The sequence below is a fragment of the Vanessa cardui genome, chromosome 13 (genome assembly GCF_905220365.1).
Source record: "Vanessa cardui chromosome 13, ilVanCard2.1, whole genome shotgun sequence".
NCBI classification, from domain to species: domain Eukaryota; kingdom Metazoa; phylum Arthropoda; class Insecta; order Lepidoptera; family Nymphalidae; genus Vanessa; species Vanessa cardui.
The window spans coordinates 11,656,865-11,728,953 of record NC_061135.1 but is presented as its reverse complement, the minus strand read 5'-3'; the positions used below and the strand labels follow the sequence as shown (position 1 = coordinate 11,728,953).

General features: G+C 32.2%; 1 protein-coding gene across 1 annotated transcript; it reads left to right on the top strand.

The window, feature by feature from the left end:
- Positions 1-18,621: 18,621 nt before the first annotated feature.
- On the top strand, positions 18,622-48,238 carry LOC124534835 (acetylcholine receptor subunit alpha-like 2). Its single transcript, XM_047110862.1, has 8 exons — positions 18,622-18,998; positions 30,804-30,848; positions 31,915-32,024; positions 38,136-38,316; positions 40,564-40,717; positions 46,388-46,958; positions 47,311-47,503; positions 47,664-48,238. The coding sequence occupies exons 1-8, from the start codon at positions 18,807-18,809 to the stop codon at positions 47,859-47,861; spliced, it is 1,644 nt and encodes a 547-aa protein (XP_046966818.1). The 5' UTR covers positions 18,622-18,806; the 3' UTR covers positions 47,862-48,238.
- The last annotated feature ends 23,851 nt before the right edge of the window (positions 48,239-72,089 follow it).

Below are 72,089 nucleotides of genomic sequence, written 5' to 3'. Positions count from 1 at the left end.
TGTAATGGTTTAACATCTGCGTTTTTTTTGCGACTGGATGAAATTATTAAATTCGAGAAATAGATGTAACGAACTCATATGTAGCTCACCGCATGGACCATGTATCATATTTTTAACGACAGCCTGTAATATCTCTGGATCAAGAGTTTGATCTGGAGTTTCAGCTGATATAACATTATCAATTTGATTCTGAGTTATTTTAAGGAACTGGCAAATTTATACATGTGCATTAGACAATCCCCTCTTTTGCTATTCAGTGGAGTACATATGGCACCTCTTCAAATATACATAATTTTACAATTAAATCCATAATTACTTTCAATTTTTGCCGAAAAACACGTGCTGTAATGTCCATGACGATCAGTTTTCGACTGTTCTTCAAATAAATTGTTTTTAATATCATCCCATTGCGGATTACATGTTAACGCAATAAACAGATCCGATCGATCATTTTTCAAAATCAAAAACAAAATGACCCGCCATTTATTGAATTAATTTGTTACAAAAAATGTGATAAATGAAGAACCACTCGACCGATTTTGTGCAAACTTCACATAAACTATCTACTAAATAGTCCGAACAATCCCTGAAAATTTGGTTTGGATAAGTGAGCCCGTTCTTGAGGTATAAAGTGACATCGAAAAGGCCACTTATTTTTATATATATAAATTCGAAAAATAGATGTAACGATGATTTAAATAATGCAAAATTAATTTTAAAACATCAATGTTTTATTGTCTAACATCGATAATCATAGAAAATCAATGATAATTCACTAATAAATCTATTTCTAAGAAAAAACAAAGTTGTTTTTTTTTTATTATATTCCTAGCATTTTTATCATACTTACTCACTTTCTAAACCTTCCCTGGACTTCCACAAATAATTCAAGACCAAAATTAGTCAAATCGGTCCAGCCGTTCTCGAGTTTTAGCGTGACTAACGAACAGCAATTCATTTTTATCTATATAGATTATTTACATCGTCAATGTGCCACCAACCTTGGGAACTAAGATATTATGTTCCTTGTGCCTGTAGTTACACTGGCTCACTCACCCTTCAAACCGGAACACAACAATACTGAGTACTGTTATTTGGCTGAAGAATAACTGATGAGCGGGTGGTACCTACCTAGACGGGCTAGCACAAAGCCCTACCACCAAGTAATCATAGCATTTTTACAAATTGCACCCATGCAAAGCCGAGTGAGTCACTAGTATAAATAAAAACACTAAGGCAAAATACTTAATTTAATTTTAAATACTCGAAATTCGTTTTTGATGAACGAAAAACTGTTACAAGAACTTTTCAGATGATTTTTTTCCTCCGCAATAAGTGTCACTTTTAAAAGCCTATTTTTCCTCACGATAATAAGGAAACGATGTCCAAAACAAATAAGAATTCTGAAGCGGAATGCGACCTCGTTCAGAAAGATTTTCCCGTAGTCGATATTTAGGCGAACGGGGACTTTCTTTGTTATGTCCTTGATGTAGCCAAATTACATAATTACTATTCAATATTATTATTAGCCAATTCTATCGACGCATATTTATAATAATATCGTTTACATTAACAGCCGGTTAATTTCCCTTTTCTAAGTTAAGGCCTCCTCTCCCTTTAAGGAGAGGGCTTGGAACATATTCCACCACTCTGTTCTAATGCGGGTTGCTATAATGCACATGTGGCAGAAATTCAATGAAATTAGTCATATGCTGCTTTCCTCACTATGTTTTCCTTCACCGTCTAGCACGAGATGAATCATTAATACAAATTAAACACATATATATATATTGGTGCTCGCCTGGATTTGAACTCGAAATCATCGGTTAAGATGCGCGTGTTCTTACCACTGGGCCATGTCGACTTAAGGATAAAGTTTGGAGCATATTTCACCACGTTGCTCCAATGTGGGATGAAATTGGTCACATGCATGTTTCCTAACGATGTTTTACTTCACCGCCGAGAACGAGATGAATTATTAACACAAATTAGGCACATGGATATTCAGTGGTGCTTCCTTGAACTTGATTTCGCGATCATCGGTTAAGATGCACGCATTTTAACCACTAGGCCATCTCAGCTCAATTTTGTTTAATTTATTTTAAATATAATTCAAATTACAAAAGATTGTATTTTCGAATAACTTTTATATATATAGAGAATGTGGAATATACTTTTTATTTTTATAAAAATGTTAATGATTTTCCATGCAAGAAAACTTTTTCAAAAACCTCGTTAACTTGTATTTATTACAGTACGTTACAAAAATAGATTGTACAATTTACGTAAATATCCTTTGACATTTCAGGACCACAGGTGTGAGAGTTTTAGAGCTTGAATAACTGCTTAAAGCCAAGATACTAAATACTAAATGAGCTAGCATAGTTTTGTTAGTATTATTTATCTATCAGTAAGTCTTAGGTAACACCAACCGATTAACTATTTTAGGCATATTATGTATGCTCATTTAAAGGTAAGGATACCAGCGCTATCACGTGCATTCTCAAATTAATTTAAAACACACCTGACCTAATGTCGGCAAGGATTAGCTTATAATTCTTTACGCGCCAATATTTATATAGAACTTTGTCGCCCGCGGCTTCATTCGTGTTTTAGCGTGTTGGTTGACATGTGTTAGGCAAAATAAGTAGCATATATTCTTTCTTGGAGTTCAAGTTTGCTTCATACAAAATTTCATCAAATTCGTTGCAGCGGTTTGGTGTCTTTTACATTTATAATATTAGTATAGATTATCCTACAATTCGCTAGCTTTCCTTCACTTTAAAAAAACATACCCTAAAGATTTCACTTAAAGAATCACTTCTCTCCAATCTCACATTTCTCACCACTAACGACTTCGTTTATACGATTCAACTACACCATTTTAAACGTATTTTGAAATAAAAAAATCGCAATTAGTTCGTTTGTTTAAAGTTCGAACGTCCATCGTTCTGAGTTGAGAGAGATTTAAAAATGTTGTTCAAACTTCGAACTCTCCCTCGAGCTAAATCAATGACGGTGCTGTTTAATAATTTTCTTTGAAGCCAAAATTTAAGGCAAAGCAAACAAGTATATATTGAATGTATTTTATAATGTTACATATATAGCTCTCAAGGTTAATAGCGCAATGGCAGTATGAAAAGGAATAGTTAACACATATTACAGCGCCAGTGTCTGTGGGCGCTGGTGACCACTTAACGTTCCATTTGGTCATTCTATTATATAAAAAAAAGAATATAAAGTTGTAAAAATGAATATCAACTACATTTAATTATTTTAATATTACAATATCTAATCATTACATAGTCTGTAAAAAAGCATTAACACTGGCCTTAAAAAAATATTTTAATTAGATTAATCGTTTGTGAGTTAAAATATAGAACCAAAAAAAAATTAAAAATAAATTACCTTTCATAAAAGATATCCTTTCAAAATACGTTAAAGCAAACGAAGCAAGATCGTAAGAGGTAGATTTTTAACACATCCATACACAGATGTATGTTTAACTTAAAGAGAACGTGAATAGAGTTATCTGTTAAAAAATTAAAAACTATGAAACGTACAATGTGGAGTTAGTTTTTTATAAACCAGTGAGGTAGCTCAGCGAGATATGGAATTGAGGCAATTACTTAACAGGGAAAAATAAGGCATTGCACACAGATGCGACTGTCAAACATATCATAATTAGAGCCACCAATTACAAGTGTATAGCATAAACGTACCATACTTATAATATAAAATTTCTCGTCTGCTGGCAAGATATAAGGCTGCAGATCTCGAGGTTTAGGGTTTTAGAAAATATTTTTGGATTCTTCTATAAAAATATCACTAACAATGACACTCTGTACACTCTCATGTCTCATTATGTTAACGGTATGTTTATTGAATTATTTTATTATTAATAAGCTATTGTTGCTGCGCCTGAAATTTTTCCGGTCGTTTATAATTTGCTATCCCATCAGATTATGACAGTTCTCCTATATACATATGTGCACACATTTATGCATTATAATATATCCTTCTTATCCTTAGCTGATCAGGTCAGTTAGTCAATCACATCTAGAGTCAGTGAGTCAGTCAGTCAATAAAGCTACTTGATAGTATGATATTTATACGAATATGAATAAAATAAATATATTAAAGAACGATTGTTACACCGAGCCTTTTTTTATGTGATAGGTGGCAATCGAGCAGGAGGCTCGCCAGATGAAAAGTGACTACCACCGCCCATGGACATCTGCAGCACCAGGGGGCTAGCAGGTGCGTTGCCGGCCTTTGAGGAAGGAAAAATAATATAGTAGAATCAATAAAATAATATTTGTTATATTACAATCTTTAAGTACATGTTGTCGTTGTCAAATAACAAACAACAAATGGGATACAATGAAATAATTGGGACTATGACTTTACTACATAGAATAAAACAAAGTCGCTTTCTCTGTCCCTGTATAGGGTTTAAATCTTTAAAACTACGCAACGGATTTTGATGCGTTTTTTTTTTGATACACATAGTGATTCGAGGAGAAGGTTTTTATGTTTATTACATGAACAATTTAGTAATGTAACACTGATATTTTTAGAAGTTTCAACTGTGATGTCATTTTATTGCACCCTTGTTAAGCCGGGACGGGTCGTTAGTTAAGAATAAAAACTTTACAAAACTTACACACTGATGTACATTAAAACGTTCAGATTTACTAATTTATATGTTTATATATAACAGTAATGATTTAAAGCCATTAGAATCATTGATGGTAAACAAATAATTTATTACGATTTGTCTCCGTCGTCCGTGCATAAAAGCCCTTATCCCCATGCTAGAAATTAATACCGATTGCAGGAAGCGATGCAGGTTTCCAGTTATTTAATGTTTACGAGTATTTCATTCCTTCTGTCGGGTCTGGATTGGAAACAGCATTTAAGAAATCTAATTACTTATAAGTTATCGATAAGTCTACGATACTTTTAATTTTATATGATTATTTGGTTTAAAATACAGAGTATATCAAAAGTTTACTAAATAAAAATAGCTATAGAATTTGCTGATAGTTTTTAATAGGTTATTTTACTCTAAAGTATTATAGTATATTGGAACATATCTGATCTTGTAGATAATAATAATTATTTATGTATAGTAAGACACAGCTTAGATGTAGCATCGGCAAAATTCGTAAAACCGATCACATACGAATTAAGTATAGTACGACACAATTTAGATGTAGCATCGGCAAATTCACTAAAACCGATTACAGCCGATTTACACAACAACCATTAGAAATAGCTCCCTATCGCACCATTCGACGCTATTCGAAGAAGCAAGAATCTATAGCGACGAATTACGTCGAATGGCGCGATAGGAAATTATTTCTATTAGTTGCACAATTGGCAGTAATCGGTGTTACTGAATTTGTCGATGCTATATCCAAATTGTGTCGTACTATAACATAATATATTGTATGACAACATCGATCATTTCTTAATGATTGAAGACAGAAAAAATGTTTTGAATGAGCGTACACTGAATCGATCACATCATCACTATATATTAACAAAGTCCCGTCTGTGTGTCGGTCTATCGGTAAGACTCGATCACAATGAATACTGAAGCAAAAAACTAATAGCAACCCGATAGTGTCCCACTGTTGGACTTAGGACTCTTCTATCTTTGAGAAGATGAAAGAGAATCATTTTAGCATAAATTAGGTATTTTGACAATGATATCGCTTGCATAGCTGACAAACAACCTATTCTTATTGATGATGTACTAATGAAATTTGCATTCTTGAACATATATATTATAGCGGACAAGTATTCTTTATGACATTAATTTTTCCAACATGGCCGAATTAGCTGCTGCGTGCGATAACACCTGCTTTATTATACTGCTAATTACACAAACTCTAAAAAAAATATTGAAATCGGATTTTTCGATCCAAATACCTGAATTAATATCTCCAGCCTTTCCATATTAATATTGATTGCAGTAAAGATGAAAAAATGTGAAAAAAATTGTAATTAATACATGTCATTAATGTTCGTTGTTTGAATTCCTTATGTTGTTTTCCTTCACCTCTGAGTCCGAGATAAATAATAAAAAAATACCATATCACCTCGCAAACTCGCACAAAACTCGCAATCATCGCGAGATACACGCGTTCCAACCACTTTGCTAGCTCACCGTGAATCAATGCTTAATTGAATATTCTCTTAGAAACTGCAGTAATTATTGCCTTGCCTACCTACGATCTATTTTGTTGGAAATCAAGTCTAAGCAATATATTTACAAAAATAACAATCACGACAATTAAATATGGTGAACATGACGTCCATACCAAACTTCCAGTCACTATTATAAATCTAATAATAGTTTTAATATCAAGAACATATCGTTAAATCGTCCTCAAGTTTTACATAAGGACCGTATCGGAAAGTCAGTTTTTTTGGCAGAGATTCACATTGACAAGGTAATATAAATACGCTGTCAATTACGCCATACCATATAAAGGCTTATATCCTCTTTGCCTGTATATAATACACAAACTATTGTAAACAATTTTCATCATAATAATGAATTTCAAACAAACTTTCCCACAACATTAAACGAATAGCCCTAATCATCCCATTAAACAGCGTTAAACGCATAGTTCGTGATAATTGCTTTAAGCTGAATACCGATAAATTTTGAGGACCTTAGCATAAATCAGTTTCAGACATACGAGTTTTAAATACGTCGCCCGCATTGCGGCCTCGTTTAGAGCTGGCTGTCCACTGGAAACTCAACGATCTTGCATCTCACTCTATCGAGTGATTTTATATAACCGTCCCACTCAATCTATCTTGTCTATAGTTATAACATAAAATTATACTCAGATAAAAAGCATTCGAAACTAAATGGTTATCGAAATAATGTCCGGATTTTTAAACGTGTTTCCTTTTATTTTAATTACTCTCTTAATAAAAACTACTTGCAAATATTTACGAAGTATTCATTTGAAAAACCACTCGCTTTCTTCGGAAGTTTTTTTTATTAATGAACAACAGTGTGAGCTCAATGGAAAATACTTTATTGTTTTCAATATTGTTCTCGAATCTGGAATCTATAACTTATGAATTAAAAAATAATAATTACAAATTTAAAAAATGTAAATGAATGCAAAGGCGTAGCCTTTAGTTGTTCTACTTCTGGATTCCTCTACTTTGGAGAAGGTATGTAGCTTTTCCATCATACTACTCCGGGTTGGTGGATACATCGTTTGCTTAAACTTTCTTCTTACCTTCATCGGAATCTTTTCTTCTAATGTCCTTCTTTGCAGCTGATCACGAAATTAGTTACAAGCACTTGAAAATTCATTGGTATGTAAACAACCTTCATCTTTATTTTCATCTTTCTTAATATTATACACGTGTCCGTTCCATCACGAATCTTTTTTATATCAACTATATAAATACTATACGCTTATAGTAACTACTTTGTGAAATCGTATGATTCGATATGATTATTTTTAATGTTCTTAAACAAGAATTAAAATCAGAAATTAGTTAATTAACGAATGGTATATTCATAATATGCTTCTAATAAGTCAAATTATAATATCAAAATAACAGTAAAAATGTCTTTAATTAACAAATATGAATATGAATATCTTATGATGAATTAAATGACAAAGCATTTTGGGAGACTGGTATGTTATAGCATAACATATTTCATATGATATACAAAAATAGTACTAAGCTTGTGTTAAATAAAGACGATATTGGCTTAAATTGACAATCCAGTTCGTTTGCCTCCATATAATATCATCAGAACGAATTGCACGGAGCCTGGTGAACATGGTTTGTATAATCGGCCTTACAATGCCTCTATTGTTTATGAAAGTTGGAAGTCCTACTTCGAGAAATTTGAATCTGGTATTGAATTCAACATTTAATTGGTTTTATTCAAATGTGTACATTATTGCACACACAAAATAAGCTTTTGTTTTTTCTAAGGCTTGTCAAGTAATAAATATTCCCACCTTTAGTTATACAAAACTAATTTCTTAGTTTATTGTTAATAATGTAACCTTTTATATGCAGTGAGACAGGATTCAAGTTACATGATATTCTTATTAATTAAAAACCCTGATGACGTCTATGACATAGACCAGATAGTAGGCTGCGCGATAGTTTTGACATAAAACATTGGCAACCCTCCCATGCAGTGGACATACGCCTGACACTGAACTTTCGAAAGAAAATCTTTGGTGCATACATCAGCGCGAAGACATGCACAACACGTTCACAGCTCGAAGGAATAAAAAGTGTAGCAGTGTTTGCACACAATATATCCGCTTGTGCACTTAATATACCCTGCGCAGTTGCTTGGTGTCTATGGTAGTCACGGTGACCGAAATTAGCTGGACATCATCGTTAATAACAATTGAATATCACACGATTTATTTTTTCTAAGCAGTCGAAATTTATTTATCAACTGTTACCAAAACCTTCACACAATATTCTCAACATAATATATTTTTTAATAACGCCTAATACAAAAACATACTTACATTTAATATCAACCACTAAAGCAATCACAGCTTTAAATAGAAGATAAATGTCTTTTTTCCAATATCCAATAACTCACTACCAACTGTTTCCATAGGGGCACCACTGCTGGACTAAGGCCTCTTATCCCCTAAAGGAGAAGGATTGCAATGTACAGTGTTCCAATGCACAATGAAATAGGATACATACAGGTTTCCAGCTTGTAGTTTCAATTGGTGAAGACCAATGAGCCCAAACAAAAATTAAGCTCATGGAAATTCAGAATAAGCAACATTCTGTACACATTCCAACCAATGGAATATCGGGAACTGAAGCAATTTGGATTTGCTAACAAGAAATTCCAATTTTGGAATTTTATCACAGCTTTTTTAACCCTCATCTCGTCTCAATATTATCGAAACAGCGTTAGTTTGATGACTATTTATTACTGGAGTAGTTCATGCATAAAACAGCGAAACCGAAAACTAATGTGAACTAGACGTTACCTTGACAGCGAGTGTGATATTATGATGAATAGTGCACCCTTGTCAGTGGGGATAAAAACGTTCAGCGTTAAAATATGGACTTACATATAACACTTATAATTTTATATTTTACTTACCTATACCTTCACTGATTCCGATACAATTTTTCTTGATAAAATAGACGCTTCTTAAAAAACTATAGTTATAATGCAATGTTGGAATGGTGGCAATTATACGCGGTCGTGATATATTAAGTAACTACTTTTAATTCATATTTGTGTATACATGTATATCAGGACTCCACGTCAATATGTTTTATATACATAAACAAATCTCTATTAGATATATTTTTAAATGTATGCATATGATAACATAATTAATTTGATTTTTTTTATTTCAAAGTGACATTTAAATAAATTTATATTTTTTGGTAGATGCAAAGTTGACACAGTCTCAAAAATAGCTGATTGTTTCTATACATGTTTATGGACTCAAAATTACAATAATAAATCATTTTTAATTAAACTGTTTAGTTTGTACGCTGCTTCAATGACTCATTTACGCATATACACGTGTGGCCTAGTATCATACATGCTGATTTTGATTGCGTTGCATAATTTCGCCGCAAATATAAATCTTAGGAACAAATTTAAATATATTCTTAAAGATTAATTTCATCAAAGTAACATTATTAATATGACATTAAATAAAACTAGTTATTACGGATTTTAATCGCGTATATTAATTATTTAAATGTGTAATAATCGCGAAAATTTAAGACAACATTAATATGACATTGCAAATATGATCTCTAGTCTTATCCCACAACAATCATCATCGTTTTTTATATTACTCATCTCTTGTTATATGGCAAAGGAAAACATCATGAGAAAACGTAAATGTGTCGGATGACTTCCAGCCACATATGGTACACCCACACAAAATCCATTAAACCACTAAATATGATTAATAAAATGTATAAACTGGCTGGCTAAATGATATTTTCTTTTACACTTGCAAGCAATATAAAGTATGCGATCTTATGCTACCGTCTTAATGTCAAATCAACAAAATTGTATTACTCTGAAATTCAATGAAAAACACACCATTATCTGATCATAAAATGTTTATACAAAAGAACACGTTCCCGAAGAACTTATGTTATAAAACGTACGAAACTGAATACCTGTATTCCACATACAATGCTAGCACATATTAAATACTGAATAATTCAACGCTTTTCTCCAGCGAAACTACCTGAATTGAACATAAATCAAAGAGTTGAAGTGTCCCTTGCATGGAATATTGGCAATATGAACAATCTTACACTAAATTTTTCAATATTCGAAACTCAATAGCTACGTGTGACATTTCACTCCTAACTCACATATTTTATTCAGTTAACTCTCAACAAAGTAAAGAATATATATTGTTTTTAAAATAATAAATTTGTTACTGTAGTAGATATATTTAAGGTGAATTTTCTTAGATAGAGAACCGAGATGGTCCAGTGGTTAGAGCGCGTACATCTTAACCGATGATTGGGGGTCAAACTCAGGCAAGCACCACATAATTTCATTTGCTTAACTTGTGTTAATTATTCATCTCGACCTCATCGGAAGGAAAAAATCGTGAAAAAACCAGCATGTGTATTATTCTGCCACATGCAAATCCATCAAATCTCATTGTGTGTATAACCGTGTAACCGAATATGCTCCTAACCTTATCCTCAAAAAGATAGGCCTTAGAAGTGGGAAATTTACAGGCTGTTGTTAAATTATTAGCTGCTATTATTAGCTATTATTTGTAAATAGGTAATTTAAATACTTTTAGACGATTTGCCGCTAATTATAATTACGATAATTTTCACCAGATTTAGAAAAAGAGTTCAATAATTTGCACTCTCTAATAGTCCAATGTATCTAGTAGTCACGCGAAATGAACCTTCAGAAAGGCCCCTTCAAGCTACATTATTTGAAATTCATACCCAATATGACTGTAATGGCTTTCTTCAGCACGGATCGAGACGCTACGGAATCTGAACATGCCAACTAGCCAGAGAAGATATACATCTTCTACAATTAGCATATAAATGCTAGGACTGTATTTTTTACACAATTGCTAGACAGGCGGTGACTGATAGAAAGTGATCACCACTTATATGTATTAGCGCTATAAGAAGCCATTCCTTAAATCGACAACACCACCCACCTTAAGAACTAAGATGTTATTATATCTCTTGTGTTAGTTATGCTTATTCTATCATTAAACCGAAACCCAAAACCACTAGTATTATATCAAGGCGGTATTATAGTTGAGTATGACGAGAGACTGTTTGATGTAGTACATAATATTAATTAAAATAAATTAATTAGATATCCAAGTTAAGACAATTGTGGTGACAGAATAATTAAATACGATTTAAATCTGCCGGTGATGTTGCTCTTTACATCTCGTCGTACAAAAACCAAGAGATAACCTCTGATTTTACGGCCAATGCACACGACGCACTACCATTGTGGATGCGACACAATGAGATTATTTTTAATTAGAAAAATAAAACAAAACGCTTCACAAAAGAACTGGTTCTATTAAAAAGATTTAAATCCAGACTCTGAGGCTGGTTTACCATTTGAGCGTAGGTATGATACAATCATTAAAATACAAAATTTTCGTATTCGTTTTTTTTTTAACCTTTTACGTTAGATGTAAATTAAAACGTGACATATTTCTTTTTAACACATAAAAAATATCCTACGTTCTATTTCACGGCTTAATCGACTTCTATTCAATAGAAAAATATACTTCGTATTATAATACAAACATGATATTACTTTTTGGAATTAAAACGTTTCAATTATTGCTTTAGTAAGAGTAATTCATCAACAATTTATTAAACATTTTTATATGTAATAGTTTGGCGGACGAGCATATGGGCCACCAGATGGTAAGTGGTCACCATCACCCATAGATAATGACGCTGTAAGAAATATTACAATTCCTTACATCGTCAATGTGCCACCAACCTTGGGAACTAAGATGTCATGTCCCTTGTGCCTGTAGTTACACTGGCTCACTCACCCTACAAACCGGAACACAACAATACTAAGTACTGTTATTCGTCGGTAGAATAAATGATGAGTGAGTGGTACCTACCCAGACGGGCTTGCACAAAGCCCTACCACCAATTTGAAATATAATTACTCTACTTTGAGTTTAATAGGACAGGCGTGTACTATTTGGATTAAACGTGACTTTATGATGTTCGGCTGACAGACTTCGGCCACGGGATAATCTACAGAGACGCTGATAGAGGGAGAGAGAGAGAGAGAGAGGATAATCTACTAATCTCAAGAGACGCTAGTCATTACGCGGGAGATATTATGTTGCAAAAATTTCTTCGCAAACACAGAAACACTTTCTATCATTCTCATAATCTAATAGGACAGCAAATCTGTCACGATCGGGATCTGTTCAGGCGCCACCAGCTTTCCAGACGATTCCAGAATACACATTTCCAACTGCCGGACTTCAAGTTGATAAAACAATTTTTATTCATCCGACCTAAAATTGACACACGGGATCTGCAACCTTATATTATTATAACTCGTGTCCGACGGTAAGGTTAAGGAAAATATTTTAAAATTTTCTTTAACTTCTGTGCACACACTAGTGACTACTCTCCTACACTATTCTGGGTTGGCTGGCAGAAAATGCTGGTATGTTTTATTTGTGCAATAAAGAATAATAAAAAAATATATATATCTTGAGAATACTAGAATGATCTAATCCATATTGGAGCCTTGTGATGGAAAATGTTACTTACTAATTAACGGTTCCCTTTTTTAATATCACGGTATCCTTTTATCGTAAGGAGGAATTTGCATGTAAATTATGTATAAAAAATACAATTATTTTAATAACATAAGAACGAAACAAAATTAAAACCTATCAACGTAATGAAGATGCCTTCACAATTGCACCGTATTATTCCTTGCCACGTAAATGCTGCTGAAAGCATTTCATACTCACCATTTGTTTAAATAAAAGGAAACATAGAAACTTTTTATGTTAACGATGAACTTCCGCAAATTACAGTACTCGTGCAATTGTAACATTGTGTAGTATATCACACGGAATATATTTTAGTTCTCATATTTTTGTATTAATTAGTTTCATTACTAAAATCTTTGCCTGCTACTCTGCTTACCCATTTAAGTAAAGGCCGTTGGTTGGCACTGATTTATACTGATCTATTTATCGCAATTTAAAATGATGTCTTCTGAAACTTCTTTCGTCTACATACCATATATAACCATAAGATTACCATACCATAACTCTCGAGTATAGAGTAATTTTTAGCAACGAGTATGAAAAAAAACATTTTTAGAACTTTACTAAAATTATTGCCATATGCATTAAAGAAGGAACTAAACAATTTCGGTAGACACCCAATTAAAAAAATAGACAGTATAATAATACAAAAAATAAATTATGTGAAGCTTTTGAAATACAGACGAGACAAAATCACAAGAACAAATATTCATAGCGCCAGACGGTTTTTTATAAAAGACAACCTATAAAACCTCTATACAAGATGGTCACTAAAGAGGTTGTAAACGAAATATAAAAAAAAAAGTAATAGATTATTTCCAGGCAGAAAAATGAGGAATAATTTGGCAAACGTCATTCATTTAGCACACGAACAAAGACCCTCCCGAGACAGCCGGAACAGAACTCGACGCAACACTCATTTCTCTGCATTTGCAAAATAAACTTTCGTACACAACACCGCTATTCACAATATAAAAGAATGGTAGTGGCGAAATTAATCGCTTAGTTTATGTAATACATTGTTTAATGTCGTTGGTGTTGTAACTGATGTCGTTAAACACGATTTGCTTATTTAATTTTTCACTACAAACAACAACAAAACTCACCACTACACATAGCTGTATAGAATTCTACATTCCTTTTTTAAATACTTTCTACACAAATGGATCATTTATGAATGTAAATTATAGATATATGTATACCTACAACATTTAAACTTAGTATTTACTTTGCATCTCAAGAAAGACAGATAAACAATATCAAAACAACTGTCGAAATTGGTGATCATTTAAGTAAATTATAAAAAAAAGTCAATACAAAAGCCCATAGTTAAATCTTAATAACATTATTTAATGGCATAAGCGCCACCCACACCCAATGTTGCATATTTGTCGCTGTTTCTTTCAGAATAGGCAACATTTTGGGGATGAGGAAAATTGTTAATAAATAATGCTGCTTGAAGTATTCCACTGATTTAAAAAACTTCAGAAAGGCATTACTAATATACGTAGTAAACAGCCCATCAGATGACGCTCTTCTCCCAAAAACACTACAAAGTATAACCACCCCTTACACCGCAAATGCGTTACCGAAAATTGGATTTAAGGTAAATATCCCACGTTCTATTAAAAACTGGATCACATAATATTATATTTACTTGGTGGTAGGGCTTTGTGCAAGCCCACCTGGGTGGGTAACACCCACTCATCAGATATTCTACCGCTAAACAACAGTACGCAGTATTGTTGTGTTCCGGTTTGAAAGGTGAGTGAGCCAGTGTAACTACAGGCACAAGGGACATAACATCTTAGTTCCCAAGGTCGGTGGCACATTGACGATGTAAGGAATAGTTAATATTTTTTACATCTTCATTGTCTATGGGTGATGGTGACCACTTACTATCAGATGACCCATGTGCTCGTCCGCCAACCTAAACCATAAAAAAAACAAAATTTAGCATCTTAGTTCCCAAGGTTGGCGGCGCATTGACGTTTTTCACCGTCATTGTCTATGGGTGATGGTGACCACTTACTATCAGGTGGCCCATATGCTCGTCCACAAACCTATTCCATAAAAATGACTAAAAATATCAACTAGGCAGTACTGTACGATATATAGATGAGTGAGTGGTATCCACCCTGCACAAAGCCCTTTCTAGAGATCTTTTCTCTAGATAAACGGAACGAAACGTACTATATAGTGCTTGTAGACCTTACCGTATTATGGTAGAACGAATATCCAAAACAGGTTCCTACCAAATCTGGTTAGTAAGGAAGAACAAAAAGAGCCGTGAAGATGAGCATTGATATACATTACAAATGTCAGTAATAGCTTGGAGATTTCTTCTGTACTACACGATGGACCCGACACCCGAACGACGAATCCATGGGAAACGAGACGTTCTATCTTGTATAAAAAAATCAAAGAAAGTTATACAAAATAAAAAAGCTACTCATTCGTTTAAACTTTAACTTTCGTAGCGTGTCCGAAGTAATAATCTCTACTTGTCTCCTTGTCTACAAATGGCATAGCGTAGTTTAGTGTATATAATTCAAAACGCGTGGAGCGGGGGCACTGCAATGCAGTCACTTGGCAAGTATACATTTGGAGTGTACCTTTAATTTGCTTACCGTCCCTCGAGACTATATTAATTGCGGCAGCAATCGAATTGAGATAAATCTCTACTAACTTAGATAGTAATCTATCTTATATAATATCTTATATAAAACCGTTCTTGAAGGGGAAAAGTTTTGGACTATTGTGTAAAGTACTATGGAATGTCTCGAACTGCGATTTTTTATTTTTTCAATGGAGAGGACGCTCCGTCCTCTTAACTTCTAATTCAACCTCTTCTTATATTTTATTTGTGTTTCAAAACTAATACTTATGATTATATAAATTAGCATAATCTTGCATTTTTAAATAACAATATAAACTATTGCCTTTTCGTATTCGTCGGTTCTTCTCCGATCTGAGATTTATTTTGTAATTAGATTTTTCACAAATTAATTTGTGAATGTAATGCTTATATTTAATATTTAATAAAGATTTTGACTTTGACTTTGCCTTTATCGATGATAGTATGGCCGATAAAGCTGAAACATCAAAAAACATTTAATAGAGAAAATGATCAATTTTATAAGCCAAACTGTGGATATTGCTGGTAACTCAAAACGATGGTACGTTTTAGAAAATACTTTCATTATTGCTAAAAATATATTCTGTTATATAGTTTTCAAATAATAACACTCGCTTATTAAAAGAAGCATTTATGTTTAATAAAGAAAAACGCTCAGACTAATACTATATATACAAATTATAAATTCATTTTTGGGGTAGATTGTTGGATACGTTAAGTACGATTGTGGGTATATCGTTTTAAAATAAGTCATTTGCATCCCCTCTTATATAATTTGAACATAGAACTAGCTGCAAGGAAAAGAGGTCCCGAACTGTTTCCCCTGATCGTTGTCTCTCCCAGACATGGATCTTTCAATCTCACAAGTAAAACCGGGACCACCCCAAACCCACTATTTCTCACTCTAATCTGAAAATTACCAGGAAGAACCCGCCATGATAAACGACATATAGTCGTTTGTCATGCCGATAAACACTCTAAAGATTAGCGATCGCTCTCCAGTTGCATCGTGAGGAAGTAAACGGTTTATTGTTTATCACCAATACTACACAACTTTAATACAACCGAACAACTCAAAACCATATCCATAACGGACATTTACTTCTTTGTTAAGTATTGAATTTTTAATACATGATGGTTATTTATTGGCCAGTGTTAGCTTTAATGTTATAATAAAATTGGAATGAAAGGTAATAACTCAGCAACGATATTACCACGACAGATGGTTATAAAGACCTTTTTACTTTGTTTGTTACCATCGAACTTAGACGTCGGCACTGTCAGAATTATTAACTATGCCTCGTATGGGGAATGAGTATCTTAGGGGCTAAGATGTTTATGTCCCTTGTGTATCTGACTCATTTACCCTTTAAACCGGAACACAGTAATATATAGTATCTTATATGTGTGTGTTACTACCCAGTAACACACATTACTGGGTTCTAAACAAATCTCTACCATCAAGAAAATAATAGCCAATAACCACTATTATATCTTGTTGTTTTAATAAATTTAAAAAAAGAATAGATATTTTTTTCAATTACTTCAAACCATTTTTATATTAAAGGCAAAGGAACATAATTTTTATTTTTTAAATTAGATCGGATTTTTTTAATTAAATCCATACCCTTTATATTTCTAGTACAAAATTGAAGCTAACGAACTTTCTTATTGGTACTAAATATACTAAGTTAAGCTTACTTGATCTAGAAGTTTAATATAAATATTTATTATTTTCTGTCTAATAAAGTTACCGAATAACGAAGAGCTCTAAATCAACATGAGCGTTTCGAAGCTTAGACTGATTTCAAGTAAAAACATGCCTTCAGTTTTCTAAATGTACAGCAAAAAAAACTTAAAACAGTCTATCAACTAACAATCGGTCGAGTCAATAACGTGGGCCGGGAATGAAACAAAAACGTAACGACAATCCAAGATTTGAAAAAAGGTGAAACTTTTTCGTTTAAGTTTGGAAACCTCCGCGTTTTATGTTCGAATTACCGTCAAACCTTTTGCTGCTACGATCGGGAGAAGGGACTTAAGTTTCTCATTCGCTCCGTACTTTTATAGAGAACTATAAAATTCCCAATTTTGAGGGCGGCTGGTTTCTTTAATACCTGCTTGTTAGGTCCGCGCCGATAATACACGTCTGCTTTTTTTGATTATAAGATATTACGAGTCACGTGCATAAAACGATTTATTATTCAATATTATTTTTTAATATAAATCCCTACATTTTAAGCATACGGAGTATATGTACATGTAAATAATATTTATACCTTAATTCTTTGTTTAAGATTGTTATTAATATTGTAACTTCATAATATAATAAATTTTGTAAATAGTCAAAAATAGCAAAGTTAACACCGATTTAAAGTAAATTTCAATATTTATTAATTGCTATGTATATCTATGATGAAAAAATAAATAAAATTTGTATAATATGAACTAAGTTTAAATGCTAGATTTTAAATTCAGACAGTTCTTACACTTTATTCAATAATTATAAATATCTTTAATAAAAGATATTCAATTACATACAAAAAAATTTAATGCTATAAATAATCTTTGAACAAAGTATTTTATCTACACTTTAGATCGTCTTTTGAGTACTTGTTTATAGGGCACTAGAACATCTAACGCCATCTATTATCATACGTAATGCATGTTGTAATGAATGAAGTAACGCGCATGCGTACTGAGATTGATCCGGCCGGCATCTAACTAAATAATGTATTCAGAGTTCTAAAATATTATGAATCATTTTAAATTTACAACTATAAATATTTTAAAAAATAGCAATAAAAGTAATAATTAAAAACAAGTTAACAAATACATTAATTCTTCGAAATATGTAATTATTACAGAATACAAATTTACGGCTTACTCGTTTCGTAATTTAAATAATAATATTCAAGCGATTTTTTTATTATAAATATTAATAATAAAATGTTTTTTGTTTTCAAACGATCAAAGAGGAATTATTCAAGTTTGATGTACACGGCAGATTAATAAAAACAACTTTTGTATTGGCCATTGAGTGCTTGTTTTATTCGGTCCAATAAAACTCAGCGAGGAGTTTGCGCAATAGCGTCCGAGTTACTTCATTTTCCCGCCAGTAGAGGCGCCACCGTCGCCCAAGCTTGTCGGGCGTAGCTGTCAAATTTTAGAAAAAAAAAATACTTCGATTTTAAACACCAATAAGAAATATTTTTAACAAACAATTTTTATTAAAAAAAAATGTCGCGTGTTAGATGAAGTATTTTGTGTCAAATTAAACAGTATTATAATATATAACCTAACAAATATAATTGGTTCTTGTTAAAATGTATTTGTGTGGAAGTGTTGTTATTTTATTTGTTTTAACTCTATGTGGTATTAGTCTTGCTAATCCCGATGCTAAGAGACTTTACGACGATCTGTTGAGCAATTACAACAGACTGATACGACCAGTTGACAAGAATAACAACACAGTGCTGGTCAAACTTGGTCTACGGCTTTCCCAACTCATCGACCTGGTAAGAAATATACATAGACATTAAGACAAACCTATAAATATATATAACATAAGGTTAATGTCTTGACTTTAAGGTGATTTCATTTTTCATATGTGAAATTGGTCTTAGGTCTTCAGGTTCTTAGAATTACAAAAATTTTGAAATTCCTTTTTTCATACTCAGAGATATATGAATAAAAAGTTCGAATACGAATAAACAGTTATTGAAAAAACAACCAACCACATCGAGCACGAACGAGTTGCTGTGATAAAAAAATAACATCTACAAAAAAAAATCCTAATCAACAAACTTAATACGATTAATTCAGAGAGGCATAAGGATATTTGCAATGGCGAAGTCCGCAAAAGCTATTAAACAAACGTTGAATTTGAAGTACATTAATTAAACATTCCACCGCCGTACTTTGGAGCGGCCTGGTGAAATAGCAAAGGCATAGCAAACCTGCTTTTAAATAAAAGTGACAATGCTGGGACGCAACTTTTGGGCTGTTACTTCTGTTTCAATAAATATTACTGTGATATCACGGCAAATAAAAATAGTGTGATCAATTTAAGTCTAATATAAAACGATTTGCAAATTACACAATGATTGATAGACTCAATGATTCATGATCTCCATTCGTGATCGTAATACTTGTTATTTTAAAGTGTTTGATTCAGAAGATGCATGACTTTCTTCACTAGTACAAAAGTCGCTTTCCGCTATCAGTCTTTCCATGTTATCTTTAAAACTAGGCAACGGATTTTGATGCGGTTTTTACATTGATAGAATGATTCAAGAGGAAGGCTTATATGTGTAATACATATTATAGTAGAGAAATTCTGATAATATCTAATGTGATTTAAAGAAACACACATTAAAATGCATTGTCATAGCGGTTTGTATTATCTAATGACAAAAAAGGTATAATCGTTGTATATATAGACAGTCTGCAGTATATTTTCTATCAGAATTACCCTTGCGAAACAGGGGCGGGTCGATGATTCCGTAATAAAAAAGACGATTCTTTTAAATTCGGTCTAGAAACACAAAAGTAAGACACCACGAGTAAACACAAGAGTCCAATAGTATCCCAGTCAGAGGTACCCCAACGTCTTTTTCTATTATATTAGAGAGTCATTAGTTAAACTATGCTGTGTCTCTTCTTTCGAATGTAATGTAATCACGACTGAAAGAGAGAGAGAGAGAACCAGCGTTTAGCTTAAACTTTATAAGTGACTCAGTTTTTTAAGGTGAATTAAATAGTCGGGAAAGAGATTCAGGTATAATAAAACAACAGCGGCATCTTTGTTTACTCCTAGATTGTTGTTTGAAGTAATGTAAGATATTCTTTTCTTATTATATTATATTCGTTATGAATTATTGAAGTTATTGTAATAAAAAAATTAATACTATTTAATACAATAACTTCACATATCATTTCATGATTACCATACAAATGAATTCTAATTCAGTTCAAAATTTCCCACACATAGATTCCACACATTTCATCAACACCAATGCGTTGTGTGTCGGTAGGTACCATAAGTCTATAATGCTCTACTATTTATTATTTAATCCTATACGTTGAAATCATAAAGTTTTATTAGCCGTAAATGAATATGCGTGTCAGAGATTATAGCATTGTTTTGAATTTAGAATTATTGATTCCAAATTATTAGCCGTTTATAAAGTACAGTGATCAGCGTTGTTTAAGCTGTAAGCACATCGCATAGATTAAAATTAATCAAAATCTTTTGTACTTATGTAAAAAATAATTCATCGTAAAAAGTGATCGTTAATAATGTAAAAAATATATATTTATGACATGCTCGTATCTGTGTAGGTTGACGTGTAAATATTGCCCATATTTGTGCTGTAAATTAATGCGCCTTCAATTTTGGATATTAAGTTAGACCCATCGTCTTCGATGAAAGAATGTCTGATGTGGATCTAAAATATTCAGACGAACTTGCACAGAGTCTTACCACCAAGTATATGCGATATGTATAATTGACTTTATTATAACTATTGAAAGGAAACACGTGTCCTAAGTAAATTGTCAACTTCTAGAATTAAGAGTGACCTTACAGAAAAGCACTGATCTCCTTCGGTATGGACAGTTTTGTCTCCCAAAATACATTATTTTTAATTTGACGCAATGCTACAATACCTTTGTAGCGAGTTGTAAATATAGGTTATTGTATGAACGATATTGCTTCACATTAAATTAGGAACACAGAACATAATGTTCGGCGTAAATATTTAGTATGTTATAAAAGACTCGTAATGTATACGAAAGTACGTTTGTGAGTAGATAAAAGTATTTGCATATATATCATATACCAGTACTTAAATACGGAAAAATTGGTTAACTGATGAAAAGGGTTCACCATCTCCCATAGATATTATTGTAAAAAAATTGTAATCATTTCTTACGTCTTCAATGCGCCGCCAACTTTGGGGACTAAGTTATGTCCCTTGTGCCTGTAGTTGTACTCGCAAACTCTCCCTTCATACCGGAACACAACAATACAAATCTGATTATTGATGAGTGGGTTTTGGAGTTGAGTGGAGTGGAGTGTTACATTATATAATGAGTGGGTAGTACCTACCCTACATGCTTGCGCGAAGTCCTATCAGTAAGTTGTGTGTTGTTGTGTATTCTTTTTCCAGTTTTTTTTCTTTTTCATTATGTTTTTTTTATAATTGGTAAAATATTTTAAATCTCCTATACTGAATATTTTGGAAGTTAATATAAGATTTTTTCATGCAATATAAAACAAATTTGAAATATCATAAAATAAGTAAATTGTACGGTTTATATCGAAAAGGGGGAGGTTATTGGAGAAAACGAAGAAGAAGAACTAACAGAAACGAGGACGAAAAGAAAATTGGGGTAAAATTGAAGAGCAAATTTTTAATTGCTTCATTTAACTTTCTAGTTGATTATAAAAGTAATCATGAATAATAATATTAATAGATAAGGTCTTCGCAATATTATGTTTGTAAAATATTATGAATTATTCAACGTTACGTTACCTAATTCATACTGAATGTTGAATTATTACAAGACGAGCAAAGCCATAGTAGTAGAATAGTTAAATATTCGATTTAATGAGAATACCTTTTCTCATTAAATCGAAATTAATTTATGCGTTGAAAATAATTCTGACCTTTTTAAAACGGTATTATTACCTTGAATTATATGTAAAGAAATCTTTCAACGTGATTTTTTCCATACTATGGCGATTGGTTTTTAAAGTTGGCCCACGCACTAATGACAATAAATGGTAATACAAAAATTTAATATTGTTGTCTAATCATTACATACTAACTAATCCTTATGGATTGTTTCACGTATTTATTCTTTTTATGACCTACTTAATAATTAATAATAATTACATAAAACTATGATTAAAAACCGAATAAGGCGAAAAATGTCCCTTATCAACTTTAACTCTTATTCAGAATAATATGACTATCTACATATATACATTTACAACTATACGTATATATACTAATGATTTCATATTCATTTTGCCTTAGAATTGCTAACGGCGATCGAAATACATTTCAACAAACGTGAAATACAAATAAGCCATCTGAAATATTATTGTTTGTGGGCGTTCTTCCAGACCCGTGGAGCCTACGGATCTATCTAGATTCTCTTCCGACTTTATTTGCTGTCGGTTTTGCATCAGCAACTGGAAATAAAACACACAAACCCGATACCTTTGCTCAAAAACTAAGCCACACTTCGATGTGAATGAAACGATGAACGGTACTTAAATGATACAAACGATAAATCTTTCAATTAAACAAAATCTAGCAAAAACTGGCAGGTTATTGAACCTTACCTACTTTACAGTACTGACACTGGTATTGCATTAAATGTAAATCACTCCATAAGCCATAAATTCGTCACCAAAGAGGTATGACGTTTTAAAACTCTTTTAAAATCAGAATAATCAATACAAAATAATGTGTGTAGAGGAGCTTCCACCGAGGTGACACAAATCCTTTTGGGCAATATCCTCATAGTATATAAGTTAATATTTGACCAATTTCTGCCACAATGCACATTCTATATTCCATCACTATTATAATCCGATGAGGCGGCAAATCTGTTACGACAGGAAAGAGTTTCAGGGCAGGATTATATGAATTTTGAGGTACGTGTCCACAATATCCATTCTGCGGCTTTGGCTAAGAATTTATCGATTGATAACCCAAATAGGCCCGGAGGTCTTGAACCAAAGATCTACGATTTATATAGATTTAAGGAGAACGAAGCAATGTTATTTGAAATTGAGACATTTTGTATTAATAAATTAAATAGAATCTTATATATTAATAACTTAAGCCGATTTTTGTCCCAGTGACAATGGGGCGATAGATGTACATAGAAGATCGGTTGTGGACTGTGGTCTTATTTGGTAAAGGTCAAGCCGTAGATGTGCAAGAAAAAAAAGTGCTTGAAGAAGGTTCTTAATTGCAATTTAAAAAGTAAAGTTATTTTGAGAAAAAAAGTTAGTGGCTACATAGGGAGTACTTTTTTTCACTATATCTGTATAAATTAAAAAAAATATGTAAAACGTGCGGACAAAAGTCGAGAGTTTACAATGAAATTAAATCAAAACAAAATTGTATGTATCCCCATAACGAATAAGAGACTAATACTAGCCTGATTTTAACCGGATTTAACTTCTATTTATACTAAATTTCTTAGAAACTTTATACAGCAGATTACCCTTATAAAGATTTATTGCTAAAGACCAAATTAGCGCTCCAAAATTTACTTTTAAAACTAATAATCAATTTGACACTGTAGTAGTTTCAGTAAGTCCAATTTAGAAGACTTTGACGTCACAAGACAAATAAGTTTAATGAAAATCAAATCCGTCAACATTGTTAAACAAAAATATAATTACTAAACAACAAACATTATGTTCTTATGTATGTCATGTCAGAATAGAAGGTTTACTTTATTTAATTCATTTGTCCATTCTATACGTTCCGAAAACAAATAAGGATTTTTTTTAAATCTTTCTGAAAATAAATTATAACTCAATGTAGGAAAGAAACAGCTTCTGTTGACCCTAACTAATTATAAATCGCAGCTTCATCAAGCTCAACCTAGATTATACTTGCAAATGTTCCTTTATCTACAAATATATAATGTAGGCATTTCCGAAATAAATAAACAGCCTGAAATGTTGCTGAACTAGACTTTAAGGACTTTTTCATTCTTGAGAGGTTTTTTTTGATACAGTTTTACTTCATCTTCGAGCCACTGGATAAATTATAAACCAATTAAGCACCTGATAAATTAGTTGTACCTACCTGCCTGTTATATCACCTCGAATATGTATACATATTTAGATCCATTTTAAAACAAAAAGGTATCATTATAAAATTTAAATAATATTATAAGTTATAACTTTTAGTGGTGTAGATTCCTCACGTAATTCCTTAACTGTTAGCTTACTCAGAGAATGTTAACTATGGGTACAAAGAGGGGCACAAAGTAGAATACAAAATATTTACTGTATATTTTCAGTAGCTAACTCTGCGTCATACATATTAAATAGACTTTAAATTACACACTTTGTATTTGATATTATGTAGATACTTAATATATAATACGGTTTGCTTATTTTAATATTAATATATTTTGTATATATGTTTTTGTTAAATCTCATTGCCTTAGTTTATATTTTATTTATTTTATTATTATAAGGCAGAACAACGACAAATTCATAAGCTTAATTACTAATTACTTTGTGTGGAAACTATGAATAATAAATCTGTGTAATTATTTAATTTATAAGTATGCACAAGATTTACATGATGTATTCATACTCAGTCGTTACAATTTTATTAACGCAATATTACAATAATAGTCGGTAACATTTAAAATGAGATTTGTCACTAGCCTAACCGCTTTTTCGAATTCATTTTGAAACAAAAATCGTCATTCAAATTTTTAAAACAAAAGTAAAGGTATTATTTAAGAAAATTAAAAACTAATAAACATAATCAGGGTTTTTATGAAAATGAAGCCAGTTATATTAATTTAAATAACTGTATTAACTAACATGACTTTGTATTTTTTAAATGTTGAAAAAGAGTAACTACTGAGTTTCTTGCCGGTTCTTCTCGGTAGAATCTACTTTCCGAACCGGTGGTAGTTTCACTTAATTGTTAATTGACGATTCAAAAGTGCTTGTAAAAGCCCACTTGAATAAAGTTTATTTTGATTCTGATTTTTTTTTATTTTGTTGAGTTTAAAGTTTAACAACCCCTAAATTACTGGCCGTTTTACGTAATTACCTTCATTATATTAATTAATCAAAGAATATTAATTACTAATTTTCAATTAACCAATATTCTGAAATTTCTAACGTGTAGCTAATGTGCACACTAATGTTTAGCATTTGGTACTTCGATGTAACACATTTAATAGTTATACGACGCATAATTCGTTGTCGTCCTTGATTGTAACATTATAGAAAGTAATCTAAAAAAAAATAGCCTTTATTCTACCACAAAACATGCTCACAATATTTCAATTATATTAAATTATATATTATTTCCATTTTATTAATTATCCATTTCATTATATAATTTCATTAATTTAATTGCATATATTGATATATTATTATTCTTCTTTTGTGGAAGTCGCCTCATTGGCGTAGGCCTCCCCCAGCTTCCTCCAGTTGTCTCTATCTCGAGCTTTCTTTCTCCAGTCTGGTCCACCCTTTTCCCTGAATATGTCTTCCAATCGCTTTCTCGGTCTACCTCTTTGTGTTCCCCTCGGTGTCCATTCTGTTAGTTTCCTAGTCCATCTATTATCTGCCATTCTACACACATGACCTGCCCAAGCCTATTTGAGAGTTCTAATTTTTTGCAGTATATCGGTTAATTGTGTTACTTTCCTTATTGTTTCATTTTTAATTTTGTCTGACAATTTGATGTCCAACATACTTCTCTCCATTTTTCTTTGATGTACGGCTAATATATTTTCATCTTTTTTACGCAATGATCATGTTTGACAACCGTATGTAAGGCAGGGTAGTATAACTATGTCATGCAATTTACTCTTGATTTTTATGTTAATGTCTTTGTGTTTCATTATTTCTTTTAACATCCAATACTTTTTCCAAGCTATTGCTATCCGTCTATTTATTTCTTTTTCTGTATGATCATTGAATGAGATAGATTGGCCTAGGTATATGATGATATTCTGACACATACTCTATGACTTCCCCATCTACCTTGATAACTTTGGTTTTGGTTGGAAAGTAGTCTACGAATCACTAAATAAATTAATTATAAAATTATATTTATAAAAAATGCACGCGTCAAACATAATCGTAAGTCTGTTTCCAATATTACATGATCGAATCGAGCAGTGTCAAATTTGTTTGCTAATATCCTGATCGACGAGCGAACCATGAGCTTGCGGTAAAGATTACCTCGGTTTTACCCGTGAGTGGTCGTTCCTGATACACGCCCAAACAGTTGCTCTTTAGAGTTTCGTTCAATGCGCGCTTTCGAACAAAGTTGATGAGTCGCGAACTTGATACTAAAATATATTTCACATTTGGGCCGTAATTTTTTATAGTCTTATTTTTTTACTTTTTACTCTTAATATATTTTACTATGGATATATGGAGGGATATGATGTAGTCATATTTTTTTAATTTATTGATCTTGCCTTCCGTCTTCTAGACCGCGTTTATCTAAGCATGTACAAAATCCGAAGGAGTTTAACAGAAAGTGAGTTAATAACAACGATTAGTAAGCTATTCAAACGTATTGATCTTTTATTATACATTGATTTACATATACTTTTATACGATTTTTTGTTAAAAATAAACTAAAATTCAAAAATATGTTGTACGTAATAACATAATATTTATATCGTGTATTATAAATAAAATTCTATTAGTTATCTGGTTCCATTATTTTAGTTCAGAGAAGGGTAATATTGTATAAGATTGTCTTTCATATATATTTAATACAAATAATTTTAAGCCTAGTACAAAAAATCCTAAGCAAAAATGTTATTTAATAATTTCAGTTGTAAATTTCCTCTATAAACATTTATTCGATATGCATAATTAAAATGCAATAAAGATTTTTCGTCTAAGCTAGTTGCTAACTTAAGCTCCAAAGGGTATGTATTCGAAATGAGATGGACGCTTGAAATCCCTGGGCTCATCGTTATTGCACCTGCTAAGTCTCTTCTGGTTATTAAGAGCCTTCTACGTACAAATGCATTATTAATAACAAGCCCATTTATTCACGACACGCCCAACACGTTAAATTAATTACTTTTTAATAAAATAAACTTAATAAATATGATCTAATTGGTATTTGTTACTCTACTCTCAGGCATCTCACCCACACTAAGGCAGAAGTCTCACTCATACTAATGCACTTATAAACAGTTGTATATTGGAGTTCAAATAAACAATCGAAGAAAACGCTCCACGAAGAACATATACTATGTCTTTAACGTAATGGTAGCAAATAAGTAATGTATGCGTGCTTTCATTTTAGTAAAATTTAATTTACGTGAAATACTATTTAAAAGCGTATACAAAGAAGTCTTTATCACGAGAATTGTATGTTAAATGTAATGTTAGTTACTTAAACAAAATACAATAAACAAAACACTTAAACACTTAAACAAAATACAAACAATAGTCTCCTTAGAAATGTTACTAATAAAATTGATAAATTATAAAAGTCCCAAATAACATTACTGATATTTGATCAATTATTTGTTAAAAATCCATAAAAATTTCTACAATTCAGTATGAATTGATCGCTGCTTTACCTATGAAAGTGTTGGAATTTCAGTAAACACTACCTAAATTTAGATTGTGCTCTTTGTAATGTTTTGAAAAAAAATCCTGTATTATTTTTGAGATAAAAATAAAAACCAAACTGAATGCATATTAAGCTTAAAAATTTCATGTTATTTTTACGAATAAAGACTTACTTAAGCAATTGTAAAATTTATGCCTTTTTTACGACCAAAAATATTTTTAATTTAATTACGATGAATTATAGATTATTTATATTTCATTTATTACACCGTATATAAAAAAACCTAATTTTACCTGTTTCTAATATTATATAAGTTAAAAAAGTATATATCGTTTGAAATAGTAAGGAGACAAATATGTCAGTGTACGAAAAAATTGGGCAAACTTCTGACACTTGGCTACCGCAATCTCTCTTATAGAAAGCTTTGGTTGTTGTTGGTTCAACGGTACAACGACACAACTTCGTAATCGATGTAGATAAACTGCCCCTACTGCCTGTAGTTGATTCTGTCCTTTATTATGCACGTTGAGATGGTTTGTTGTAAATGTATATCATGCAATTGGTGATACGACCCTGTGCAAAGACATCTGGTCCAACTGGTACCATCCACTCACCTCATATTCTACTGCCGAGTATAAATACTTAGTACAGTAGCGATCTCATTTGAAAGGCTAGTGCACCAATGTAGCAGTTTCCAAACTTAGTTCCGCATTGGTTATGTAAGAAATTCTAGTCTATTCAAGTCTAAAAAAAACATCAATAATTGTTATCAGTAATTGTTGATTTGTAGGCAAGATATATACATATATTAGTGAAATTATCTTTAACAGTAATCAAAAAGAGTAACCAGGTTTCTTCTCACTAGTATCACTAATACACAAAAAAGAGTATCTCTTTTTTCGTGTATTAGTGGAATGAGTGTATTAGTGTGAATATGGTGAAATAAACTTGGAATTACTAGAATACGCGTAGAATGTGATAATTACTGATATAACTAAATATTTTGTTTCCCAAAAAGATAATATATTTTACAGACGTATTTATCGTGGACATCATTTACTTCTTTTTTTAACTCGCTGCAAAAATGCGTAGCTCGTTTCACCCACATGAATTTGAGGGGGGGGGGGTACGTTGGTGATACTAACTATAACTCCAGTAGCATCCTCTTCGCCTTTTCGGCGGGCGTCAAAGGATGGCTTTCGTATGCTACTGTGGTTGTGGTGCAGTTTACCTCTACTTAATCTATCAAAATAGAATGTATTGATATGTTGATATATGTATATTTGACGACCTCCCTGGTCGAGATCCCGGGTTCGATTCCCGGCCAAATCGTTGTAGAAAATTCATTAGTGCATTATTATGTTGCCTTGGGTCTGGGTGTTTGTGGTACCGTCGTTACTCTTGATTTTCCATAACACAAGTATTTCAGCTACTTACATTGGGATCAGAGTAATGTATGTGATGTCGTCCAATAGTATAAATAAATAAATAAATGTATTAAATAACGTCTTATATTGAATTAGATGTTTAATGGATTCGAACAGAATGTGAAGTTCTGAATGGAAATAAAATATATTTAATTTAATTATTTTTGTCATGTTTCATTTTTATGAAGCGTTTCCATTACTACACCTTTGGTGTATTCATTTTGACGTTGATATAGAATTCTTTGGCAGATATCCAAAGAGGCTCAATCGATTGGCTTAAACCAATGTATAAAAACTACTAACCTAGTGACCTTACTACTAAATCAAATGCCTCTAAATAATATAAGTCTTTTAATATTATTATTTAAAATGATTAAGAAAATAGTAAGTCATCTTAAACATTGCCACTGTGAAAAATATCAACTAACCCTTACAAAGTCAATACTTTCTGCCTTTAGTTAATCTCGCTCTTCAAACTGGAATACAACTACTAGTTGGTAGGGCTTTGTGCAAGCCTGTCTGGGTAGGTACTACCCACTCTCCAGTTATTCTACCGCCAAATAACAGTACTCAGAATTGTTGTGTTCCGGTTTGAAGGGTGAGTGAGCCAGTGTAACTACAGGCACAAGGAACATAACATTTTAGTTCTCAAGGTTGGTGGCACATTGACGATGTAATGAATAGTTAATATTTCTTACAGCGTCATTGCCTATGGGTGATAGTGACCACTTACCATCAGGTGGCCCATATGATCGTCCACCAAGCTATAACATAAAAAAACTATTAAATAAATATGAGACAACATCACATACATTACTCTGATCCCAATGTAAGTAGCTAAAGCATTTGTGCTATGGAAAATTAGAAGTAACGACGGTACCACAAACACCCAGACCCAGGACAACGTAGAAAACTAATGATAATCTACATTGACTCGGCCGGGAATCGAACCCTGGACCTCGGAGTGACGTACCCATGAAAACCGGTGTACACACCACTCGACCACGGAGGTCGTCAAATTGCTACTTGCTTACTTTATATTGCTGGTTAGCGGTACAATATATGATGGATGTTATCTGACCTGACCCCATCATCCACAGCCACTACATCAAAAAGGCAGAAGTCTAATCGTATCATAATTTATTTTATAATGCATTGGTTATCTTTATTTAACTTATAGGTATAGATTATATGACTTTATAATAGTATGTATATTTTTGTGTTATTTGCAACAAATAATCTTAATATTTTATAATACATATTAACCCGCCCCGTCTTCGCACGGGTTCAATACTGATACTAAATATATTACATCCTTTGTTTATTTACGACATCACATTAGAAACTTTTAAAATTATCAGTGTTCCCTACTATATTGTCCATGTATTATATACAAAATCCTTCCTCTGGAATCACTCTATCTATTAAAAAAAACGCATCAAAATCCGTTGCGTAATTTTAAAGATCCAAGCATACATACGGACGGACAGCGGTAAGCGACCTTGTTTCAAAGTATGTAGTGATGACGAAAGTAAAAATATATTTTCCTTTACAGAATCTGAAAGACCAGATTTTAACAACGAACGTGTGGCTGGAGCATGTAAGTCATTCATATATATTATAGTACATTCACTGCTTCATGCATGAAGCATGAGTTATCATATGTGAGTGTTTAATTAGCACAGTTACATAAAAAATTTAGATTTTTAAATTATTTAGAATACAACTAAAAGTAAAGTGTCTTAAAATATACTAAATATGGACGGTGTAAGTACCTTTTCACTTTGTCAGGGTGTAAAGTTTTAATGTAGGAAGTATTATGAAGGCTTTAGAAAGGTTCGACGATCGTGTCTTGACCACGTGTCGCCCGTCCTCATAGACATTAAACACGTTTTAACGTTATGTATTAACGACTCGAGCGAAAACTTCGAACTCTAAATTTATAATTTTTAATAAAGTTTCGATAGGAAATCGATATTGAAACTTTGCTTATCGATTTTATTTAGTGTTGACATGCAAACAATTATCTGTGATGTTGATGTTGTTACATTACCAATATATCAAGGGGTTCGATACAGTTCTTTATGACTCTGATGAAGGAGATCATCTTTAATATGTTTATGTAACTTGCCAAAGCTATTCTCGTTCAGATTCATATTATGGAATTACAATATTGATACCCATCATGAAACACTTTGCTTGTCCTTTTAACTCACACAGATATTTGAAAATTGATGATATAATAATATTTTTGCAACTACTTGGAAAATTTATCCAAAGAAAGGACATTTATCCTATGATGCGTTTTGATATGATTTCTGTTCAAGGAAAAAAAATAATACATTTATTAAAGTTGGAGTGTCTGTTTGTAATACTCGATACGTATACCGACTTAACATTTTAATCTCTGGAACGGCTGGACCGATTTTGATGGGACCTTCACTGACAAAAATCTGGGGTAGTAAAGAGTACCTTTGGCTACGACAATATCTTTTTTGTTAAATTTAAACGTGCATGATGTCGCGAACAAAACTAGTATATTATATTTTTGTAAACATTATATAAAATACTCGTTACGAGTGCGTAGGGTATTGATGGCGTAACTTTCTTTTTCCATTATTATTTATTACATTGAAAGGCCTCTAATAATGGTAGAAACATTTCAGGAATGGGAGGACCACAAATTTAAATGGGACCCTTTGGAATACGGCGGTGTGAAGGAACTTTATGTGCCCTCGGAGCACATTTGGCTTCCGGATATCGTTCTATATAACAAGTAAGTGGATACAAAAAGCCTTCAGCGTTTCACTATATTTATGATCTCGAATCGTTTCGTTTGGGTTTCGTTGTGAGAACAGCTTATGAATATTTTTTTTGGCTAATGAAAATTTTTCTTTTTCATGCATAGATATTTAATGAGTACTATTTTGTTGATAGCAAAGTTGATACATTTTGAATATAGAACGCTGATATAGAATTGATTTTATGAGTTTTTTTTTTATTGAGTTGTCTGCGACCGATTAGAGTACAGCCAATATATAAATGGAAAAGTTTAAAAAAAAACCTTATGTCGTTTTTGTGCTATTTGAAATGCTCATCCATTTATACCATTAAAATCAAGTCACTCAAAGACCCCTAATGGCAAAAAACCCACCATACATAACAAAAGCATTCCCAAGAAGAGTGAACTTGCAGTGATTTATAACACGCTGCGCCGACCGTACAAAAAAGGGATGAAGGCAAGCAAATGATGTATAGTTACGAATGTGAATTTCATTTGAGAAGAAGAAAAATTACATGATTATTCACCGGTTCTTCTCCTTGCAATCTACATTTGGAACTGATACAATATGTTATGAAATTACGATTCAGATAAATAAAAGCCTATTCGAATAATAAGCAACAGCCTGTAAATTCCCACAGCTGGGCTAAATTCCTCCTCTCCCTTTGAGGAGAAGGTTTGGAACATATTCCACCACGCTGTTCCAATGCGGGTTGGTGGAATACACATGTGGCAGAATTTCTATGAAATTTGTCACATGCACACAGGTCGAATAATATTTTGATTTAATAACAACAAAAATAACATAAACAACATCCTGTAAATTTACCACTGCTCGGCTAAGACCTCCACACCCTTTGAGGAAAAGATTTTGAACATACTCCACCACGCTATTCCAATGCGGGTTGATGGAATACAGGTCTGGCAGAATTTCTATGATATTAGACACCTGCAGGTTTCCTTACGACGTTTTCCGAGCACGAGATTAATAATAAGCACAAATTAAACACATGAATATTCGGTGGTGGATTTGAACCCGCAATCATCGGTTAAGATACATGGGTCCTAACCATTGGAACATCTCGGCTCGATTCGGTAACACTCGAATAAAATATTATCTGTTTAAAAATGTATTTCAATTCGCTTCGTATTTTTAAACGCCTTTACATGAAGCTATTACCATCTGAATTTTGATATTACGAACTCTAGTCGGCAGTTTGCTATATTGAACGGCTCAAGGTAACTAAGGCGAGATGAGTTATGCCATAAAAAGGATAAGAACATAAAGTTATATCTAAAGACATATACGTATGTATAGGTAGGGCTTTGAGCCCGCCTAGGTAGATACCACCTACCGATCAGATATTATACCGCTAAACAACAGTAGTATTGTGGTGCTCCGGTTTGAAGTGTGAGTGAGGCAGTGTAACACAAGGGACAAAGTATCTTAGTTCCCAAGGTCGTTGGCGTTGACGATGTAAGGAATAGTTAATATTTGTTACAACGTCATTGTCTATGGGTGATGATGATCACTTACCATCGGGTTGCCCATATGCTCGTCCGCCAAACTATTCCATAAAAAAAATAATAGTAAAGTAAAGTAAAGTAAAGTAACAGCCTGTAAATTTCCCACTGCTGAGATAAGGCCTCCTCTTCCATTAAGGAGAGAGATTGGAACATATTCCACCACGCTGTTCCAATGCGGGTTGGTGGAATGCACATGTGACAGAATTTCGATGAAATTAGACACATGCAGGTTTCCTCACGATGTTTTCCTTCACCGCCGAGCACGAGATGAATTATAAACACAATTAAGCACATATATATAGTGGTGCTTGCCTGGGTTTGAACCCGCAATCATCGGTTAAGATGCACGCCTTCTAACCACTGGGCCATCTCAGCTCAAAAAAAAATAATAATAAAGAAAAAATATTCCGTATTGAAATTAGATATAATTATATATAAAGTAATTCACAGTCACTATTTTGATGACTAAAGTTGAAACGTTTATTATATTGATTGGTAGTTTAAAATTAAGGCGTCTTCATTATACTAATAAGTTGGGCAAAAAGATTTTCTTTGTATTAAGGAGAAGTTAAGAAGATGATATAGAATATGATCTTAATTTATTATTATTATACCAATAAGCATTGAAGGTATTCTCTAAATCATTTAAATTTTCTAATACTCATTATAACAATGTGAACAAAGAACTTTCCGTTAAATAACATGATCATTTTGTACAGTACTATTAATATGATTGAATTAATGCCATGATTCCTGCCAGTTCTGTCTAGTTTAAACGCAGCGCATACTAGACAGAACTGGCAGAAATCTTCCCGTAAGGAAAAACTGTTCTGAGACCTTACCCTCTCTTTCCTGTTATTTGTATATTTCTATTACAAAATTACTTTTCTTATTGTTTTTCATTACACGGAATTTCTAATAAAATTTGTTCCATTTAATGAATATACTTTAAACTTTGCCGTTTCATAAATTCAAATCATTTGTAAAAAAGTACAATGGCAAAGAAGGCATATTATTCAATACAAGATTATACAGACGATAAAAAAAGCGTGGAATTAATGCTTGTAGACTCCCAGACAGGATACTTTACATACATATATGTATAATTGTATTTAACTAACATGCCTGTATTTTGAATGTTGAAAAAGTTAACTACTGAGTTTCTCGCCGGTTCTTCTCAGTAGAAGAATATTTTAAAAAAGATATAGAAAAAAAAGATGTAGCATTTTTTTTATCGAATAATGCAGTTTTTCTTACAATATTATATTTCCTCCTCGTGGTACATAGAATTATATACACAAATTGAGCTCATGGAAATTCACCGGTTTAGAAGCCGCAGTCTTCGACCAAGATCACCGTGGTCTAAGCACTAGGCCATCGACTCTTTGAATAATAGATAAGTCTCTAATACATTTTCGAGTAGCAGTTTAATTATATTTGTTGCTTTATAACTTGCGCAACGCCGGTTTGTCATTCCATCAAGTTTAATGTCGACGTCGATGTTCATGTTTCTAATTATAACAGGTCGAAACAAGTTAGGTAGACGGCACAATGCAATTTGGTGCTAGGTAATGTCCTAATGAATGTTCGCCAACTAAGTTCGCCGGGATGGGCTGTTATGCGCCAATTAGAAGACTCATACATACAGTCGGTTGCCGTCTGTTGAGCCCGATTGTTTATGGGATGAATTGTGAAAACGTGGGCCATTTGTCGATTGACATTATCAGGTCATTGACCCTAGTTTTCGGTGACTAATTACGAGTTTAATTTATTGGAAAATAGATAGTTTTTAAATGTATTTTTTTTCTTGTGTAATATAGATTTTATCATTTTTAAATGAAATTGATAAAATCAAAAGATTTTTGCCTCAATATGATTTACTTATTCAAATAATAGCTCATCATTATAATATTAAAAACTTATTTAATTGACTCATCAATTAACCAACTCAATCATTACAACTGTAAATTAAAAAAGATCTAAAGAGACGCAATAACTATACTAAAGCCTTCCTCTTAATATATTATAGATTAAGATTTTACTACGTTTAAAAAAGCATCCTGCGTTGCTACTAAAAAAAATTGTACATATATATGTGTGAATGAAATAGAGAATACTTCTTATTGAAGTCAGTCAAAAATACAAAAAGCCAGCTAATATTTTAGGGCAAAGCCTCTCCTACTTCCTGTTACCTGGAAAATCATTCGATACACTGGTTCAGTGCACATTCTGCGTAACATGGACTGATTTTATTTGATAAAATAAAATGATTTATAAAACAAGTGATCCAATATTTGGAGTTCACATTCAAATATTGGATAAGAATTATTGACACGGAATAAAAAGGTACTCTTAATGAATTTGACATAACACTTCTAAAATGTTACATATGACATTATTTCTATTATATTATTATATACCTTTTTATTATTTCCTATAAGTCTTTTTCAAATGTTCACAAATTCTACTCGTTATATAAAAGCGGCTACTTTTCTCACTTAGCTGAAATTGAATTTGCTAAGAATGTTCCACAAACAACTAGAGAAAAACCTTTAAGTAGAATAGGATTAATTTCATTAATTATTTGATAAATTACATTTGTCGTCTTGTCGATCGCATGGCAGATTTTCCAATAGTATACCTATTTCCAGCAACTCAGCTATCAGAACTTATATAATAAAAATCTGAAGTGTAAAGAAGGTACTTTTTGCAATACTTACTAATTGATGTCTCATGAAAAGAAGACTGTATACTCCCGAAGACAAGTTTGAATGTTGAGTACACAGTTACGTAAACAGCCTCTGTCGCCATATTGGTAACAGCGTCGGAAGTTGTAACGCTTAAAGTTAATTGATAGTAAATATCGACAAGAAAACGCCGGCGAATGATACATCATGTTGTGTCAAAACAGAGAGGCGAACTATTAATCATGGCCCAGAATAAGACAGCGACGCACGTGCGACCAATCTTATGCTACACCGATTTTTCGAATGGTCCAATTTAAAGAAAATAATCTACGTTCAATTTGAAGAACTACTGAACTTCAGATAGTCCACACATTGTAGTGAAATCAAGTCCAAAGCTTCTTTAATTTGAGCTGATTGAGTCGATGTTTGTAAGGTGACAGAAGTTTTAAATTACTAATTTTCAAGGTCATTGAACAAAGATTTTTCAAAGATATGACAATATTAGTAGTTTAAATGTATAATTGGTGGCCGGGCTTTGTGTTAGATCATCTGGGTGGAGAGATTTCACCCACTCGTCATTTACTCTACCACTAAACAGTAATACTTAATATTACTGCCGGTTTGCGTGGTGGAATTTGATAAGGTAGGTACACAACAAGACAAGTTACATCTTAGTTTAGTAGGTTGGTAGAGCATTAGTGTGATGTAAGGAATACATAAAAAAAGATTTTGTCAATAATAATACTTGTATGAAAATATTGCTAGTATAATTTCTCACCCATTAATGATGCATTTGAATAAAATAATTTAAGTTACATACCTAACTCTCAATTTATCGATTTATTGAAGAACGACTTTCGCATTTTCCAACTCTGACTACGACTTTACGGCATATATATTTAATAAGCCATAAAATGTAAACTTTCTCAATGAATTCGCGTTGAATGCCAATTTTTCCCTTACCGATGAACTCATTTCATTTTTAAGGGAAAGGAAATTTACTACTAGCAATAACTTCCATATTCAAATTTGGCAGAATGTGTACATACAAGTATCAAATATATTTCGGCAGTTAAGTGCACTATAACGCTCAATGTAATTACTTACGCCTCCAAGTTTACGTAGCGTATGTCCGCCTATTTACGTGTGAGTTGCCTTTTGACGGTTATAAAGCAACTGTTACGGACGGGAGACGATCTTGAAGATATATTATGGAATAGGTTCTCTTAACACGCGAATTTTCAAATGGCTGGATTTATACGATGGATGGGAGAGCATTAGATGCTTAAACGACATATAACCTGCCTCCGTACCTAGTTCTAACATCGTATATACATCCTGGAGGATAAACTGTGGGGCGTATTTGATGTTGCTACTCAATCGCAGTAATTTAGTATATTTATATATATATAAACGATTCCTTTATTGTTTTTACTCTGTTGTCGTTTAATTTTACTACGAAAAATTAATTAATATTCTATACGATTTTGTAATTATGAATTTTATAAACGCGCATGGTAGTCTGATACTTATAATGTCGACCTCCGTATTCGAGTGGTGTGCACACCGCTTTTCATGGGTACGCCACTTCGAGGTCCCGGGTTCGATTCCCGGATCCCGAATCGATGTAGATTGTCATTACTTATCTATGTTGTCTTCGGTCTGGGTTTTTGTTGACCACTCGGTCAACTGAAATTTTATTTTTACTACTTCTAGGTAATAAATTTTAGTTGGATATTATGAAAATATTGGAATACATTTATCACAATTCTAAACAATACGTCTAATTAGAAGAGCATCCTTATAAAGTGTGCTGTTTTTATCGCCTATTCGTCTTTTGCCTTGCCTAATACATATCATTTTTGATTGAAGATAATTATTTTGCCACTAGTGCCGACGGCGAGTACGTAGTGACAACAATGACGAAAGCCGTTCTTCATCACACCGGTAAGGTTCTGTGGACACCGCCAGCTATTTTCAAGTCATCGTGTGAGATTGACGTCCGATATTTTCCGTTCGACCAACAAACGTGCTTTTTGAAGTTCGGTTCCTGGAGCTACGATGGTGATCAGGTAATTTCTAAAAGTACTCAGATAAAATTTATAAATTTTTTATTACTATCTGAAATAACTTTGATAATATTAATTGAATTTATTAAAATTATAATCATCTGATTTATGTATCCTTATCCTGGTATGGACAAACCAAAAGTGGACCAAGTTTTTCATCCTGCTTTGTATTATTCGTTCAATTTTATGGACACTATTTAATTTTGTTTAATTTATGCAAATAAAATGAATAACATATTTTTTAATGTATTAACTACGTTAAGTATATTTTTAATTGAACGAAATTTCTTCTAAGTAAAAGTAATACATTGTCCAATGCTAAGTCATTTAGTTCAGACAGAAACTCAGTAACTAGAAGTTATGTTCGTATTAAAGTCAACAATGCAAATAATACGAAGCTTTATGTTCAATAGCAGACTGCTCAGTACAATACTCGACAACTAATTGGTACAATTGTTCATTGTAAAATGTAAAAATATAACAAATAGATACACGGCTTCTAATAATAGAGCCCTCGTCTACGTTTGGGTGTCTCCCATCTTCTTAATATTAAACATTAGTTCAAGATGTTGTTTTGTGTAATGAATATTTAGAAGCTTAGTTTTAGATATTACAAAAGAACCAACTTGACTGCCTTTTTCTCAAGTATAGATTATTTAGTTAAAAGGAAAGATTTTTCAATTTAAGCTGAAGATAAATCATAAAACAAACCACAAGAAAATTCAATGGCGTTTTATACTCGAATTACTCAGAAGAACGCAAGTCTTCTAAATAGTAAACCAGCATGGCATCATCATCATGAGTAAATTTCAATGTATTTTAGTCTACTTATACAGTCCAGTCCACTTTCATATTCTCTAGGCTATATTTAAAAATCCATATACCAAATATCCATAAATTGTATGTGACAAATTTTGGCAGGTTTGTTATCTTGCTTCAAATAATTATAAACATTTTATGAAACACTCAGGGTCGGATTTAGGGGAGGGCTACATGGGCCCACAATAGAGCTCCGACGAGATAAGAATTTTAATGTAATATAGGTATGTCTGCATATCTATATATATAGTCAAATTATAGTTATAGTAATATTATAAGTATTGCTGTTATAAAAGTTGGTACAAGGAGTACATGAATGAGAAGTAGTCTCAAAATTATTTATAAAAATATGTCAGCTCCTCTACTTCTGATGCCCCAGTGGCTCCAAATACGGTCCTGGAAACACTCAATTATTTTGAATTGACCTAAATAACTAATCATATAGAGAGCGGTTATTCGGAGAAGTGTGAATGAGTAACTTTATAATCAATACCTGCCTACATACATACATCGTTCGTGTAATACGTGTGTGAATAAGTAAGCACTGTCGATACATGTCGTTTCCACTAAATAAATAACTGGCTCAAAGTATTCGAGTGTAAATAGATGGTGCCGGTTAAAGTTTACAATTTCGTATGATTTATCAGCCTGTAAATTTCCCACTGCTGAGCTAAGGCCTCCTCTCCCTTTAAGGAGAAGGTTTGGAACATATTCCACCAGGCTGTTCCAATGTGGGTAGGTGGAATACACATGTGGCAGAATTTTTATGAAATTAGTCATTATGTTTCATCACCATGTTTTCCTTCACCGCCGAGCATGAAATTAATTATAAACGAAAATTAATCCCATGTATAGTGGTGCTTGCCTGGGTTTGAACCCGCAATCATCGGTTAAGATGCAGTTCTACACTACCACAACTGGGCCATCTCGGCGCTTATTAGGCTTGAATTTAATAATACACGTCAAGAGGAATTCAAATACGTTTATTTCTGGGCAGAATATCTTGTGATTTATGTATGGCAAAATTCGAAACTGTACTTTTGCCGCTCTTAACTTAATTATTATTTATATAGTGAAGAAATTCAAATATTTACTTTCTATATATATATTTATATATATATATACTTTCTATATATAAATATTTACGTCCTTCGTCCTATCGTTGTTTGGTGCCCCCCTCTTACCCCTTTCGTCTCCTTCTTCACCCGCCCTTCCCACTAACGGGTATAATTTGTTATATCTTTGTATTTTATAATCTGTATAAAGAAGTTACTGCTGAGATTGTTTTAACCGTTTCCGATAGAGCGTTCCGGTGTTAGCTTAACATTTAATTAATTTTAACATTTAAGTATATTCACTTCAAAGGATCTGGCGGAAAATCGAATAGAGATAATTTTAATTTTATTTATTTTAATCGATTCATTGTTTCAGATCGATTTAAAACATATAAACCAAAAGAAAGGTGACATGGTAGAAGTAGGTATCGACCTTCGAGAGTACTATCCCTCAGTGGAATGGGATATCCTCGGAGTACCAGCGGAAAGGCACGAGAGATACTATCCCTGTTGTCAAGAACCATATCCTGGTAAGTATATCACCTATAAGTCTAGTACAGTGAAATTTAAAGTATCTTATAAATAGATGACTAGTTTTAAATTGAAGAATACCATTTACATTTAAAGGACGACTTATCGGGGTCAAATAAATCAAGTAATTATTTTAGTACTATATTAAATTGTGTGAAAAGTATATTGCATTAAATAAAACGATCGCCTCCTGGCTATTTCTTTTCGTATTAAATGTATCAAACATCAAAAAGTTTTCTTCCATATTGAATAAAGGAATTTGAATTTTATTTTGAGTTTGAATAGTAATTGTAGTGCTCAAGTATCTGCTCCTGGTTACATTAGATGCAAATACCTCAAGCTTAGAATGATAGTGGACGGCAAACTCACGCGACCGGAAAAAAATCAGATATAAGACCAACGGCATATTTACAAGAAAACACTTCTAATTTTCCAAACGCCCGGTAATTTTTTCTTGGACCAAATAGAGACCTGAACCTAGAACCTCGGTGAAAACAGTCATGTTAGATTTATTTGGAAAACAGTAAAGAGTACAACACAAATTTATTATTTGAAGACTCCGATTTGTATAGCTGTGCGACGGATAAAAGGGTAACTGGAGGGTGATGGGCCCAAAGCTGATATTCGCTTGCCTCCCATAGATAAAGGCGGGAGCCATCAGAGAAAATTAAACAAAGATCACTTGTACTAGTTTATTTATAATGTTAACATCAACGAAACGACTGTTCAAATGATTTACGAGTATCTCTTGAATTCTAAAATCGAAATTCTAGTATAAACAAGACATTACAGAGTGTGTTACGAGATCAAATTAAATCTACATTTCTTAATGAATAAAATAACAAAAAAATTAATGATTTGTAGACTATATTAATGATATAAAATAATTCAGATGAATTGATTTATTATTCATTACTAGTCGCCCGCAGCTTCGCCCGCGTTTTAGGGCGTCGGTTCATGGTTGTCATGTGGCAACCAAATTTCATCAAATTCAGACAGTTAGACAGACAGAGTTACTTTCACATATATAATCTGTTACCTAAACTTGGCTGACACGCTACCGCGTGTCTAGATTAATATAGGTTTTCACACAGTTATAAATAAATAGCTCTGAAGGATACATTTTCAGCAATAAATATAATCTAAATGCGTATATCTTTCACGAAATCCGCTTTAAAAAGAATGCTCTCATGGCATTAATCGGTGGCGTTTGTATCAGTATTCACGACACGTTCTAAGTATACTTTGCGGGCATTAACAAAACAACCGTTTAACCTGTTAGACGGCGGTAGAACGCAGTAATTTAGCATAGATAAGCATTGTCGACGTGCCGCGGTATTTACGGCTTTCGAGGTGAGATTAGGCCTCTGACGTGGCGATTTGGGTTTTCAGAAGGGTGCTTTTCGTTTTTTTTTTGTTTTAACGTTTTTTTTTATTGATGTTTCTATTTTATTTTTGTAAGATGTCTTGATAAGGTGTGTTATCTCCATTAAAATATGTTAAATTTTTAATAGGATTTTTTTTTCGTTTTTAATTCTAGTTGAACTCTTATATACATTTAATCTCAAATTTTATAAAGCAAAATGAAGATTGTTCATATGTATAGTAATTAAAAATTTTTATAATTTTAAATATTTCAATGATTTAATATTAAAGTGATAGCATTATTCAAAATCAAAATAAACTTTTTTCAAGTAAGCTTTTACAAGCACTTTTGAATCATCATTTTACAATTAAGTAAAGCCGATTCGGAAACTAGATTCTACCGAGAAGAACCGGCAAGAAACACAGTAGTTGTTCTTTTTCGACATTTAAAAAATACAAAGTCGTGTTAATTAAAACAATTATTTAAATTAATATATCCTGTTTTGAAGTCAACAGGTATTAACTTCACTCTTTTTTATCATCTATAAAATCTTGTATCGAATAATATGCATTTTTTACCACTGTATTTTTTTACAAACGATTTGAATTTACGAAACGGCAAAGTTAAAAATGTCTGCGGATTTTATTTATAGAAACGGACACCTTGCCCCAAGAAGGATTTATTGACTTCTTAATGAAAAGATCAGCCGTTTCGCTTACGATTTGTATCTTGTGTTGCTTCAATTTACAGCGTATTCCATGAGGATTTTTTTGATATGATATATATTGAAAACATTGTATTACGTACAATAAAGCTAGTCTAAGCTACCTATAAGCCATGGATTGAATTAAATCCACAAAAAAAAATCAATAAGGCAAGTTATCCAAGTAATTCCGCTTGTATATCTCGATCTACGTTCAATTATCTAAACATAATTTAATCAAAGTTAACAATATCAACACCGTGTTTACTTGTGAGAAACTTCGATTACATTTAGTCACTTGTAATTGCTTGTTGATTCTCGATTAACTATTACTGATTCGGTTAAAGGGTCAAAACTAATCGTTCGTACCCTTGTATAAGTATCAATCTGTGTAACTGTTAAAGAACTTCGAATATTTTCGTATCATATCTCCGAGTATTTACGATACAAATATAATTGAGAAACTTGTTACTCACGTAACAATTATAATATAAATTATTTTGTTATTATAGCTAGACTGAATAATTCACCGTTGGGTAACTGGCTTCTTTAATATATTACACTGGAAAACCTAAAGTAAAAGTAAAATAACAGCCTGTAAACCTCTCACTGTTTGGATAAGGCATCCTCTTCCATTAAGGAGAGGGTTTGGAACATAATCCACCACGATGTTCCATTGCGGGTTGGTGAAATGCACGTGTGGCAGAATTTCGATGAATTTCGAGGAAAACATCGTGAGGAAACCTGTATGTGATTAAACACATACAGGTTTCCTCACGATGTTGTGCTCGCCGAGCACGAGATTAATTATAAACACAAATTAAGCACATATATAGAGTGGTGCTTGCCTGGGCTTGAACCCGCGATCATCGGTTAAGATGCACGCGTTCTAACCACTGGGCCATCTCAGCTCTGGAAAACCTAATGTTATTAAATTAAACTTATACTAGCAAAAGTTCGTAAAATTTTACTGGTTAGAATAATCAAAAGAATCGCATATCTGATCTTTTATCTTTATCATACGTAGCCGGACAACTATGCTAGCTGATGGTAATTGGTCATCACTGCCCATAGACATTGGGAACTGAGATGTTATGTCTCTTGTGTCTGTAACAATTCACCCTTCAAACCGGAGCACATCGTGCGATACTCGTACGATGTACTTCGCGATAGAATATCTGATGAGTGGGTGATACCTACCCAGACACAAAGCGCAAAGCCCTACTATGAAAACTCATAATTGAAATGCGTGGTACGGTTAGTACTATTTTATCGGTTATTACTCGAACCAATTATGCACAAAACGAATTTATTTATCGCTCCTGTAAGAGCTACAATATGAAATTTAATGACGTGCACATGTTTTTTTGTACGCTCAATACATTTAAAAAAAGAGTTAGTGAGCATTTGTAAATTTAGTCCTTGTTTTTTTTATTATTATTTTTTATATTATATATATATTTCACTAGTTTGCAGTGTGTGTATAATTAATATTTATAATTTACTAAATTGCTTGTTATCGCATGAATTAGTTTTAAGTGGAAACTTGATTGGTGTGTGAACGAATTAATTGTTGTAGGTACTGTATATTTCCCAATTATAATAAAAAAATAAACAATACATACATACGAGTACCAAGACATATGTATGTGTTTTCGTAGTTCATTTACAGCATCGGTCGCTCGTTTCGGTGTGATTATAATATATTTTTTTTGTAACACGCCTAGCCATTTGACATCGCTTTCAATGAATTTTAATACAATACCGCGTTTATTGCTATGACTTTAATAAAAAATAAAACGAAATGTGCTGAAATTACGACCGGCGTTATATTTATCGAGTTGTCACGCTTTAAACGACTACATTTTTAACGATGGTAATGTCACAGAGTGGTATGTAGATAATATATTATGTTGATTTTTTTTTTAGCAATATTTTTCTATTTAATGAATATCTACTTCTCCATCTGATCTAACTTCTATACTAATATTATAAATATGAAAGTAACTCTGTCTGTCACTACTTAACAGCTAAATCGAATTTGATGAAATTTAGGATGAAGCAAATTTTAATTATATTATAAGTATAATTTTAAATTTTAAGCAAAATACAATGAGATAAACAATATTTCTTTCGCCGGTTCTTCTCAGATCAGGGTATTTTCTTTTCCGAACCGGTGGTAGTGTTTCAATTGACCATCAATAAGAAAGTGTAATGCTTCTATATTGAATAAAGTTATTTGAGTTTGAGTTTGACCTCCAAGGAAGGACATACCTTTACTTATTGCCTAACACATGACAACCAAAGCCCTAAAACGCGAACGAAGGCGCAACTGACTAGTAATTGTATAGGATTAAGCATCTGTCAAAATTGAAAAACACGTTTGGATGATATTGCCGTTTTAATAAGTGATTTAATAGGAACAAAACAATACCATACTTAGCGCTTTTTTATTACTATTAAAGCTAGTGATGGGCGAAACAATATCTAGTAAGAGGATAGTAACTACTCAGACGGACTTGCCTAAATGAATGCCATCATTTTATAAGTAATATAATATAAACCCTAAATTTAATTCAATTCAATTTTATCAAGTCTAAAATATTTCTTTTCGAACTTTTTCACAATAAACAAGCAAGTGTAACGTTTCTCTACTGAATAAATTTTTCGAATCTGACGTTCAAATCATTCATCAACTTTGGCTACAAATAAAAATCACCCTCCGTGCAATTATTTCTTCAATATTCTTCGTAACAAATTCAATTTGAAAGTCGAATAAACAGAAATTGTTTATACTAATTGTTCTAGTTCGTATTCAAATTGCTTCTGCATCGTCTAAGTGATTGGCGACTCGAATTGGGACTAACTGAAGTAATTTGAATGTTCTGCCGTCTGCTGTTTGTTACCTAAATGTAATTCATCTCGGTAGTGTTTATCATTTAATTTCCTAACATGCCTTCAATTATAATAAATCTAGAATATTTAATATTATCTATTTCGATTATAATTCATTTAATTTATTGGCTATATGAGAAACTACATGGTTATCATTTACTTGTCAGATTTACGTTTTGAAAGTATTACGAATTACGTTTTAAATATTGATTAATATTGATGGACTGATATTAAAAAGCACAGCTAAAGTCGGTAGGTCTAACAGGGTGAAATTTTGGATAGAAATCTATTTTGGATATAATTCTATTATGAATTTCTTTACAAAATTTTCATAGGTGAGTTATGATAGAATTTTCGAAAAGGCTTATATTTAGAGAATAGTTTTTTGGTGGTGTTTATTACTCGTTTTTTTTTGTAATCTTATAGCTAAGAAAATCGATATTTCGAGTTATTTTAATATGTTTTGAATTTTTTAATAATATATCGCCTAAGACTAAGAGAATGAAACGTCTTTGAAATTTTAAATATTGTAATCGGTGTTTATGCTTCCGTTTATAAATAACAGACTAACATCGCAGTCTTTTTCTTTGATTGTGACATACATAGTAAATATAAAATATAAACAAAAAAAAAATTTTTTTTGAACAATTGTAATCACAATTAAAACAAGTGAAATCACAAATTAACTACCATCTATTGTTTCAGATATCTTCTTCAATATAACGCTAAGAAGAAAAACTCTATTCTACACAGTCAACTTGATCGTACCTTGTGTCGGTATATCGTATCTATCCGTTCTCGTCTTCTACTTACCCGCCGATTCCGGAGAGAAGATTGCTCTCAGTATCTCCATCCTTCTCTCGCAAACGATGTTCTTCCTTCTAATCTCCGAAATTATTCCATCGACATCTCTGGCATTACCACTGTTGGGCAAGTATCTACTTTTCACGATGCTGTTAGTAGGACTGTCAGTAGTAATAACGATCTTCATACTAAATGTTCACTATCGTAAGCCAAGCACTCATAAAATGGCACCTTGGGTGAGGAAATTCTTCATAACTAAACTACCGAAGCTGTTGCTAATGAGAGTTCCAAAAGACTTGTTGAGGGATCTTGCAGCGCAGAAGATAGCCGGTCGAAGTATGAAGAAGAATAAGTTCAAGGATGCCTTAGCTGCTGCTGAACAGACAAATTCTAATGCTTCAAGTCCTGATTCCCTGCGTCATCATCTACCTGGTGGTTGTAATGGATTGCATTCAACAACAGCCACGAACAGGTAAGTTACTTCAAAATACACAAGCGTTCCAAAATAACCTAACTATCTAAATTTTTTAAACTTAATATTGTATGCAGTATATATGTATATGTGTATATATGTTTATGCAATTGGTTGGAAATGTTATAATTGCAAAATATACTGAATTTAATACAAAAAACGATTCTGAGTTTTTCGTCAAACTAATGGCAACATTCATTAAAATTCAATAGCATCCGCTTTTACCATTCAAGCGATCTAGCATTTCGCTTTTTTGTTTGAATTTTTGAAATGAAATTCAATTGAAGTTCAAGTAGTATTTAATTATTTAGATACTCACGAACTGTCCTATTTTATCTTATATATTCTTTAGATTCAGCGGTCTGGTTGGAGCTCTCGGTAGTCTTGGCGCTGGATACAATGGGCTCCCTTCCGTTATGTCTGGCTTAGATGACTCACTCAGCGATATCACTCCACGAAAGAAGTATCCATTTGAACTAGAAAAAGCCATCCACAACGTAATGTTTATTCAGCATCACATGCAAAGACAAGATGAATTTAACGCGGTAAGTTTTCATTTAAAGTGAGAAACTTTAAAGAACAGTTTCTTCGTACTAACAAGTACATAAACTATAATGACGAAAATCAAAGTTGTCGACCGATAAAAATATAAACGTGTGTGTGTATTAAACGCAAAATAGTTATATATCTGTTTAACGCCAACAGGAAGACCAGGATTGGGGTTTCGTCGCAATGGTCCTCGACAGATTGTTCCTCTGGATTTTCACGATCGCCTCTATAGTTGGAACATTTGCAATTCTCTGCGAAGCGCCCTCACTGTACGATGACACAAAACCAATAGACATGGTTTTGTCTTCCGTAGCCCAGCAACAGTTCTTACCTGTCGATAGTGGAGATTCTTAAATTAACGTCAGAACTATGCAGACTTAGGAATTTTTAGAGGCTTCTCACATAAATAATGAAAAATACTGCCGGCTTGATTAATATATATTCCACAAATTTCGATGCCATTTCCAAATTAACGCAATATTATTGGTTGTAAATCTGTCTATTGTATGGTCACTATTTTCAAGAAACGATTCGTTTTGCTTACGGTTTGTAAAATTATCTGTGAAGCTAAATGAAGGCGTAATTTTATCAATAAAATGTCATATAATGTTAGTTATAATAAGCATACAAGTGTAGATAATAAGTTCATTCGATAATATTTGTAGTAGCCAAAATGGGCTGTGATTTTTATGATTAATTTTTAATAACGTAATTTAAATATAAGACAAAAATATCTCAATGGAATTTAGTATTAAAAATCTTTCTAATTTTAAGATTGTCTCTATTGATAATGTTGAGATTTTTCATAGCTACAATTTGACTAAGAAATAAATGAGATATTCAAACGTTTTGTTTGTCTTCTATTTGTTTTTAAACCATTCATTTAATTATGATGAAACTTTTTGGATTTGTAAACAAACCCATATAAAATAAATATCATCACATAGTATAAAACAAAGTCGCTTCACGGCGACTATACTCTAAGACCTTTTGAACTATACCTACAACGAGTTTTATTGTGGGTTTTCATCAATGAGCAGAGTGATTCAAGAGGTTTATATGTATAAAATAAACATATTACAGAAGGGAAAAACTGATACCTTCAACTTTCATAGCCAGAAAAAATAATGCTAATGGTTTAACGTTTGTCTTTCAATGTAAACGTTGTATGTAAACCGTGTGAGGCCAGTACGGATAGCTATTACATCATATAGTATGTTAAAGTTTTTATTTTACAAATATCGTAAATATTAATTCGCATTTAGTGTTTTCGCCTCCTAACCTATATTTAATAATTTAGTTTAAAACAAAACTTTATTTTAAGTTCAATTAAGATATTACGTAAAACTTGTCGTCATAAGATAACTAAATTTATTTTAAAAAATAACTAAATTTGTGTCAAATTTTATTCTAATCAGTCGACAATTAGGGCTGTGCTAATGTCAAAAGATCATTTATTAGATAAGTCACTCACTCGATCCTATTTATTTCGATGTGAATTAAACCTTAAATTATAATATGACAAATTTTACTGCCAAATATTACAAATTAATTATAAATAAACAATATATTTGAATTGGCATATGTAAGTTGCGTCCCGAGTGATAGCGGCAGCGTGTTCATGTGTCCGCTCGAAGACCGGACAGGCTCGTTAATTTCCAGTATTTTTACGTGCCGCCGTCACTCAGAACGCACACTAAGTTTTTCCTGAACGGCAGGTTATAATCAAATGCCATTACTCTATAAAGTACGTGCAATTTAAGTTTGTGGCCTGTAGTAAGGTTGTTATATAACGTTTTTGTAAAATAAATGTAACTACAGGCGAAGGAGTCATCTTAGTTGCAAAGGTGACGCTAACACAAAAAGTGACGTATTGACGATGTAAGGATTGGTTAATATTTCTTAAAGCACCAACATATAAGGCCGATGGTATGATCACTTACACCTTTAACTATTTAATAAATGCAGATAATAGTTAAAAGTTAAAAAGTAATGATTAAGTTGTGTTTATAATTGACATCGTGAGGAAACCTGCATATGTCTAGTTTCAAGGAAATTATGATACGTGTATACATTAAGCCGCAATGAAGCAGGAATAAGCTCCTAAACTTCTCTTCAAAAGGACGAGGAGGCTGTAGCTCAACAGTAAGACAAGTACGGGTTATTGTTACAAATTAGCTGTACATGTGTCCCTGTTGGGCAAATATCTCCTCTCCTTTTAAGCAGGCTTGGAGCTTAATCTACCATAGAAGGTTGGAAATATGTGGTGAAATATCATGCGATAAATTGTTGTAAATGCTCAAAATAACTTAATAGCATTTTTCCTGAAAAATAATCTTTGATTTGATTTTCCATGTATTATATCTGTAACCAAATACATTTGTTATTTTTTTATATTAATTTTATTTAATTACATTGTGTTCTATTTAGTTGATATAATTTAAGAATATTTTTATTTAGTTTAACCCTAAAAACTGTGAATGTAGTCTTCCTAAGGTTTAATGGTAAGATAAAAAGTAAAATAAGTTTTAAAATAGCTCATGTTGTTATAGCATTAAATTATTAAAACAAAATAACTGAATTTATTATTAACCATTTATTAATCTCATTAATTTGTGTTACCCAAGATATTATATACAAATGAAAAAAGACAACAAACACAATTCCTAAATAAAATATCCTTATTTACTATAGACAATTACATTTTCTTCTATACACACATTCACTATAATTTGATATAAGCCCTGCTAGTAATAAAGACAGGATTTTTTCTAACATGACTATGCAATTATATCTCGCTATAACTCATCAACCAAAGATGTTCGTAAAATGAATGATGAACGAATGAAGTGATTAAGGAATACACTGACGGACTCATATCTGCACCACAGTTTAGGAATACTTTCGTAATTCGATAAGCATACAAACTTTTTCAATTAACTAAATGAAAATTTCAAGACTGCACATTAATAATTAAATATAAAATTTAAAAATAGAACTCCAGGAAAAGGTTAAATTATGCTCGGTAAAGTAAAATTTACGTATACTATCAGATTCTTGATTAAAGTTTGATATTCTTTTTTTTAATGATTGTTACCTAATTAGTCTTTTAAACTCAAATAAATTTACGTAACCATAAATATGGATACTTCGTCCGAACTCACCCCACAAATTGTGACAATTTTGCAGGAAGGCTTGGATCAACGAACGATTGCTACAAATTTAAATTTAAACCACTCTACATTTTCTAAAGTAAACCGAAGGCTTGTGAAGAGAGGTTTCGGTAGAACTCGGTTAACACCCCGTCGTGATGACCGATTTATTGTTTCCACTTTCAACCCTCAAAATCATTTCCTCGATGGATAATCTAACATTAGGTTGAACATAACACCATTCCTCACACAAACAACTCATTTAAAACTTTTACTTCAATAGCTAAACTTTTATGTTATGCAATTTAAGGTCGAAATTGTGTGTTTACATTTTCGTATTCACAGCAACTTATTTATATGTACATAATTATATGAGTTTTGTTTCCCTCGTTTCTCAATCTGATATAATCAAGTAAATTATTAACACTAGACTATGCTATGCACCAACAAATAACAATACTATGCAAAAACAAAGATAAAAAAAATGAGTTTTTAAATTATAAAATTAAAAAAATCTTACGAAATGTCTTTAAACTATAAAAACGATTACGCCAACATGCGATACACTATGGGCTTTTAAACTTTACTCTACTTTATATTTACTCACCTTTGAAATCAGTGAAAACTTAAGCGCATAGTAAATGAAATGGGCATTTTTTTATTATTTATTACTTCAATAATAAAAGATAAAGATCTATAATTAATCACTTGATCTGCCAACTCAAACAAGAAAATCTCGTCAAACCAGCGTTGTTGACGAATAAACGCCATAAAATGGATGAATCGAAACAGTTAACGTACGGTCGACCCATTAAACTTGTCAGCATGTGAAAAATATCACCACCGCACGTATGAATTCTCCGCCATAAAACCCAAATAAATATGGACGGAATAAATCAATGGATTTACTGAGGAATTCTGACAGCCGCGTGTAAAATTACATAGTACGTAACAAAAATAAAATTTAAACTTTCATAGTAGTTTCTTCGTTCCTGTAGTTGCTTTTGTTTTCGACTTTTAGAATTCGTATTGATTCATGTGCTTCTAACGATCAGTCGAAATATTTTATAAGCTATTTAGCGTCACAATTTTGAATATAAAATATATATTTATGTCTTGTTTATATATTTAAACATGAAACCAGAAAGACGTATCCGTATTTGTAACGCGCTCGGACGTAAAATTTAGAAATGCTTAAGAAATCCATATATGTAGATAGCGCTATATATACTGTTTTGGTAATTATTATGTAAAATATGTTTTATAGAACCGATTAACCACATTTTTAAATAATTCAGGTAGTTTGGTGATAGAATCAATGTAGCCGCTGCACTACATTTGCTTGTTATATATTGATATGACGTCTTATGTCTCAATTTTGGTGGCGAATTGGTGAGATGTAAGAAATAATTAATATTTTTATAGCGTTAATGTATACAGTTTGTAGTAACCACTTTCCATCAGGTGGCAATGTTTAAGATGTTTATCCTTAACTCCTTATTCTATACCATCAGAAGGGTAAAATCAAGCAAATGATTGGGAACCTTAAGATACAGGAGGAGTGAGAGCATATGTAAAGTATATACGTATAGCTAAGAATAGATAAAAAGAAGATCATGAAAATATTCAGTATATAATGCTGAAATACCCGATACATAGACGCTACATAAGTAACTAACTTATTAAGAGACAACAACAAAGAAACCAATGAGAATCATGGAAATTAACATTACAATAGGACACTTGGGCACATTAGTGTTTTAGAAATCATATGAAGTTGTTAGTTTTTATTAAACTTTCTCCGTTCGATTCTCTTCGATGTGCACCTCGAAATAAAAGACTAAAGAAATAAAGAGAGATTCTGTGTCAGTGAAAACACAAGTATTCGTATCATCCTCCGAAGAGTACAACAGTACCCGTTGAAAATAGATGCTATGAACAATATCGTTAACAAAGGTATCATAGGTTGTTTTCTTTTGTTTTATGGTATAGGTTGGCGGACGAGCATATAGGCCACCTGATGGTAAGTGGTCACCATCACCTATAAACAATGACGCTGTAAGAAATATTAACTATTCCTTATATCGTCAATGTGCCCCCAACCTTGGAAACTAAGATGTTATGTCCCTTGTGCCTGTAGTTACACTGGCTCACTCACCCTTCAAACCGGAACACAACAATACTGAGTACTGTTATGTATTAATAACTGTTGAGTGGGTGGTACCTACCCAGACGGGCTTGCATAAAGCCCTAACACCAAGTAAAGGTGTAGGTAAATAAAGTTAGGTATCTTATTTATCTTTAAAGGACATATTGAACTCTTTCATGATCTATCAAAAGACTGAAATCCTATTATGGTTCAAAAGACAACTTAAGCCTGAAGATGGTCTATATCATTACATTTGAAGCTTACAATTTTTTAAACTAATTTAGGAAAGCACATGACCCAAATGGGTTCTTAGTCCTAAATAGTCACTTTGTCAATAGACAATGACAATGATGTACTTATTGAATGTCTTAACCCTATAAAGAACCTACCTACCAGTCTCTTAATTAGTGGTGTTTCGCTTTTATATATCTAGGTGTATATATTTATTTTATTACGATATTACTCAGTATCGTACAGAACTATGATAGCTATAAAGTATAATTACCATAAAAGTATTGAGTATATTGCAGAAATAACACCTGAATATTCTGGTTAAAAGGCCCTTAATCTCCTGAATAATTCATTATCCGATGACCCATCCCTTTATGAAGTCCTGGTACTCTGAAATAGGATGTTTAGCAATTCAATTAGTTTTGAGTTTGCAATTTTATTGCCTAAACTTTATATGTCACTTAGTTTCATATTTGTTTCTGTATTCAATTATTATTATATAAAGTTAGTATGTTAAGGCTAATCTGAACTGCGTATTTGTACTGTATTTGTATATTATTTGAATTTGCTTGAAATGTATCTTTAACAATAAAATTTATTTTATTACAATTTTTATTCAGGAATTTTAATTTTGATTGTTCTTTAAATATTTCTTCATATTTCCAGATTCATATTTTAAGACCTCAAGGACGCTAAATAATTGTCATGATTTAATTTGAGTTCTTAACACATAATTAAAAAATACTTTAATTTGAATAATAAATCCAATCCACATTACATCCTCAACCCTCACAATTGACTTTTACTAACAATTTAGTTTCACATCGAAACCTCTAAAACTGCATCTGTTTTAGAAATAAAAAAAATCGTTCCCACCGTACATTGAGCAAAAACCCTGCCAGTGACTGTCCAACCGATTTGGCACGTTGCCAACTGCATGTACATAGTAGCGAACTGGCTGGCTTTTTAATAGTCATCCTGTTGGCGACGTATGATTGAGTGTCTACGAAAATAACTACTTTAATCGGCTTAGTTTTTACAAATCGGATTTTACAAATCAATGTTTATTTTAAACTTTCCGAACACATTCATTTTCAAACATTATTTTTTGTTCAAATATATGTATAAAAATTTATGAAGTTGATGATGAAGTTAGTGCATCATTTGGATTATCCTGCAAAACAACATTTAACTACAAATACCCTGAAATATTAACGGATACTTTTTTACGTATTTATCTTAAATCAGTGCTATTAATATATAATTCTCCTTAATTTTGACTAACACTTAAACTATTGAGAGAATATACTAGTATCTAAATGCTGTAAAAGTTTACTAATGCTCAATTAAAATAAGATGCTTATAGTTATTTAATTTACTAATTTCTCATATTGTGATACATGGAAATAAAATTGATGACGCCTTAGACGCCTATCAAAGATATTTTAATCAAATATGCACCTTATGACACAGGATTTAGATATGATTGTCCTATGTAAACACAAACGCTTATTTTGACGAGTGTTCTGTCACTAAAGGCATCTAAAAACAATTCAACTAGAATGTTCGTAACTAACTTGGACAGATTGAACCAATTAGAGAAAGTATGATTTGTAATAGCCTACAAAGGTGGCGAGATCAACTTATATGATGGGTAAAACAATAGTTCTGGTTGGCGACAAGTCTATCTTCCCTAGTGGATACAAGTTTTATTATGTATAGTTATTACGAATTCATTTCCCTCTTAGGAAATCACTGTCAATAAGTATAGCGTGATACAAAAATCAACACAATAAAAATGAAACAGTAAGAGACACTTACCTACGGATATGTTTTTTTTTTTGTGATAGGTGGCAAACGGGCAGGAGTCTCACCTGAAGGAAAGTGACTACCACCGCTCATGGACATCTGCATTACCAGGGGGCTAGCACGCACCTGGAGTTGCCGGCCTTTAAGGAAGGATAACTGGTAAACATCCATTCCTATCGGTGTAAGAAGTGACTTAGGCTGATTACAATCTCCGTTTTTAAGCAATTTGTGCTCCTACTAGGGCGCCAACTCCCTATCAGGTGCCTTAATTCGTTCGTATCACTATAGGAAGACAGTTTGATAGAATCAAGCTCTAGTTCTTTAAATTAATACGAAATACACAACGACGTATGTAAGCGCATATCTCAAACAAATCTTATCGTTGGAAAACAGGTCCGTGTTTAAAAACGTTATTTGTGAAATAAAATCCAGTGCTAAATATTTAAAGTAAGCCTGAACGAATCTAAATCCCATTACGGATCTTTAAAAGTTTAAAAATCCGCAAATTTTGATGCAGACCACGTACCGCAAAGATATTACTAATGGAGTCTTCAAAACTGTTTGCACTAACTGAAATATTGCTAGTTTAAAATTCCCCTCATCGCTTATAAGCAATTGAGTTGAGAACAATATCTAATTGGTTTTGTGCTGAGTTAATTATTTAGTCTTCATAATAATAAAAGCCGATGGCCCAGTGGTTAGAACGCGTGCATCTTAACCGATGATTGCGGTTTCAAACCCAGGCAAGCACCACTATATATATGTGCTTAAATTGTGTTTATAATTCATCTCGTGCTGGGCGGTGAAGGAAAACATCGTGAGGAAACCTGCATGTGTCTCATTTCACCGAAATTCTGCCACATGTGCATTCCACCAACCAGCATTGGAACAGCGTGGTGGAATATGTTCCAAACCCTCTCCATAATGGAAGAGGAGGCCTTATCCCAGCAGTGGGAAATTTACAGGCTGTTACTTTACTTTACTTTAATAATAAAAGTAGTAGATAAAATACTTCAGAAGCGGTATTGAGCTATTATTACTTCAATATTTAAATACTATAAACGGGTCTTTAAAGTTTGTGTACGACATATACAATTTAGTATTTTAAACTAATATTATGTTTCAGTTAAAAGGGTGACTTAGTATAATTACTGACACAAGGGACATAACAACTGAATCTCAATGTTGCGGGCGCATTAACGGAGTAATGAGTCTTTTCTAATTATTACAGCGCCAGAGTGCGCAAATGTGACCAGGGGCGAAATTATCATCATAGGAATAATTTAAAAACAGAACTACAAAATATGACTATGAAGTTTTTCGCTTACTTTAAAAGTGGAACATCTCTTTAGGACACAGTTTATTCTAAAAATGTGGCCAGTCCTTCCGTAATTTTGATTAAGGCTTGTCAATTTCATCAAAATTGGAATGATTTAGTCGGAATAGTAAAAACAAAGATACAGCGACACGTCTATGCGCATTATCCACTTATCTCAGCGTATTGCCGGCCAATACCAACATGTTTGTTTGTCATGTTTCCTTCAAATAATTAAAAAGCTATAAGAGATAATTTATAAACACATTGCTAATGTGTTTATAAATGATCTCCTACTGCTGTCTAGCAAATAATGGTAAATATTTTTTTACAATGGCAATGTCTATTTTAGTTCGTGTGACTTAGCATAGAGCCATGTCCGAAAAAATACCATGTGATAAAATGAATAGTCATAAAATTAATTCTTATAGAACCATCTGTTGGAGCTGGACTGGAAGACCTTCAACATCAATTTAAGCTTCAATAGTGACCTCGATATCCGCTGGAATACACAACAACATTTACACAAACCTGGCTTAAATACGTTTACACAAAGCATGCATATGATAGTACTGAAAATAACTTAAATGTATTTCCTAACACCTTATTGCTCCCTAGAAATTACAAATGCTATCTATACTCGTATAAGTGAACATTATTTTAGTATAGTTAAAATATTTTCTTGGTGTTTCAAGATATACAAGCTCTAGCTAGTATATCTTGGTACCTACCAATTAATGACTATTCGTAATGACACATTCTATTCCGACAAAATAGTATAGCTATTTGGCGGAATAGAAAGTGTCTTAATATGTATGTTAATGTATCGTAATATCGTTTCGTTCCCCTTAGATTAATTAATGAGCCTGTGTACATCAAGCTACTTCCGCACCTTAGGTTTTCAAGACGCTCGACTACATTATCAGCTTTATAGAACAAAAAGAAATCTTAAACCAGAAGAAGACCAAGCTATGTATGATTAACCTGTCAGATCTTTATTAAAGATATAACAGACCCTGGCAAAATTCCAGAAAAACAGCAGGAAGAAAAAACAGTTTACGACGTACGGATACCTCATTAAATATTTTACAAAACGCTTTTACATATATTCTGAGCAAAACTTTATGAAAAATATATTGCCTGAATTTAAACTACGATGAAGATCAGATCTTTATGAATCTCAAGAAAAACTAGACCTGAACGCAGGATATATAGAACACAAATCTGTACTCAAGGACAGGTGCACTGTCATTTTCCTCACCTGCATAATTCAATGGGATCACATTGCGACCGAGAAAAGTTCAGGCGTAGGATCAACGGCTCTGTGTGCTTTCCTTAGTAAATACTTCTATTTTTTAAGTAACTGAAACTCGGCGTCCGAACCCAAAACTTTATGAGTTGCAACCTTACTTCTATTTGCTGGACCAACAAAGAGTCATTTGGCAGGTAACTTTTATATTCCCTGTTTATTGGGGAGAGAGGGCGAAAAATGAGACGCAGAAAGATATATTTAAATAATTGCACGTTGATAATAAGTTCGTGCGTAAATTCAAAGGATTTTAGAATTAGAATAAGAAATTAATTTTTAATTTTTTTTTTATTTATATTATGTCTGTACAGGATTAACTGTATTTTATACTATCGTTTATAAGATACTTAATAATTAATTATTTAAATTTATTATCTATTTATAATTTACATGATGAAGATTTTACTATGTTAAAAAGTGTATTTATATTATTATTTATAAGTTTAGTTTCAGGAAGATTTTTAAGTTAAATATTTTTTTCTTATCCTTCTATAATTGATTTACCTTTTAATATGAAAATAAAAGTTATTCATTTAACTTCAATTGGTGTATTTGGGTAAGAAATATAGGGATTTATTCTGTTAATGAATTTTTAAAGACTTATAATTCAAGTATATTTTTAACTATAATGTGATTTTTTTATCGACTTATATGTTAAATTATAGAATGTTAGTTTTGGTCAAAATTTATTAAAAAATATTGATATGTGTTGAGGTGAATTATATAAATAAAGAATTTTTAATATTATAAAAAAAAATAGTTAGTTATTTTTCGTATTTAATCACTATTAATTAAGTGAGCTAAATTTATTATATTTCTACTTGGAATATTTGTTCAAATTTATCATTAACAGTAATGATAAAATTGAACAAATATTATTTTATAATTGAACATAATATATTGTAATACGTTAATAATAAGTGCTTGTTTCATCCCGCGATCGTCAAAAACTATACATCTATTTTGAAATTTTGCATCATCATTCTTTTCGAAAATTTAATTCTAGAAGTTCTTTCACATATTTCACATTTTTAAATAAAAGTCATTTCGAGCAATAATAATAATAGCTTCAATATCTATAGCACTGTAACGTTATTATTATTATGTACATACCCTTGAATACAATTAAATAAAACATGAAATTAATTATCTTTTACTCGCGTTATTCAGTTTGTCTGTACAAGTGAGAATTATCTCGGCGTCTCGACGCTAGTAAATACGGTGCTAGAATCAGGGCCTAAACTTAAAGAGCCTTGCACACTTCGAAGTCAATAACTTTGCTCTGCAGTTTAATTACTACCATTTCAAATGGAGTTAATTGTTTGAAAAGTTTGTATAAGTTTTTTTGCGATATTAATTAAATAATTTATACTACTAATGCTGGCCTGTATTTCGTTGTAATATAATGATATATTTATATATTTCTGCTTTAATATATCTCAGTAAATATACAATATAAAATACAATTTCAAATTGAATAATATTCTTTATCAATATTACATAAAGTATGTATATCTGTATGTTACTGTGTATTATCATAACACTGTAAATCGCCTCCATTTCTATTAATAGTTTGTAAAATAAGTCAACTCAGGAACGTAGATCCAACTTTATAAAGATCAGTTCAAAGAATTTCCCTTCGAACTTTAATCTTATAACGAGAAAATGACAAACACACGCCAATGCGGAAATAAACTGCTTTTCCAAACTTTATCTTTATATTATTTATTTATACCACAATTGTAAATGAGCAGTGAAATTATAATTAGAAAACACGTGGCCATCGTAATTAGAATTCAAGAAGATCTATAAATAAATATGAAATAGAGTAAATATAATCTTATTATTATCATAGTAGTTTTCACAAAGGGGTAGAGAATTATGGCGGAATGAGGGTGTGACGCTATCAGAGAGCGTCATACCGTTTGCTGTCAGTTTTATCGTCTAAACATATTATCAAAAATACGTAAAAGATTGAACCGAGATGAACGATGAAATCTTACTTTAAAACTGGAATACGAGCACATAAAATGACGATAATTGAAATGATGGCCTTGAAGAGCTGAAATGGCCCAGTGGCAAGCACTGCCATATATACATATGTGCTTAATTTGTTTTTATAATTCATCTCGTGCTCGGTGGTGAAGAAAATATCGTGAAGAAACTGTGAAAACACATTTGCAAACACATTTGCATTCCACCAACCCGAATTGCAATAGCCTGGTGTAATATGTTCCAAACCTTAGCCAAGCAGTGCAATAGCAAATAGCAAACAGGCTATTACTTTGCTACTTTACTTGAAGTGATTGACTTTTGACGGCTTGTTGACTTGACACATGACGTAAATATAATGATGTTAAATATTTTCGGGGAAAAGAAATAAAAGCTAATATAGCAACATTGCTTATTTCTAAAATGAGGTTTACATTTTTTGTCATACGTACGAATCCAAAATTAGACAATAGTAGAATACGTGACTACGTGAATCTTTCCGGTTATCATGCTGGTGATTACTTGTTGATAGGGCTTTATGCATTATTATGCAAACATAAAGTTATGCATGCTCGCCTAGGAAGAGGCTCATTCATGATATATTCTACCGTCGAATAACAATTCTTCTTACTGCCGTGTCCCAATTTGTAGGATGAGTGTACCATTAATTATGGCACAAGGGACATACGATAAATACCTCTTATAGTGCATTAGCACTATTAAAGCGATGGCGGCTACTTACCATCAGATGTCGAATTAATAAGGCTGGCTACTTCATTAAAAAATATAACCCTGTAGTATAATAAAGCTGCAAACCTTTGAAGATGTCTTACAACTGGGAGACGTTTTAAACATGTTATCGTATATAAATGGTACGTCTAGCATAACACAAAAGGGTTGAAGAAAACCATTTAAAATTCCTTTGAGGTAAAGCTAGAACCAGAAACGTTTCAGATTGATAGGGCTGTGTGTGACGTTTGCAATTGAATTTAATTCCAAGTTAAATTATACTGAGCGAACAACATCGCATAAGACTCATAAACTTGCACGGACCAGACTGGCAGTTTTGCTTACATAGGGTAACTAATGTTGGTTATATTTTAAGTCTGTATATATGACAATCAGGTATGCGGGTCTTTGCAAGCAGCTTGACTGATTTTGACCGAAATCATATTATTCATTAAAAGAGTACTTTTTAGAAAGAAACGCCTGGAGTTAGGCTCGGGTTCCATCATAGGACACTAATTACTGTTAGTGACAGCATTGTAAATCTGTTTATTTGAAAAGAGCAAATATGCGAGTTTCTTGTCGTTTCTTCTCGCTAGAAGCTGCTTTCCGAAACGGTGGTAGTATTTAATTATTGACAATTCAAAAACGCTTTATTGTGAAGCTTACTTGAATAAAATTGATTTTGATTTGATTTGATTTGATAAAATATTTAGTTTGTACTAATCAACTCTAATAGGATAGTTTTTATCTAAAATTGGACCCTACAGGTCGTTATTGTCAATAGCAAATTATTCCGATTCCGATTTTTTATGTTTCTTCGCGGTCGGGCTTTGTGTAAGCCAATCTATATAGGTCTTCCTCTCATTTATTTATTTTACTACTGAAAAGTATTATCTACTATTATATTCCGGTTTGAAGGATGAGTGAGCCGGCGTAATAAAAATAAATTTTATTTTGAAATAATATCGCTTTCCGTCTCCAATTTTTAAATTAGGGCTGATAATGATTGTTTAAATATTGACGAATATCCACTGTTTATTCGTTTTTATAAATCAGAAGAAAAAAATAGGTTATTTTTGATATTTTTGTCTAAATAAATTTTTAAAGTTGCATTTTTAACAAATTTTGAAAAAACTAAAAAACGTGATAACTCAAAAATGGTTCACTTTTAGATGGGGGTTAAAATTATTTCAAATAGTCACACCTATCACCTCCTAGCGGATGTACGTCGAGTTACCAATGACCCTGTATATATTATATAAGGGAGAAAAATTTTAACTATAATATACCTAACTATGTGCAACAATACTTTATAATGTTCACAAAACATGTCATACTCGCGAAATCTTAGTGATACCAGCTTATTGAAAAAATACAACAAAATATCTAAACTCTATTACTATCTGTAAAATTAATAAATTAACGTTGCAATGTAATGAGAAGAGATAAAATGTAAGATTAGCAACATTGTCAGTTCCCAAATATAAACCGAATCAAACAAAGAGAATCGGAGACCTCAAGTCCCCAGACTAATAAATATTCCAATGATTCGCCATCCAATTCGGCCAACTCCAAAATCTTTCCGATGGGAGGTTCACATTAGCATATGACATTACAGAGGTGTATTTACCGCGTTATTTTATCTGTGACACTAATTCAATCTCTATTGTTAAGGTATTAAAATCGATTTTTATTTAACAAATGATGAATAGTGGTTATTTTCGAAATTGACTCAGGACAATCCTTCAAAGAAGACACCTCTTTGAATGAGGCTTGTGGTCGGAAGTTTGCCTAAGTCTTCTTAATTTATGCGTTCCGTCTTTAATTTCGTTGAGGCTTTGAATGGGAATTCGATTAAAAATGCGGACACAATGCCATGTCTCGGACTGAAGACGCGGAGTTGGAACAAAGCCTTTATCCTCGTGAACGGCGCATTTGCAGTTGATTAATAATTATGTTAAACCCATCACAGTCTTTAGGAAATCTTTTAGCGGGTATTGACACGGAATAACGAACTGTCTCCATTCTTGAAGCGCTTGATTTTGTGTAATTTTGACTTATCTGTTGGAATCGCTTCCCTTCTGTTTGTCGTCTTAATATAAATTCGAATAAATTCGTAAAGATACACATATTACAATTCCTATACTATAATTTAATAAAGTTATTTTAAACATTTATGACTTCCAGGCCAGAATAAATTACATACACATAGAAATGTATTTAACTAATATGACTGTAATCTTAAATGTTGGAAAAGAGTAACTATATATATTTTCTTGTCGGTTCTTCTCGGTAGAATCTACTTTCCGAAACGATGGTAGCTTCACTTGGTATAGTTCTTTTTTATGGAATAGGTTGGAGGACGAGCATATGATGGCTTGATGGTAAGTGGTCACCATAACCCATAGACAATGACGTTGTGAGAAATATTAACTATTCCTTACAACGTCAATGTACCACCAACCTTGGGAACTAAGATGTGCCCTTGTGCCTGTAGTTAAAAGGACTTCAAGGACGATTCAAAATTACCTACATTTTGATTTTCACCATGAAGTTATTATATCACATTTTAAATTATGTACTATATTGTTCGAGAAACCGCTTCGCAACACTATTTTTCGCTGGAACTTTATACAAATAACGGCCATTGTTAATTCGTCAGCGAAAAATCCTCGTGTAATCTAAATTCTAGAGTAAATTCCAAAAATTGTCCCCGTGATGCGTCCGTTTTAAACAATATTTCAAACAAAGTAAGACGTCTTTGATGTGAACGCGCACTGAATTCATAGAATGCCACGAATTTCCGAGCACATTATGTTAGAATAGTTCTACCGCGCTGTTAACGGCTTTATATACACAGTACATGAGAAACTGAGGAGATTTTCATGAAAAATGTAAATAAGGTCGGTCACATCCTAGAAAATATTGTTTAAAAAACCTCAAACACTGTAACAATAGTTAATACAATGATAACTGCATTTAAATAGCTTATACTATTTTATTCTGTAATACTGAAACACGTATAATTTGAACCAATATATGGCAAAACAATATATTAAGGTAAAGTAACAGCCTGTAAATTTCCCACTACTGGGAAAGGCCTCCTATTCTATTAAGGAGAGAGTTTGGAACATACTCCACCACGCTGTTCCAATGCGGGTTTGGTGAAATGCACATGTGGCAGAATTTCAATAAAATTAGTCACATGCAGGTTTCCTCACGATTTTTTCCTTCACCGCCGAACACGAGATGAATTATAAACACAAATTAAGCACATGTATATAGTGGTGCTAACCAGGATATGAACCCGCAATCATCGGTTAAGATGCACGCGTTCTCACCACTGAGCCATCTCAGCTTAAAAAAAAAACTCAATATATTGCTGGTTTCTTATAGAGATTGGGTTGTACGCCAGGTGAGGGAAGATACAAAGTTCAATCATCGTCCACTTTGTAGAAATATAAGTAAAATAATATTAATCTAGTTCTTACTAACACCATCTATACGTTGTATGCATATTAACTCAACTGCAGTTAAATTCATAATAATTTATCCAAAACAATTATGTGGAACTATGGATCTCTGTCATATATCTAACAAACTTTGTTTATTTTGACATAACATTTTAAATTCTTCTTTATCATGATACAAAATAATGCCTTATACAAGAGGAATTTACTTCTCGTATTGATATATAGTGTATAATGAATTATTTCTTTATTCTTACTAGGAATGTTCAATGGTGTATTTGCCGCAGCAAAGAAGTATTAAAGTTCCTTCTTTGATGGTACAAGGCCCCAATAGATCCACCATGTTTTCTCGCATAAAAATAGTTCGTTCACTGGTAAACGATCATACTTCTGATAAACGTGATCTAAGTCGTAACGTATATTATGACCGTTATATATAATTTATTTTTATTATATTAGGGTTATCATGAATATTGGACTTGAAAAAAATCTCTCAAAACTTAGGCCATAACTATAATCTAGGCTTATTTTCATAAAAATTTACTTCATCTATCTATTAGTTTACATCCTACAGTCTCTCTGTATATCAAATTGAATAACAATACAATAATAATTTCGAATATGTAAATTAATTTGAAAAGTTTATATGCTTGAATATTTCGTTAGCTTTCAGACCGAATAAGGCTGACCTCTTTAAAATAAAATAAAAATAAATTATCTTTCACTTAACTTGTATATGAACGAATTATCGGAAAAATTTATTTCGAGTAACATACTCGAAAAGCAGTAAAAAAATGAGCAATTTCGTTCAAAAAAGTAAACAGTAACAGCTCATAAAAGTCATACTGGTGGACACGTCTCCCTTCGGGTGGAAACGAATCCCCGAAGTTAAGTTAAAGTTAAGCTCCACGGAGAGTTGAAACTGCGGATTTTGCGCACAAAATTTCATCCGATACATGCACGCTTAGTCGAAATGTTTCCTTCACCGCGGAGCAAGATTTGAATTATAAAAACATATTGAGTAGATTGCATATAATTTGTTATAATAAATATAATTAGTAACTTATATTTCAATATGTTTTATGTGTGGACAGAAAAGATATAACAAATATTTCAATACATATTTTCGAGTTTTTTGTTAGGCTCGCGGATTATAAAGACAACCAATGCAATAAAAACAGTGATTAGTGGTTTTAGTAGAAGAAAATGCAAGATATAATAAAATACATTACAAAAAAAGATGAAAAATCAATCGAATAAATTATTATTCATTGCGTTAATTCGTAGTTAAATATAATATATCTCACTTTGCATGCCAATTTACATTTAGAGTATGAGACAACAAGTCTACAAATATCAAAACCATTTTTTTATGGTATACGTTGGCGGACGAGCATATGGGCCACCGGATGATAAGTGGTCACCGTTACCCATAGACAACGACGCTGTAAGAAATATTAAATATTCCTTACTTCGTCAAGGTGCCACCAACCTTGGGAACTTAGATATTATGTCCCTTGTGCCTGTAGTTACACTGGCTCACTCACCCTTCAAACCGGAACACAACAATACTGAGTACTGTTATTTGGCGGTAGAATAACTGATGAGTGGGTGGTGCCTAACCAGATGGGCTTGCACAAAGCCCCACCACCTATCTTTGAACTCTAACGAATTACATAAAAACAGTATCGATCCTGATCCAATTACCTTAAAAACATTTGCATTTTAAAATAGATCAATATGACCCAATACTAAATGAAAAAGCTGTGAAGTTCTACATAAAGAAACTTTCGTCAATGTTTGGCTTCTCGTATGAGACTATTATGTCCTCAGGAGTAATCAGGTAATATTCTCGAACACCATTTCCGTTGATAACGTTTCTTTATTAAGGAAATGTCCTGCAATCTTTCGCAATGTGGGTAACTTACATTGGTCATTCCTTTCCTTTTCAAAGTTCTTATCCATCAGATCAGTATCAACCATTATTGCCAACCAATATCTTAACATTCCTCATAAAATTTTTGTCACTGACTTTAGAGAATTTGTCTTGAATTGTAAATACCTACACGAGTATAGTAGTTGTACATCTCTTCAGAATTCAACAAGTTTTTTTTTTGTTGAGATTATTTTTGTATCTGCGATTAAGTCACATTCCCCCCAAAACGTGGTGGGGCAAAAGGCATATCTATAGATTCTTTAGCCCAGGCTAATAAGGGTCTTATGACCGATACACAGTATAAATGGAGGTCAGAATTTTTCGTTGTGGCGAATAGGAAAACATAATAGTCTCAAAATAACTTTACTATTAAGGTCTTTCTCGATATACAAAGGTACATTACACAAAAAAGAACTATCGAAGTTATTTACAAACTTACAAACGTCAGTTAAAAATGAGAGACCAGCCGTCACAAAAAAAACTGGCTCTAACTCGAACATAATATTATTATTTTAAGAAAACACTCATACCAACAAAACATATCTTAAAGTTCGCAGTCGGAAAATCAGTACCGACCAGTGTGAATAATTAATTATAACAAAATAATCTAAATATACAAAACCAGAGTTCTGCCTTATTCCTTTTTTGGTTGGATTAACGCTTATCGCTAATACTTAATGATCGCTAAATACCTTCTATGTATTTTAATGGAAATAACTTTCAGATCGATCTTTGCATCAGCAATGAGGAGAAAGTTTGGTTTTAAATCAAACTTACTGCGTAGAATGATGAGACTACCTTTGTAGAAAAGTTAAACGATATCCAAACTTTTAAATTAGTTTGTACTCATGCCATATATTTAAATATATATGTATAAGCATTAATATCATACATTCAGTTGATAAAATCAAGGCTTTATAGGACATAATTAATAGTCTTATCTAATCAAATTTTTGGCTATTGATTTAATAATGAACAGATATAAAAATATTCTTATTTTTTTTCATTGGTTCTCAACATATTAATTTGATTCAATATCTTTGGGAATTACGAAGAAAGACCTGTTTGAGATGTTTTTGTAGCAATCTTCACGATTTGCTTCTAAGACAGCTTTGAGTGCTCAGTATATAGGTATATCTGACACATTCACTACGTATCGCATTTTTTGTTAAATTTGATTTTAGCATTTGGTACACTTTCTTATTTTAATGATTCCAGCAGCTTAATCAATATATTTCTATAAATAATACAGAATTTATAACCTAAACTGCTTTGGATGCTTTGATTCCAGAATCAAGAACACTATACAGACATCGATCATCTATTGAGATAAACTATTGACGTCAACGTTTTCGTTAAATCGACGAGCCGCAAGGCATCGGCGTGCTAGTATTTTATCAGCGAGAATAATAAACTCAATAAAAGAAAAAAAACCTGATGAAGGGCCACCGAAATCGAATGAACATTTATTTTTTGTGTTTGTTATCGAACAGAAAATAATTTCGAAATAGGCGGTACAGTTCCTAATATTTACTTATATACACATCTACACATATCAGTGCGAAAATAACTCCGCTATTACCCGAGGCGATTAAACTGCTGAACCGATTTAGGAAATATTTGCTATGGAGATAGTTTTAATCCCAGAGAAGGCTACTTTTTTAATTCACCCTTCGAGTTAGTTATGGCTTATTTGCTATAAAGTTCTAATAACATCAAGCGAGTAAATCCGCTGGCTCAGCTAGTATGTATATAAGTATGCGAAATTCAACGAAACATTATAATTGTCTACCATTAATGCCATTTATGTCCTTAGATAACAAAACTAATTTTAACCGCAAAAATCCATGAACAGTCAGACTTCAAAATGAATTGACACTTGTATATAAATATATTTATTTATGTACAAAAACTTTCTACCTTAACCAAGGTATATATTATAGATAATAAATTTATTTATTTCCTAACTTTTTTATAAATTATTATAATGGATAAAACATATAAAATATATACACATAATACAAATATTAAATATATAATATTTTCTTATTATTTATACCAAAAATATAATTAGGTAAAATTTGTTTTACTAACAGGTAGCCACATTGTTGAGTGCTATATAAGAAATAAATTAAATTGATATAAATGTATTGTATTGTCGAATACAGATTTTATAACAAATCTTAATGTACAATTATAAATTATACTGTATAATAAATATTTCAGTATTGTATTTATAAATACAAATTAATAGGAATGATATTGTATTTTGATTTATATACTAATGGAATCAACAATTCGAAAATGAATATTATATTTTTCAAAGACTAAGAGCTTAGAAAAGCCTCCTTGAATAAAGTTTATTTTGTTCATTTTTTAATTTTGTAGCCCTTCATTGATAAATCAATAGTCAAATAAAATTTTAAAAGAGATCTGGTATCTCAAGTTTTATAATACTTATTAAATATAAATGAATAAAACCAATTAAAGGAAATCAATGTTCTGAATAATTCTGAATGTTCCTTATGACTTGTGAAGTGAGAATAGCGATCACTTAACCCAATTTTTTCGTAGAATTAGAGAAAGGTCTGAAATTATTTTGCCAAATTTATATCGAATATAAAACTAAGTTTTAGAAAAGAATTATCCGAAACAATTTTTGTTATGTTTTATAAAGAGTAAACACCTAAACCGTAGTCGTTTATATCAATTATAGTTCTTTTTACAATTTAAATAAAAATGATATGCAAGCACAATCGGTGAACACAACTGGGCCAAATAGATTTGGAATAAAATGTTGTAGAATGGGCTCACTACTTACTGCCTTGGCAATCCTGGCTCCCGTTGGTTGTCCTCTTCGAATTACAAGAGTAACGTTACCGCACTGTTTTTTTTATTTCATCATCATCATCATCATCAGCCCACTGCTGTCCACTGCTGAACATAGCCCCCCCCCCCCAGAGCGCGCCACGTTGCTCGGTCCTCTGCGTCCCTCATCCAGCTTCTACCGGTGATCTTGCGAATGTCGTCGGACCAGCGTGTTTTATTTAATAGATATATTTTTCCTGGACTTTGCGTCATCGGCATGTACATGTAAATTGATAAAATTACTTACTGTTATTTCAAAAATGTATCATTGTTTACACGAAAAATCAATATAACATAATTTAAATTATCGCCATATCTTTAAATTTCTATTTCTGGTTTATACTATTTATCAGACAATGCAGCTCCAATCCCTAACCATCGGTCTCAGCAAAAAGTGGAGAACGCGTTAAATTAATGGTACCATTATCTTGAATCATGCGCCAGTGACGTCAACTACAACGATATACGTCACAAATATGCCGCAAGGCTATTCCCAACATCAACTTGCGATGACCAATGTACATTTCTAAATCACGTGCTACCAATTATTAGGAAATTGTATTGGAATTGTATTAATGTATACTTGCAAGCAATTTTTTAAATTGCGTTGCAAGATTAATTAAATGTAAAACTCCCAACAGAACGTATTATCGATTGTACTGCGTTGAACGGGCAAAAAAACTTACTTTTGTCTTATACAGTGTGTATTTTGTTTTTGAAGTGTGAAATATTGTTTTTCTTAATTGTAAATCATGTTATATTAATTCAAAAGATAAGGATGTTGATGTCGTTCGGTTAGGAGCACTCTGTATATTCTCACTCTCATAATCCGATGTAACAGCAAATCCGACACGGAAAGATTTTAGGCGCAGGACCAATGGCTGTAGGTGCTTGCCGAGACACGGAAATGTATGCTTGTATCTTCCAAACGGGGTGTTTCTGAGAATTTTTCAATAGAAAAACCCAATATCAATAACTTTTTAAACAGCTCGACCTGATGTTTGAACACTGGACTTAGCTTGTGTAAAAATGAATCCTTGGTTGGTCTAGACCACACACCGGCTCCAAATGTAAATCGACTTTTAAGTAGTCTAATATTTTTCATTTCATTTTACTTAGTAAAAGGATCTAAGATTATCTCCAAGTAAATTCGATTATTTTTGTTATTAAAATTTTATTATTCACAATTCAACTTAAAAATATATTCCACCAAAGAATGTCCAGTCTTCTCTACTTTATTTTTCCGTTGCCATAGTTACATAATTAAAGTCATTTTGTGACTATGGCCAGTTATAACTCATGAATTTAAAAACCTGTTAGTGTATATATTACATAGTATTAAATAAATACATCATAATATAATATATTGGCTAATTAACCTTACATTAGGAAGACTCTAAAAAATATGTTGAATACGCAATAATTTCTATTACTTTTTAGTGCATATTTATTTGTTTTAATATTGTTTCGTTTGAAGTCGGTTTTTCTTTTTGTTAAATTTTTTATTTATAATTTATCAAAAGATGGACAAAGTCTACGGAAATTTAACAGAACCGTTACAAATAATGACCCAATATTATAATATCCAGACATGTCATTCGGGTAAATTTTTGTAATCGAGAATAGATCATGAATAAAAAAGTTTCCTCTGAACGTCTCAGTAAAGTTGGTCGTCTTCGTTACTTCCCCCAACTTTTCTTGTTAGGCCCGACAAGCCCAGAGTGGAGTTATAACAGGCCCTCTCGCTTTTATGGCAGTACTCCGAAATACTTTGGGGTCTCGCTTTAACAACGGTGATATTATTAATGATCGATCATTATTAGTAAACGAAATATTAAAAAAATAATAATATATCGTTCTTGGAATATATATATTAGATAAATACAGATGTTATAAAGAATAAAATACATAAAATGAGTCATGTTATTATGTTAATATTATTGAATTATAATTCGGTTTAGAGGTGTGAAAACACAACAGACAGAAATACTTTCTCATTCACTCACACAATATATCTATAGAATATTGAAGGAATAAATTTAATTCATTCTACAGTTCATTTGTTTTCTATAAATGCTGCTGCAACTTTATGTCTATCTTATATATTAATTATTAATTAGGCGAATTTTTCCCAGTGATTATGGGACGATAGCTGCATATTAAAATCGGTTATGGTCAGTTTGAGCCTTAGATATGTAGAAAATTAAAGAGAATTCTTGATTGTAATTTATTAAATTGTTACGTTTTAACAAAGAATTAATTTTACATAGGAAAAAAGTTGCTACCCTATTAAAAAGTGGTACTACGGCTGTATAAGAAAAAAATAGGTTATAGGTTTCCAAATTCCAAAAAAATCTTTCGAATAAACGCGTACTTTCGCGGGAGACCCACGAGCATTTCTTGATGTATTTGTCAAATATGTACTTCAAAATACTTACGAAATCCTATTATAATAACGAAAAAAGGTAATACTTTTCACAAAACACTTATTAGTAATCTTTTAAAAAACACTCTCACTTACTAACTGTGAAAGTCTTTAGTAGAGTAATATCTACGAAACTGGACCCTTCGAGGGAAAAATAAAGGCAGAAAGCAATTATGTACCCTCGTCCAAGGTTGTCAAAATCTGAAACGATTAAAGCGATTTTCGCTCCCCGTGAAATACGAAAACCCCGTTTTAGTATCCCCATTGTTTTAACGTTCAGTTCATCCTTCGAGTTCTGTATTCCGTTTGTCTGCTATAAATTAGTTTTTTTCTCTGTCAATGGCAATTCAAACGGGGATTACCCCGTTTTTACATTTAAAGGGACGAAACCTAAGTTTTAGCGTTTAGCACACTTTATAAAAGTACACAAAATGAAAACGCAAGAAATAGAAGTTTTTTACTAAAATATATTTTGTAAAATTCTTATTTTATTGAAGCGCAAGTTTTCTGAAGACCTCGTGTTTATTTACTCACAAATCGAGAAGCCGGCCACTTATTTCTTATACTTGTGAATGACAGACTTAAGTTTGTAAATATTGCACAGCTAAGTGAAATATTAACAAAATACCTACCACGATTTATTACTACACTATCATCCGCACCCAACTTTGCTTGTTTGTGTTTGGGGTGCAGCTGATAAGGGTAAATAACCTATATTCTTGATTATAGTGCATCTCTCTACCAAATTTCAATCAGAACAATTCAGCCGATCTGGCGGAATAAACATCCCAGCATCCCAACTGTCGAAATCCAACGTTTAAAATATTAAGTACGACAATAATTTAGTCAAAATTAAGAATCCTTCATTTACAATTAATATCAATTCAATATTTTTTTGTGTACGAGTTTGAAGGGTGACAGAAAGAAGGTAACAGGCCCAAGTGACATAACATCTTAATTTCTAAGATTGATGGAGCATGGGCGATGTAAGGGATATTCATCTTCTTATTGTGCCAATTTCTAAAGACTGTGGACTAACCACAGACAGGCATTTTCTAGTATGCCAACTAAGATTTAATAAATTAAAAAAATCTTTGAATAAAAAACAAATAGAAAACAGCTTAGGTTCAAATTAAAATAAATCACAATTCATCTGTAAAATATTAATTTCAGTATGTAACAATTTTTATCCCCATA

What these genes read in the sequence shown, in the direction of transcription:
- LOC124534835 (XM_047110862.1), top strand. Translation starts at nt 18,807, where the DNA reads ATGTATTTGTGTGGAAGTGTTGTTATTTTATTTGTTTTAACTCTATGT. An exon ending in GATATCGTTCTATATAACAA is followed by an intron (nt 32,025 to 38,135) that starts GTAAGTGGATAC and finishes TTTTGCCACTAG; the next exon opens with TGCCGACGGCGAGTACGTAG. An exon ending in GGAGCTACGATGGTGATCAG is followed by an intron (nt 38,317 to 40,563) that starts GTAATTTCTAAA and finishes TCATTGTTTCAG; the next exon opens with ATCGATTTAAAACATATAAA.